Raw genomic sequence first — 72,089 nt, 5'->3', positions numbered from 1 at the left:
CCTGGGAAGCAAGACTATGTGTTAATTCACCAAAATCTTAGAATGACATTATTAGTCCAAACCAATAAAAATAGAAATGTGTATTTGGGGTCTTCATGGATTCTGGGAGAATGTGTAGACCCAGCCACTGTCATTAGATCTACTTCTGTTTGTATTTTTTGTTTTATTTTTCCTTTGGATATCTTTCAAACAATGAAATGAGGGAAGCATAAGGGGTAAAATCACAGAGATTTTATATATAATTATGTAAGATCTACCTCTCAATCTGCAGTCTACACTGTTGCAATGTGTTATTTATGGTATGAAAATATGCAATTTCTTAAATTGCCTGGTATATTTTCAGGACAGGGAATAGATTGATCTGATAGCTGGATGTAAAATCTCATTCACATAAATGGTTATGCAAAGGTCAGGAGGGGAAAGGCAGTGTGACCATGAGAGAGCTGAGAGTCTGCATCTGCCTCTGGTCCATCCAGAAGATGGATGTGTGTGCATGTGTGGACATGAGTATGCAGCAGGAGTGTGTGTGCCTGTGTGGACATCAGTGTGCAGCAGGAGTGTGTGTGCATGTGTGGACATCAGTGTGGGACAGAAGTGTGTGTGCCTGGGTGGACATCAGTGTGCAGTGGGAGTGTGTGTGCATGTGCAGACATCAGTGTGGAACAGAAGTGTGTGTGCATGTGTGTGTGGACATCAGTGTGCAGCAGGAGTATGTGTGCATGTGTGGACATCAGTGTGGAACAGGAGGTAAGCTCCTTCACTTCAGGGTAGATTCAGCAAATTAGTGTGCTGAAACAAGCAGGTCAAGAACTGTGTTATAACCACGGGCATGGTGATGATTTCATGACTTCACATTCCTTGATTAGAAAGTTTAAGGAGAACCTGGAATTTTATGGTAAAGGACAAGTAAGCATTATCCATGAGATAAACAAAACTAACAGAACAGAAACCTATAAAAAGTGAATTCTCTAGGGAGCCACTATCATCTTGGTTGAGATGCATCTGGCGTCTGCTTGGTCTGGACATTAATATATACAAATCTCTGAGGAGATTCATTTACTTGGGTAAAGGAAATAAAATGGTAAATTGAAACTTAGTGAAACCACAGAATTGAATGAAATCTCATCTAACTTACTGAAGGCTTAAGAATGAAGAATAAACAAAAACATGTCTGCTGTGCAGCCTATCTCTGGTACGACTCTATAAGACTCTCGCCTGTTCTTTTTTTTTTTAATCCCACTTTCCCATAACACACACACACACACACACACACACACACACACACACACACACACACACACACACACACACACACATGCATACACACAGCAGCAGCATTATAAACAGGTGACACATACAGGCTATATTTTGCTACATGTATGGTCTAGACAAAGTTGTGTCTTCTGAGGCCTTTAACATTTAGTTTACACAGTCTGCCTTCCTGTGTTTCAGGATACCACATCTCCTATCCTTGAGAGTATATTAGAGATAAGGATGATCAGCAGCTCCACTCAGAACTAATGTTTTCAGTGGACTTCATCACATCGGTTTAGATGTCCTTTTTTACTCTTGTCCCCATGAACATAGATGCATGTGATTTAGGCTTTTATGAATGTTTTTCTTAAAAACCTGTCTGTTGCCTGCTCATTGCCTGTAGGATATCTTTTCTCCCTCTGCCTTCAGAGATAGCTCATGTCCTCCTGACTTTTATTGTAACTGACTAAATGTCTCTGGTCAGTGTTTCATGTGTCACTCAGCAATATATCACAATGGTGAGGGGAGATTCTACTATCTTTTTTTTCATTTTTGATGGAGAAAGATTTCCAAAAATCACAACTAAGTTTAGCTTCCCAATTGTACCCTTTATAGATACAATGTTTTTCATTATAATATAATTAGACAGTACCTCGGCTGAAGCAGTATATAACTTTTAAACCTGCGTTAGCTTTGCCTTTTCTTTTTTTATTGGGGAGACATGTCCTTGCCATATAGGAGCCCAGTGTCAAGGCACACAGGTGGGATGGAGAGAGTATCTCTTGGTCACGTGAATATTCTCAAGCAAGTGGCTCCATAGCAAGAACTCTCAGCTCAATCAAAAGACAGCCTGAAGGTGGCTCTTAGAAATTGATAACCCACAGATTAAAAATAAGTCACAGATGTAATTTCAGAAAACACTGGTGTGAAAAATATTGTGTCTTTCCACCTGATAAGCAAGCGCAATGGTCTGGTGATATAACTCAATGCTAGAGTGCTTGTATCACATATGCAAGGCCCTGACTTCAAGATTCAGCACTCCAAAAAGAGAAACATAAAGATCAAAATCACAGTAGAGCTGCAGTATTTCCACTTGCTTTGATTGATCATACACTCTTACATTATCAACCTCTCACTCACTTTCCTTCCTTCCTTCCTTCTTTCCTTCCTTCCTTCCTTCCTTCTTCCTTCCTTTCTCCCTTCTCTTTTTTCTTTCCATTCCCTCTCTATCTCTTTTGTCTTTTCTTTCTTTTTTGTTATCCATTCTTTCTTTCCTCCATCTTTCGTTCCATTTTTTAATTTCCCAGATTCTCCATTGCTTATTTTCTTAGACTCTTTATTCATTCATTTCTGTTTTTCCAAAAGCCACGATTTTAAAACACCCAAATGTTGTATTTGGAGACTGACAGATGAAAACACAACAGCATATTCAAAAGGTCTTACATTTCTAAAGCTTTATATACAGATAAAATTCATATACAGCCTTTGTACCCAATCTATGACACTAGAATAGTAGAGTAGTGGTTTGTAACCTTCCTATAGCTGTGACACTTTAGTACAGTTCCTCATGTTGTGGTGACCTCCCCCAGTCATAAAATCCTTTCATACATAAAATCATACTTTCTTAACCGCAGCCTTGCTATTGTTATGAGTCGTAATGCAAATATCTGGTATGCAACCTTTGTGAAACACTGAGAACTGCTGATGTATTAGATCAGAGCCTTGTACAAGGTTGTCATAGATAATAAAAAGGCAAGAGGCAAAGCTTATTCCAACTGAGTCAATAAAACATAATTTATTGATCCAAGAATAGTTATTGACTATAGATGTGATACACAATTAACTAAAAAAAAAATCCATAGTCCTCTTTTTTTTTTTTAACAAATGACAAGGGGAAATGAGAAAGAAATCAGGGAAATAACACCTTTTGCAGTAGCCACAAAGAACATAAAATATCTTGATATAACTCTAATTAAGCAAGATGAAAGACCTGTATGTTAAAAAACGTCCAAGTCTTTAATGAAAGAAAGTTAAGAAGATAATCAGAAGATGGAAAGATCTCCCATGTATTGGTAGGATTAACAGAGAAAAATGATCATTTTACTAAAAGTAATCTACGTATTCAATGGAAGTCCCGTCAAAATTCCAACATAATTCTTCACAGAGTTTGAAAGAGATATCCTCAACTTCATATGAAAAAAACAAAAAACCCAGAGATCTCCAAGATAGTGCCACCCAGTGCTCACACTATCTGAGTAGCCAAAGATCAGAGACTGTGGACCAAGAGAGTAGTCTGGCTGCTGACTCAAAAACTCCAATATCTGTGTTTTCTGGATGAGAAGAGGCATCCCCAGAGCCAGGAATACACAGTTACAGATGCCCCCTGTGGGAATATCCTAGGTCCAAGGGACACACAAGGTCCTAGACTGCTGGCATCCAGCGCCATCAACTTCTTGAACACAACTCTGGATTTCAAAAACTTCACTGCTCCAGTATCCAGACACCAGACTCCTTCCACCTCCTCGATGACAGATCCTGGATACCAGGGACAAGATCCCAACCTCAGATCCATAGTTAGTCATCCCTGTAGGATAGTGACAGGGCAACAGGAGTGTACAGGGTCCCTGTTCCAAGATATCAGAACCCAGCAGAGTCTCCAGTGGCAGCAGGGGAAGCAACCTATCACATTATAGACTCTGAAATGCCATTGTCCCTTTGTGATTCCCTGGAGAGAGGAGAGGATCACAGCTGCCAGACATACATGGTACCGCCCTCAGACCTCTCACCTGCTCCCGATGTCCTGAGGATGACTATGGAGTCCAGAGATGTGCAAACACAGCCTATGGTTCACAGATCTACTAGACATTTGAGGAGACCTTCAGGACCTCAGGATCACACAGGTTAGAAACCCATACCCTAATTCTCTGACTATAGGTCCAACTGGGACATGACCAGCAAAAAAAAGGCTGTAGGCTACTTGAGAAGACCTAAAGTGCATCCCACAACCTAGGGCTCCTCCTCATTCATATCCAAGAAGCCCATCAGACTCCAGGAACAACCAGCCAATGCCATGGACAACCAGCCAGCAAAAGAGCACAATTAACAACAACCAGGGCAATAGGACAGCAAACTCTGGATAGCTTAACATAGCTGAAACAGAGGGAAAACAACCTTAAATCTATGCTCATGAAAATGATAGAGAACTTTAAAGAGGAAATGAATAAATCCCTCAAAGAAATGCAAGAAAGTACAATCAAACAAATTGAGGCCTTTAAAGAGGAAACTAATAAGTCACTTAAAGAAATACAGGAAAATACAATCAAACAAATGGAGGCCTTTAAAAAGTAAGCGAATAAACCACTTAAAGAAATACTACAAACACAATCAAACCAGTGAAGGAAATAAATAAAATGTATCAAGACCTGAGAATGTAATGAGAATCAATAAAGGAAACACAAACTGAGCAAATCCTGGAGATGAAAACTTAGGGAAGAGAACAGGAGTAACAGAGTTAAGAGTTATCAACTGAAATACAAGATATGGAAGAGAGAATCTTGGGCATAGAAGATACAATTGAAGAAATTGATACATCTATCAAAGAAAATATTAAATCAGAAAAAAATTCTGACACTAAACATCCAAGAAATCAAGGACACCAGGAAAAGGTGGAACCTATAAATAATAGGAATAGAAGAAAAAGAAGATTCTTGGTTCCAAGGACCAGAAAATATTTTTTAAAAATCATAGAGGAAAATTTCCCCAACCTAAGGAAAGATATGTCTTTAAACATACAAGAGGCTTACAGAACAGCAAATATATTAGACCAGAAAATAAAATACTCCCACCACATAGCAAGAAAAATACTAAATGTATAGGACAAAGGAAAAAAAACTATTAAAAGCTGCAAGGAAAATAGGTCAAGTAATATATAAAGGCAGACCTATCAGAATCACACCTGACTTCTAAATTAAGATTGTAAAAGCCAGAAGGGCTTGGGTGGATGTCATACAGATCCCAAGAGGCCACAGACATCTGTCCAGACTACTATACCCAGCAACCTTTCAATCATCATAGATGGAAAAAGCAAGATATTCCATGACAAACCAATACCAATTTAAACAATATCTATGCACAAACTCTGACCTACAGACGATACTAGAAGGAAAACTCCAACCGAAGGAGGTTAACCACACCCAAGAAAATACAGAATATAAATAACTTCACACCAGCAAACCCAAAGGATGCCAAGCACACAAACACGTTACCACCACCTTAAGGTCAACAATTAATAAATGGGACCTCATGAGGCCGAGAAGCTTCTGTAAGGCAGGAAACACTGTCAACAGAACAAAACAACAGCCTACAGACTGAGAAAAGATCTTTACCAACCCTACATCTGACAAAAGTCTAATATCCAAAATATATAAAGAACTCAAGAAATTAAACACCAACAAACCAAATAACCCAATTGAGAAATGGGGCTCAGAGAATTCTCAATAGAGGAATATCAAATTACTGAGAAACACTTAAAGAAATGCCTAACCTCCTTAGTCATCAGGAAAATGCAAATCAAAACAACTCTGAGATTCCATCTTACACCCATCAGAATGGCTAAGATCAAAAATTCAAGCCACATCACATGTTGGCGAGGATGTGGAGAAAGAGGAACACTCCTTCATTGCTGGTAGGAATGCAAACTAGTACAGCCACTTTGGAAATCTATCTGGCGCTATCTCAGAAAACTGGGACTAAGGCTTTCCTCAAGACCCACTCCTTGGAATACAAAGAAATAACAATCGTTGGTCACTAATAATCAATCAGCATCAATGGACTCAACTTTCCAATAAAAAGACACAGGCTAACAGAATGGATGTGTGAACAAGACCCAACATTCTGCTGCATTCAAGGAACACACTTCAGCAACAAGACATTATCATTTCCAGTTAGGTCATTTGATTTAACCAGGACTTTACTGCTATTATTCTCAGAGCCCATCATTAACGTTAATTCACAAAAAGTCGGGCTGGAGAGATGGCTCAGAGGTTAAGAGCACTGGCTGCTCTTCCAGAGGTCCTGAGTTCAATTCCCAGGAACCAATGAGATCTTGTGTCCTTTTCTGGTCTGTGGGCACACATGCAGGTAGAACACTGTATACATAATAAATAAATAAATCTTTTTCTAAAATTTCAGCTGTTGATCACTTCAATTATATTCCCACTTGCTAGGCTTATACCTCTTTTCATCTCAAAATATTGTTGCAATTGCATCTTTCATTATTTTTCCTTCTACTAGGGATTGAATCCATGGTGTCAGCCATGCTAAGCCAACACTAGACTGTATCTCCACTACCCCTTTCCCTTTTATTTTATGAAAGGCGTTAGCTTTCACAAAACTAAACTAAAGCTTGGTATGTTGCCTAGGCAGGCTTTAAGTTCACAATCTTCCTGCCTCATTCTCTTAGGTAGCTCCTTTAGATGATAAAGCCAACAATATTGTTCTCCTGATAGAAAAGCCCTGTTTATGTGCTCTCCACCCCCCCCCCCAAATATTCTGTAAGTTCAAAAATACTGTTTCAGCACCACGGACAGCAGCTTGCTATGGGAGGCAATTCCTGAAGTAACTGACAGCCAACATCTCCAGCAGGGAACTTCTTTCTACTGGTTAGGCTATGCTGTAATGTTTATGTCCTCATAGAAGCATTACAATCTGTGTTTATAGATGAAACCAAAGCTTAGAGGGTCTTATTCCAGCTGCCTAAGTAGTAGGTAGGAGAGCTGAGACAAGAACCTAGGTCACTGTATTTTTAAAGCTCCTTTTCTTTGCAGTTTTACTTCCACTATTGTTTTTAAATATGAGCTAAGTTGTTTTCCTGCAAATAAAAGGTTGAATCTAAGCCCATGTCTACATTTTCCCCACAGAAAACATAGTCATCTTCAGATATTAGAGTGGATCTTGAGAAATATTGTTCTGTTCTGAAGTAGAATATTAACTGTTTCAGCTTGTTTGGTCTAAACGTCTGTATTCCGATGAAAACATAATTTTAAATGCAGCAGGAAATTTCCCTTCATGTTACTTCCACATTCACCCATCTTCTCCTCTGTGTACGTACAGTTCCAAGACACTCACAATCTGGAGGTCTTCAAAATAGCACACTTTTAAAGTATCAGCATTGGTTGTGTATCCAGGTTCTACATGCAAGGTGTAATGGGAAATGTATCTTTACATTTGGATCACATCTTAAGATATCCTGCTATGTATGTACAAATATGACAAATTTTTAAAAATCTGAGATTCAAGACACTTGAGTTCATAAGAAAATTACATAAGGGACACTAAAAGTGTTCTCATTTCCTGGCTTAGGAAACAGTAGTTAAAACACCTCTTTGAAAAACTAATTGATATCATACCTTCTCAAATAGAATTCATGACAGATATCTGAGAAAACCCAGATAACATCCTCCAAAGAAGAGTGATGATTGTGACATGAAAATGTGACCACTTGTATGGCTGTAGATTCAGTCTGTCCCTGTACAGGTGTAGACCCAGGGTGCACCTGTGTGCGTGTAAACATGCAGGGTACATATGGAGTTGGACTGCAGCTGTGGTGTTTCTGGTACTCTTCTGTCATGCTTCTGGTCTGAGCACATAGAAGCTGTGAGCTAGGTTTGTCACCTTGAGCTTGATCATGACCAAGGTCAGGAGAGAGATGTGAGGTCTCTGGTATCTTTAAATTGTCACTGACACCCGTCAAAGCTGTGTGTTTGAAAGGATGCACAACAGCTTCATTCATAAATCATGGCTGATCATAATAGAATCATACAGTCTCCTAGGGAGACAGGGCCATAAAGAACAACACAGTCCAATAATTGTGGAAGTTCAGAATGGCATAAAGAGCATTCAGACGCAAGAGTCAGACATTCAGAGTCCTGTACATCCTGAGTCCTCCTCCAAGAACCTCCTAAATATTTCTAAGGTCTATGACTGAAACTAACAGAGAATTTCATTAGATGCCGAAATGATGCAACTACCTCTGAGAATTAGCAAAGGACATGTAATTCCTCAATGATTTCTTTAGTCAGAGCCGTCTAGGGAAAACCTAACCAGATGTTAACGCTCATAGATTAAAAAGCTCTCTGTATTCAGCTAAGTGGATGGATGGCTGCTTAATTTGATTTTACCTCGTAAAGAGACGTTCTATGGCTATGCCTAGGGGAAAGGCACAAGGACAGGATAGCACCACCATTCTCTGGGACAGCTGCTGTGTAGCGGAGATCCTTTTCTCCTCTGAATGACAAAACTCAGATATCAGTTTTTAGGAGTGACAGAAATTCCGGTTCTCTGGTCAGGATCCCTGCTTTTCCAAATCTCAACACAGTGCATTTGAAAACGGAAAGGACTTGTTTTCTCCATGACTCAGCCCAGATCCAACAAGAAAGAGTGTGTTTCCCCTTTCTTGCCGTTAATTCATTTACCCTGATGTGTCTGTCTTAGCATCCCTGTACTGCAGTAACCGGCGCCATGCAAATGCACCGCTATCAGGGAAGAGGTCCCTTCATTCATATAATCTCATTGCTCCTTGATCCATGCCATACTGATGAGAGTTCCAAGCTTTTGTTCATTGCCAGAGCAATCTCCTGCTTGTTAGAGCAAGTTTTATTATTAAAACCACTTTTATAAATATTGTTAAGAAGTGTACGTTTAGTGAAAGTTGTGTTATGTGGTTTAATGGTCTGATAATCCTTGAAGGGTCAAGAATCATGATTGAAATGCAAACCTCAAGGCTTTAAGTGCATTTTTCTCATAAGATCATGTACATATAAATGAAAGTTCTCCATTTCATTGAATGGAGAGAGCATCTGTGGTATGGGCATGATGTTCTCAGGGAGTTTTTGGGAGAATAAGGATCACTTCCATCTCCCATCAGGGTTCTTCCTAAATCTTCCATTGATTAAAGTTCAATTTCAGGGCTGAGATTGATTTTTTTCTTGCCTTCTGCTCCTCTTGGGTGTGCTTGCTTGTTTTTGTTCTAGAATTGTGAGGTGTGCTCTTAAGTTCTCCCCACTCCTTTAAAAAGTGTAGGTACTTAATGCTATGAATTTGCCTCAGTTGCCATCTTTGTGTCCCATAAGTTTGACTGTATTGTGTATTTATTTTCATTTGATTCTAGGAAGTTTACTTTGTTTTGACCCGTTTTTCACCAATCACCACAGCTTTCTTCTGTTGATTGGATGCAGCGTGCTATTCTGATTTTCTTGTATTTGTTGAAATTTGATTTGTGTCTGAGTGTATGGTTAGTGTTGGAAACAAAATTCCATGAGTTATATTCTTTTGTGTTTTTATGAAATGTTCTGTAAATACCTTTAAGTCCATTTAGATTTAACAATTACTCCCATTGAGGTATCCATTTCTTCTAAGTATCTTCAATGCCTGAGACTCTTTCTTCCATCTTTTATATTCTGTGGGTGAGGCTGGCCAATAGATGCTCTTGCTCAAGTTCCTAAGTTTTTCATTTTCAGATTTCCCTCAGCTTGGGTTTTCTTTATTGATTCTATTTCTACTTTCAGGTCTTGAACTGTTTTATTTATTTCCTTCTACTATCTGTGTTTTCTTAGAGTTCTTTAGTTTTGCTTTGTTTTCTCCTTTATGTTTCTTTTTAAAATATATTTTATTAATGTATTAATATTACATCTCAATTATTATCCCATCCCTTGTATCCTCCCATTCCTCTCTCCCTCCCATTTTCTCCTCTCTCCCCACCCTATTACTGTGACTGAGGGAGACTTCCTCCCCCTGTATATGCTCATAGGGTATCAAGTTTCTTCTTGGTAGCCTGATATCCTTCCTCTCAGTGCCACCAGGCCTCCCATCCAGGGGACATCATAGCAGCCTTATTCATAATAGCCAGAACATGGAAACAGCCTGAGTGTCCCTCAGTAGAAGAATGGATAAAGAAACTGTGGTAAATATTCACTATGGAATACTACCCAGCTATTAAAAACAAGGAATTCCCGAAATTTGTGGACAAATTGATTGGACTAGAAATGATCATGAGTGAGTTAACCCAGAAGCAGAAAGACTCAAATGGTATATACTCACTTATGTCTGGACACTAGCCCCAGGGGCATGTCCCATGAAAGACTTCACGTACCAGGAAAGTGGGACAGAGGGGAGGACATCCTACTGGGACTCCAGGTGAGAAAGGCATGGGAGAATGGGGAAATAGAAGGATCCAGAGGGTCGTAGAAACCTACAAGAAGAACATTATGACATGCGGATCTGGGCCCAGGAGTCCTGCTCAAACTATGGCACCAGCCAAAGACAATACAGGCAGTAAATTTCGAACCCCTACCCAGATCTAGTTGAGTGGAGAATGGGGTCTGACTTTCACATGAACCCTGGTGCCCCAATTTTCTTAGAGTTCTTAAGGGGATTTATTTGTTTCCTCTTTAAGGACCTCTATCATATGCATAAAGGTTCTTTCAACATTTTTGTCTCATGATTCGGCTATGCTGCAGTTCTCAGGATCTGCTGTGGTAAGGTTGCTGGCCTCTAGTGGAGACAGTGCCCTGACTGTTAATGGTTGTATTTTTATACTGGTGTCTCAGCGTCTGGGATTGGGAAGATTCTAATTCTAGATACTGATAGCTGGTCTTGTGTTTGTTGGGTGGGTGTCTTTTTCTTGGTTTCTGGTGCCCTTTCCCATTCTTAGAAGCATTCAGTAGCTCTGTGCTGCCTAGCAGGGAATTCTTCTGGAATCCTGACAGGTGTGGCCACTAAGGGTTTGGTTAAAATGTATTTCTAAGTATTGGAAGCTGACATTCAGAGATAGAGGATAGGCTGGGAGGTAGTATCTGAGGGGGGGGGTGTCCACAGGTGGGCTAAAAGCAGTATTTCCATCAGGATCTGATCACTTCCCTAGGAATAGGGACAGAGAGTGAGGAGAGGCCACAGTAGGCGGTCTGTTACAAAGCTGGGGATGGTGCTGGGAAACTAGATTTGAAGGAGGAGTAAAGGTCTGTAGTACAATAATAAATTTATTTAAAAATATATAATTACTTTTTGATAACGTGATAAGTAATCTGTGCCAAAACAATAGTACTGCAGGGAAAGCTCCATGAGGACATTGGCTTGAGCAGACAGAATACCATCTACACTGTCCGTGTGCTTGCTACTACAGAGTCTACCTAAGCTGTAGAGATGCTGTCGCTTCCCTAGGAGCTTTGTGCCTTGAGGTAGAACCTTTAGCAGTAAAGCAGATAACTAAAACAAGGTGCATAAGTTAAACAGTGAGATTGTCTCCCAAGACTGAGTGGCTGTCATGTGTAATAGGAGAGTTGCCTTTTGGAGAGAAAACATGAAAATGTCAGATGGCAGAAGTGCTGTGAAGATGGCAGAGAAGTGCTGAGATGCCATGCTGTGAGCAGTTCACAGATGCCAGTCTCGGTGGGTGGCGACACAATGTGCCATGAAAATCCGTACACATATGTACTACTTCACAGCAGAGAGAGCTGCTCAGGGAATCGGCCTACAATTATGCCAGCTTTGCTATTTTGGACAATTTTTGTAAATACGCGTTTTCTGAAATAAGTGAGTCAGGATTGACTTAGATCATTCAAAAATGGAAATAATGAATTAAAAACAATCGCCACCATTTATAAGCATTACCACTATCAATACTAGTAGGAATGGGAGAAAAAATAAGTAGGAGTGAGAAAAAATTGTCTCCGTTGGATTTTCAACCTATTATATTGAATATAAGCCACAACACAATTAACAACAAGCCATGAAGCAGAGGTATAGACACCTGAGGTGAGATTTAAAACAACAACAAAGAGAAGGGAGCCACAGAGTCAGAGATACCAGCCGGCCAATACTATAACAGAACGTTAGAGTAGGGATCACCAGGAGAGAAGAACAGACACACTGTCTCCATCATAGCAAATGACCCAGAGAACATGAATGAGAAAAATGAGAGTATGATGTTTAATAGAAAAGGACATAAAGCATCCCCGAGAATGTTGTATACATGCATGACAGGCAGGAATATCTGTACACCTCTGGGTTCTTCAATTTAGCAAATGGAGGACAAAAACAACACAAGTCAGGAAAGCTTTCTGTAGCTGTGTGAATTAACATTTGTGCATTTTAACACCATTATCCGGATCAGACAAATAGAACAATGGAACGAAGACCACAAAGCCATGTGTATTATTGAGCTCACACACGAGATGAAGGATCTTTTTTTTTTTTTTTTTTTTGCTATTTTGGAAAAAATAAACAGAAATAAAAATGAAAACAAACAAACACAACAACCACCTACTTGATTATCTTAGAATAAACTAACACAATACAAGTTGATTTTGTTGTAGCTCTAGAGACCAAAGACTAAGTGTGGTCATGGTGCTGCCAGGGTTGGCTTCTTGTGAGGGCTTGGTTCCCTGATTGAAGAAGGCCGCAGTCTCAGTGTGTCCTCATGAGGGAAAGAGGGATCCCCTTTGGTGTCTGCCAATATTAATTCCATTCTGTGGCCCTGCTCTTGTGACCTCAGCTAGCCTAACCACATCTCAAGTGGCTTGGCTTCAAGTAGCACCATTGGTGAGCTAAGGCTGCAGCATTCAGTCCACAGAAGTCAGTTCTGTGGGAGGAAAATTCTATTAGGCTCACACCCCCGCCTAGGCACATTCAGTGGAAGAAGGTACTGAGTTCCTAAATATGCCAAGAAAGGATGGAAAACCTTCAAATTTTTACACCTACCATGATTTTCATTCAAGTACAAATGTTATAACACTACAACTTCTTAAACAGATAAGAATTCAGTACTATATATTACCAGCTATTTTGTATAAAATAAAGCAGATAAACTTGTGTAAACCCAATAACGACAGAATAAATCAAGACAAATGGATCAGCTGTCACCCAGGATTCATTTAACTATAGGACTCATGCTAAAACTAAGTTTGTTTTATACTTTATACTTTCAATGATAGTGCTGTTCTAAGAGAAACTGCATGGGAGGGAGAAATAACGTACATGGTAGGGATGATAATTTTAGCCTTCAGATAACGAATGGAAAGATTTATTACTGATAAAGTTACTGTGAATATCGGTAATAAACACTGAAGGAGAAGCAATAATTTAAAAAAATCTCTCAGCTGTACAAAGGCTGGGACCAGAAGGATTCATTGTCGAACTCCATCAGACCTTTAAAGAACTAAAATCAATTTACTCAAAGTATTTTTTAAATTAGAAAAGGAAAGTGCTCCCCCAAACTTTTTATGAAGTCAATATTGTTTTGATACCTGAAACCACATAAAGACTCACCAAAGGGCTGGAGAGATGGTTCAGTGGCAAAGAGCACTGGCTGCCTTTCCAAAGGTCCTGAGTTCAATTCCCAGAAACCACATAATGGTTCATAACTGTCTATAATGAGTTCTGATGCCCTCTCCTGGCCTGTAGGTGTTACATGCCAGCAGAACACTCTATACATTTTTTTAAAGACCCAAGAAAAATCAGAAATATAGGCCAATCTCCCTCATAAACATACACACAGACATTATCAAAGTGCTACTTACAAACCCTATTCGAGAACACTCTCCATGATCTAGCTGGCTTCATCTCAGGGTTCAGGGATGGTTCAGCATACCTAAGTCAATGAACATGACTTATCACACAACTGAAGTCATTGACAAAAATCACATGGAAATTTCAATTGATGTAGAATAAAAAACAAAAACTTTTCACCAAAATTCAACACCCTCCTATGATAAAAACCCTGGAAAAATAATAATAAAAAACACCAAGTACATAGGTCACTCATATAGAAGCAGCTCACTTGAGAATGAAGAATTGGAGTATTTAAGCAAAGTGTTCTTGACGAAAGATGAGCACACTCCAAACTATTCTAAAAAGAATTACTTATTTTAAGAGCTTCTTGAATCTTTGGCTCTTACCTCAGTTAAACCATTTCTGAACAATTACATAGATAAAAAATGTTTATTTATACGTACCTTATGTTTTAATTTTTAATCTTTTAACACATATTCTCCACTCATGTTGATTTTCTTTTCTAAATGAGTCTATTTTGAAAATTATTTCCAAGATGACTTTCTTTAGAATATGTTGTTTATTTTGGTAGTGCTTGTAACTTGGGGCAAATTTTAGCAGTCAGAAATGAACAAACTTATAAATGGATTGCAGCAGTTTGAGATGGCGCACTAGTCTGTGTGTGGTTATAACAAAGTACTCTGCACATCTCATTTGTGGCTCTGAGTACTTGTCAAGGCAGGAGATATAGAGACCCAGGAAAACAATGAAGGTGACTTCACACATTTCTGAAAGTCAACAGAAATGACTGTTATTATATATTAACATTCATAATTAGAATTATTTAAATGAATTGAAGTTCCTGATTAAAAAGACATAGGTAGAATGTATTTTGTTCCTTCTTCCTGAACATAGAATAGAAGTGGGAGCTACAGCAGCCATCTTATCATGAGAGAACAGCAAGAGACGTATCTCTGTGTCTTATCTACTAAAATAAGAGAGCACTTGTCAGTTCTGAGCCTACATTCTCATTAAAAAAATTAACTAGTTCTTCAGTCTGCTGAAAGACATGTGTCACAATAAGGTTATAAACCCTACATTCGTGAGGAGACCACTGAACATTCAAACCCAGCTTTCTTTTTATTTTTATTCTCCAGGTTCTAAGCAAGAAAAAAAAACCATGAGAGTGAGAAATCTGCATAGACAGTCTCAAAATGCTGGGATAAAAGGATGGAAAAACATGTCAAATTCTAAGGCAAAAAATTTCAAAGACTTGCATGTGCTAGCTTATTCAATCCAATTTTCATGTTTCAACTGGATTTTACTTTTAATAAATTCGGTAGTAGTCATCCTATCTAGTTTGAGGGTGTAATCACAATGAAAATCCACCCATCTACTCCCTTCTACTTTGTTTTGCTGGAAATTCCCAATTAAAGAAGTTTGAAGCGTGACTCATACATAAATCATATCCCTCGGCCCATCCAAAACATCTGGAAACTGCTTTCATATGTGATATTTGTGACAGATTTTTACTTGCTGTCACGGCTCAAGGATGATGATAATTATCATTTATTTGAAGGGTGACATTTTCTTTCTCTACTTTTTTCTTGATGTGGGAGTCATTCAGGCCAACAGCTTCAGTGGGCTACATATACGACTGCAGTATGTGTGGCTCCATTTATTTTCTCTGTATCTCTTTCGCCAGAAGAAACAATCTTGGCTAAACTTACATAAGTAATAATATTTTTAGTTATTATGTCTTAATGTGCATATTAGAATTACTTAAATGAGTTTCCACTTAAAATATTTTCTGCACCTAGAAGTCTAAGCATATCAAAAGTTTACCTATTTTTATCTGTAGTTATTTCTCCAATGTGTTCATTACTGCCAAGCTTTATGATTGGTCAATACAGTTTTTAACCAGGGCAGGAATATGTAAAATTGACCAGGAAGAACTTGGTGAAGAACCATCAAATCTATGTGATAAACACTGCATTTCTACTTCATTCTTAAGACAGATTCTCTATTAGATAGTACAAGATAAAAGGAGAGACTATGAATATTATTGTCCAAATTTCTATCTGTTAGTTGATTCTTCAATTATAGAATACTTACTACCTAAAACCCCATAAAAGGCACAATTAAGGCAATTGCCTGTGTTCCTGGAGGCCTGCAGACACTAGAGACACCAGGGACCCCAAGCCCTTGCCTTTCAATTCCCTGAAAGCACACTTACCAACAGAAAACTAAACCCATATTCCATGCTCCATTTCCACCCCACAGCTCTGCCTGCTTTTCTGGAGATCTGCCAGCACCAGGGACACCAAATAAGACCCCATCTGAACCCCTTGTTTACCAACTCCCCTGAAATCACATGCAACAGTGGTAAACCACATCATATAACTTGTGCTTCATTTTTTTTTTGCAACCATGCCTGCTTTCCCTGAGGCCTACTAGCACTAGGGAAACCAGGCAAGACTTCATGCCAAGCCCTTGCTCACCAATTCCCTGAAAGCACACCCAACAGCTGTAGACTGCACCCCATACACTATGTTCCATCTCCTACCCCACAACCTTGCCTCTTTTCCCACAGGCCACTCAGGGGCCAAGGACTTCAGACTACACTGGTAATAGGGACTCTAGAAGCAACTTAATAGCACCCAAAAAATCCCAGCGGCCATGCAGACCACAAAAACTCCAGAGGAGACATTCTACTGTATCTGAAGACACATGCCACTCAGGTCAGAAGACCAGGAGAAAACAGAAACTAAAAGGGGAAAAAAGACAAAGCAAAACAAAAAACCCCAAACCCACTTATCTAACAAAGATAAACTCAGCACCTGGACCTATAATAACCACAAAATACCAATGCCAGAAGCCAGTGTAAGAACACAATCAACAACATCCAGGCCAAATGGCACCAACAGAGCCCAGTTATCTTACTAGAGCAAGTCTTGAATATCCTAACAAGCTCAAGTACCAGAAAATGACCTTAAACCCAATATTATGAAGATAATAAAGTCCTTTAAAGAGAAAATGAATACAACCCTTAAAGGAAATATGGGAAAATAAAATCAAACAGGTGAAGGAAATGAACAAAACTATTCAATACCTGAAAATGGAAATAAAAGCAATAAAAAAAAAAAAGACAAACTGAGGGGCTCTTATAGTTGGAAAACCCAGGTCAGAGAACAGGAAATACAGACACAAGCATCAAAACACAGTTCACGAGATGGAAGAGAAAAGGCTCAGGTGTAGAAGATAAGATAGAAGAAATCGACATATCTCTCAAAGAAAACGTTATTTATAAAAGTTTCTAACACAGACCATCCAGGAAAAAACAATCCTCATCAAAATTCTTACACAATTCTTTACAGACCTTGAAATAGCAATATTCAACTTCATATGGAAAAATAATAAAACCAAAATAGCTAAACAATCCTGCATTACAAAAATACTCAAACATCTGACGGTATCAATATCCCTGATTTCAAGCTGCACTGCAGAGCAATAGTAATAAAAACTACATGGTAGAAGCATAAAAACAGAGAGGTTAGTCAATGGAATTGAATCAAAGACTCAGAAGTAAACTCACACACCTCTGGGCACTTGATTTTTGATGAAAAAGCCAAAACTGTACTTTTCCCAAAACTATGGAAAAAAGAAAGCATATTCAACAAACGTTGCTGGGTGTCTGTCTATAGAAGAATGCAAATAAATCCATATCTATCACTCTGCACAAAACTCTAATCAAAGTGAAACAAATACCTCAACATAAAACAGAATACACTAAATATGATAGAAGAAAAATGAGGAACAGCCTTGAACGCATTGGCACAGGAGACAACTTCCCGAACAGAACGCCTACAGCTCAGACACTAAGATGAACAATTAACAAATGAGACCTCATGAAACTGAAAAGCTTCTGTAAGGCAAAGGGCACTATCAGCAGGACAAAACAGTAGCCTTAAAGAATGGGAAAAGATCCTTTTCAACCCTACATCTGACAGAGGGCTGATATTCAAAATAGATTAAGGGACCTAGACCTCTCTGCATATATGTAACAGTTACATAGTTGGGTCTGAATGTGGGACTCCTAACATCAGGAGCAGGGACTGTGCCTGACTTTCTTGCCTGCCTTGGATATCTCTCCCCAAACTGGGCTGTTTGTCTATCCTCAGTAGGAGAATATGTGCCTAGTCCTAGTGCAACTTGATATGCCAAGGTGGGTTGACATCCATGGGAGGCCTCCCCTTTTTTGAGGAGAAACAGAGGAGGGGGAGAGGGAGGGGGGAAAATGAGAGGGAGAGGATGCCGTGATCAAGAGGTAAAGTCAATAAATAAAATAATTTTAAGTGCACAATTCCATTTTATCTTTTGCTAAATATGGCAACTTACGAATTCTTTCATTTTAAAAGCAAGCAAGCCTACCCTAGAACCCTAAGACCCCCTCCCTCTCCATGTGATCCCCACTCTGATTCCTCTGTACCACTTTCACATGTCCCATCAATCCTGCTTCCTTTCTTCCCCATTTCTAAGACTATTCAAGCATCCATCACTGTGCTCTGCTGAATTCTTATTCTCTTAAGCCTTCATTGACTTCCATATTTCCATATATGCAAACCATCTCTATTCGGGTCCCTAGTCTACCATGAATGTTTGGCACTGTCCTTTAAACACCTTGAGACTTATTTCAGAACACCAGTAGCACTTGGGTTTCCTCTAATTGTACCAGCTTTCCTTTATGCCATGTGCTGGGCCTTTTTTCTTTATGGCCTATAAATGTCGATTACCTTAGGGTTTTTTTCTAGCACCTTCTTTTCCTCTTCATACACAGTCACTGGCTCGCTAACTCCAGCAAGTCACATGGTGTCATTAACACACCTGTATTTATGGGGCTTCTCTTTTCTATTTTAATATCCAAAATAGTGACCTGCTAATATTTTATGTGACTAACATGTTTTAAAAATTGCTTTCTCTTTTAATATTCTTCTTACCCATTTCTGTGAGCAGCCTCCTCGTTCTCCATGTTGGTCAATGGAAAATTTACTTTTTTCATATTCCAACCCAACCCATCAGTAAATCCTGTAGCTTCTTCCTTAAGACACACACGGGATTTGATGATCCCGCTCCCCTAGGACCACCCAACCTTATTCTCTCTAGGTGTCCCATGGCTCAATGACCCTCCATGTTTGACCGTGGGTGTCTATTGCACACTCCACAGTTAAAGATCACTGCCTATATTATATGAGCTCGTGAGGTCCCTGCTAGGGATGCTCTGGTTTTACATGTAAGACAGGGTAATGCCCCAGTCTGTTTCGTGCCCAGTGAGTCCTAAGGCTCTCTCCTTAGTTCACATGGTTTGTTCACTCACATCTTGTAGGATTTTGCTCATAGCTCATTTCCTTATAGGTATGTGCTAATCCTTCATGGGAGCTACTATTCTTCTGTCTCCTTACCCAGCCTGAAGGCAATTAAACTTACAGCCACTGTCATGCATGTTTCATGTATCCATGTTTACCTGTTCAGTGCTCCCAGAGTATAAGCTACATTTGGACAAGGATTTGTCTTATCCCTGTTATTCTCGGTATCTAGGCTAGCCAGAGGGACAGCTTTGTGTCTGCAGGCCACAAATCACGAGCGGGCCCACAACCACTCCTATGACACACAACAATGCTAGTTTTTCCAAAGTTATTCTTTCTCCACTACTAAGTTAAATTCAGTGTTTTCACTTGTTTCTTTTAAGAAAGAAAACATTTGTTGCTCTGTCATATAACTCTGAGTAGAATGAAGAAACAAGAGTAGCTGGGCAAATCTTTGCTCAGAAAGAGCTACTTGGCTCTTCTTATGAACTTCAGAGATATGAACTCTCTGACTGGGAAGGTAAGGTCGTGCCATCAAACATTTGTCATGTGAATCCAGTGTCATGTGACTCCAGGAAATCACTGTTACTCTTGATAAGTCCGTGTATGTAAAGAGTCCTGTGTCAGGCTTGGTTAGAAGAATTGAATTTTCCTTGCATAAAAGTTAAAATTAAGTGAGTATATACCATTTAGCTCTTTTTGCTTCTGTGTGAACTCACTCATTATGACAATTTCTAGTTCAATCCATTTGTCCACAAATTTTGGAAATTCCTTGTTTTTAATAGCTGAGTAGTATTCCATAGTGTAAATGTACCACAGTTTCTTTATCCATTCTTCTATTGAGGGACACGTAGGTTGTTTCCAAGTTCTGGCTATTATGAATAAGGCAGCTATGAACATGGTTGAGCATATGTCCCTGTTGTGTGGTAGTACATCCTCTGGGTATATTCCAAGGAGTGGAATAGCTGGGTCTTGAGGAAGCCCTATTCCCATTTTTCTGAGAAAGCACCAGATAGCTTTCCAAAGTGGTTGTACTAGTTTGCATTCCCACCAGCAATGCAGGAGTGTTCCTCTTTCTCCACACCCTCGCCAGCATGAGGCGTCAGTTGAGTTATTGATCTTAGCCATTCTGATGGGTGTAAGATGGAATCTCAGTGTCGTTTTGATTTGCATTTCTCTGATGACTAAGGAGGTCGAGCATTTCTTTAAGTGTTTCTCAGCCATTTGATATTCCTCTGTTGAGAATTCTCTGTTTAGCTCTGCGCCCCATTTCTCAATTGGGTTATTTGGTTTGGTGGTGTTTAATTTCTTAAGTTCTTTATATATTTTGGATATTAGACCTTTGTCAGATGAAGAGTCGGTGATGATCTTTTCCCAGTCTGTAGGCTGTCGCTTTGTTCTCTTGACAGTGTCACCAGCCTTACAGAAGCTTCTCAGCCTCATGAGGTCCCATTTATTAATTGTTGATGTTAAGGCCTGGGCTGTTGGTGTTCTGTTCAGGAAGTTGTCTCCTGTGCCTATGAGTTCCAGACTCTTCCCCACTCACTTATATCGAGACACTAGTCCAAGGTGTACGTCCCCATGAAAAACTGTACCTACCAGAATAGTGGGTAAGAGGGAAGGACATCCTATTGAAACTTTAGGTGTGAGAAGCCTGGGAGAAAGAGGAAATGGAAGGATCCAGTGGGTCCTGGAAAACTATAGGCGAGCCTGGGCCCTGGGGTCCTCTGCAAACTGTGGCGACAGCCAAGGAAAAAATAGGCAGTAAAAACCTTGAACCCCTACCCGGACTAGCCGATGGACATTCTCCACTGTTGAGTGGAGAAGGAGATCTAACTTTCACACAAACTCTGGTGCCCCATATTTGAACATGTCCCTTGGATGGAGATGCCTGGTGGCACTCAGAGGAAAGATAATAGGTCACCAAGGAGAGACTTGATACCGTATGAGCATATTCAGGGGGAGGAGGTCCCCCTCAGACACAGACTTAGGGGAGGGGAGGGGAGTAGTAGGGGGGAAGTGGGAGGAAGGGAGGAATGGGAGGATACATGGGATGGGCTAACAACTGAGATGTAATATGTATAAATTAATAAAAATGTATTAAAAAAGTTAAAATTAAATTATAATGCATTAAATTAAATATTGAACTTGCATAAAAGCTGAAAAAAATAAAGTGATTTAAAAGTATAATAAAAGTCCTTTATTTTTTCTTTTCTTTTTTTAAAATTTTTTTTATTTTTTATTTTTTATTTTTTTGTTTTGTTTTTGTTTTTTTTTGTTTTTTTTTGTTTTTTTTCCTCCTTTATTAATTTATTCTTGTTACATCTCAATGGTTATCCCATCCCTTGTATCCTCCCATTTTTCCCTCCCTCCCATTTTCCCCTTATTCCCCTCCCCTATGACTGTTCCTGAGGGGGATTACCTCCCCCTGTATATGTTCATAGGGTATCAGGTCTCTTCTTGGTAACCTGCTGTCCTTCCTCTGAGTGCCACCAGGTCTCCCCCTCCAGGGGACATGGTCAAAGGTGAGGCACCAAAGTCCTTTATCAGCTATTTAGATTTAGTGTTTTCTTATCTGACTTGATTCCCTGAGGTGACTGCATAGAAACCTGAGCAACATATATATTCTTTTAAAACCTCCCTGTTATTAATCCCTATATATAAGACAGCTTGTACCTGAATAAATGATAAAAATGTTTTTAATATCTTATGCTCTACTTTCTCTAATGGAAAATATTAATATGGAAAGTAATAGAATTATGAAAATTTTATTTTTTCATACTTGAAATCTTATCTTTTCATTGTTTTTAGATACTATTTTTTGTTTGTTTATTTTTGTTTTTTGAGATGGGTTTCTCTATGTAACAACCCTGGCTATCCTGGAACTCACTTTGTAGACCTGGATGGTCTTGATCTACCTATCTCTGCTTCCCGAGTGCTGTCATTAAAGGCATGTGTTATCCTGCCTGGCTAGGATACTGCTTTTAACTTTTCTCTTCATAGTCTCTAATGTTTCACATGCTAAGGTATTTTCAATATAAACTTTGGAAGGACATAAAAAAAGATATACACAATGGGTTACCATATGATTGATGTACACTGCATGTGTAAATTAGAGCAATAATACATATCCTCTCAAGCATTTTTCATTCCTTTATGGTAAAACATTCAAAATCTTCTCCAACTTCCCAAGGGCACCAAGCACCATAGCTGTAGTCATCTTACTGAAATAAAAGAGCCCACTGACTCTTGCAGCTGGACAGTCAGATGAGCTAGCTGATGAATAGTTTGACGTTTAACTATTTCCTGGCATTGAGAGGGTATTATCTTCCCTCTAGTGTCTGTCTCCTTTGCTGTATTTTATTTTATTTTGATGTGGTCCAAGGAGGTTTTTAAAACATATTTTGCATCATGAAATCCTTACTGTTGGAATCACTTTTTTTTTTAAGTCAAGAAACCTTTTATCAGCAATTGAAATGTTGAAATTTCTTGTGAGAAAGTAAATGGACTTGAAGTCATATTGAATATCTTGTCAAAGTTTGCCAAAATAAGCAGGAAGCTCTGTTTGCAGGCTGACACCTTTGTGGTTTGAAAGGACTCCCTCACTGTTCCAGCAGCTGGGGGCCATCCCTGAAAATACTTACATAGTTTTGGCAGCCAGTATATGCCCGAAGACAGAGAGCTGCACCTGAGGAGAGACTCCGCCTGGTCTCCAGGCAACATCTACCTCCATTGGTTCTATCTGGGTGATGCCCTATAGCTGTTATTCTCAGTGATTTAGAATTTGGCTCCCTTAGAGTTCACAGACATGCAAAATGACATTAAATGCAGCTGACCTACAACATAGTCTCATGTCCCAGAAGGCTTTAAGGCAGAGACAGAGCGTTTACTGTGGCATGTTCCTCACTTTGTAGCTATGTGTAGGTACAGAGTCACATATAAGCAAGCACAAGTCCCCAAGATGACACTCTTTCAGAAGTCTGTCTATGTGAGGAAGTTCATGGGCAGAGGTGACCAACTCCACAGGAACTCTGGCCATGTTTCCCGGGCTGCTCTGACAGACACAAGCCTGTAGAATGTGTCTTTCAGAGCACTCTGGCTCACGTGTGCACGTTTGGCACATCACTTGAGACATTTGGGGATGGGATGGGCTGGAACCAGAAAACTTAATAGATCTGTTTCATTTGAAACTTCCAATGTCAGTACTGGGAGTTGTCTTTGGTTAGTAGATACGGCTAGTGATATTTAAAAGTAGAAGTTTGACCTAGGCTACTACCTGCTGTTGCCAAGCTCCCTTCCCATCCATCCTCCCGGTGCCCGTCTGCTTCCTCAGGCCTATGGTCTCTAAGAGTGCAACTGTCTACACATTAGTCATTCTGCATGTAGAGTGGGAAAGGAAGCCAAAACTAAAATGAAACTGCATTTTCAGAAAACAAGTGTGAAAGGGGAAACACTCAGATGGGTTACACAAGTGAAGGAAATGGAGGACCGGAAATGTGACTCAGTTGTAGAACATTTGCCACGCTTGGAAAAGCCCTGGGTTCCATTCTACACACACACACACACACACACACACACACACACACACACACACACACACACACACACACACACTATTTTGAAGGTGTGACATATGTGACTTGATAGGAAGAAGCTTGGTGACATAATATATTGGGAGAGGTGGCATACGCTGTACACATTAGTCTGAGTCATTACATTTGCAGCACTGATGACCTTACTTTAAATGATCCGGTGATCTGTGATGGCTTTTGGCTTCACCCAAAGACTGCAGCAAGGGAGGCCCTTTGTACAACGCTCTACCACAGAGCCTAAGGGGGTTGCTGACATTCTAACCTTCACCTTAAGTTTCATCGCTTTCTACTTAATTCTATGGGTTCAGTGAGGCTCATCATCATTATTACAGAGATTTACTACAAAGCTGCGGGCTACACACTTTAAGGGAACAAATTAACCAGAAATAAATTGTAAGTACAGTATAAACATGATTAAAGGTATATTAGTGTGGAAATATGTCCTCGATACACTGTTTAATAAAAATTCCAGTTGCCAAGTTGTGGCTTGATTTCATTTTTATTTCAATGATCAGATACACAGTATAAACACATACATGTATGTATATACATTTAGATAACACAGAAGACAGAGGGAGAGGCGAGAGACAGAACTAGCGGAGCAGAGTAGGAGCTCCTTCCTTCACCGCCTCGTGTCCAGCGACAGTCGAGCACTCACCAGACCAAGATGAAGACAGAGAGGGGAGTTAACCTAAGTTATCGTGGAGAGACAGAAACACACTGACCTCACACTAGTAACGTCGTAATTACGTCACACCAGCAATCTGTACAGTAAAATCAGTTCCATATCCAAACCTTATGTTGAAAATCACTTCCGGTTCACCATTTATTTCCAATGAAAGATACATCACCATGACATGTTTTATCTTTAGCTCAGAAATAAACACATCATGTTTATTAACACTTGATGTGCAGTCAATATATTATAACATTCAATGAAACAAACCACAAATGGCTAACTTTAATAAATAAAGTTTGAAACAAAAATGTATTACTAAAGAGCAGGCATTAAATATATCTCCCCCAATAATCCGAAATACACCCTAAATTCAGCACCAAGAATTTCACATACTCATACTTCTGCTTATCCTTATACAATTACCACTATATGTAGCACAGCATTCCAAAAGAGCAGTATCACGTGACCTCTTAAAGTAAAAGGGCTCAGAAAAGCATCCCGTTCAGTGCCCACACAGCATTTCATTATTCTGTCAGTCAATGTAACTAGGAGCGAGGAAAATCAATAACACATTTACTTTGTGTAGAGTGGACACATATGGGCTTTTAAATGCCTTTTAGTAGGGTACAATTGGACTGAAAAAAAATCAGGATTAACTTAGGCAATTTTGTTTTTGACTAGCATGCACTTTCCCCTATTTGGTGAAAGCTCCTTTCTCTATTGTATCTTCAGGCGTGACTTAGGATTTAAGAGGTGCCACTATTTTCTCATGCTTTAAATAGCAGTGTGAGAACCCAAAGCAGCCATTCTCCTGGCAGGCTGGGGGAGAAAAGAGAAACAGGAGAGAGAAACAATCAGCTGCAGGGAGCAATAACCACAGTTAAGCAAAGTGGGTGTGAGCATTTTAGCAGACTACATCTGGGGTGGGATGGGCAAAGGGCCTGCGATCAACCCGAATGGGAACACTAGACATGTGAGGTTGGCAAACTCAAGTGGTGGACATCAGGTTATTCAACATAGGTACAGAGTCTGGTCCGCAATGAGCAACAGCTGCATCATTCCAAGGAGCATCCAACTGTGACTATCAAGCTCCTTTGCCTGCAAGGTTCTGCTTTGGCAACAGTAAAAAAATGTCAGGTATCTTTACAATCCAAAACAGCTTGTGAAACAGCACCTTCAAGTGTGACACACACAGGCTACTGGAGTCCCATTATTCTGAGCTGTTCCTACCCCACTTCCTTAAGGAAACTTTAACTCTTTCCACATCTGATGTGCCATTTTATTTGTCATATAGGCGATATCCTTTTGCTGTTACTATGGAACTTACTTTCATGTTAGAATTTTATTTTTATCATTATGAATTAATCAGACAGGCAAATGCATTAGGATGCTCCATCTGCCAGGTTTAATGCTTCCCTCCGGAACTCAGGTTGCCACATTCCCGAGCTGGATGCTCACCCACTGTCCAGAGCTCTGCTTCATTCTTACTACAGGAGAAGGAACAGTCTCGATGAATGAGAAAGTCTGCACAGATTGAATACAGGTTGCTGCCAGTTGGGAAGGAAACCATTCTTTGTAAGTCTACTCCTTGTGATTGCACTTGAGGAGATGCTGTGTGGACCACTGGGCACTCTTCACTTGTCACTTCATTCTCCTTAACAAACCAGTGCTCAGGTGTCTTCTCAGAGGGTCCTGTTCCGAGCAGCGCTTGACTGTGACGGGTCCATCACAGACGGTCCAGAAGGCTGACTTCTTTTGCGTGCTAAGGATGTATGACAAATAACTCCTGTTGTGCTTGCTGATTTAACCCTACACTGATCTCAAGTCCAGGACATGGGGAATGTGGTAAATAAATTATGACAGTGAAAATTTATAGAGTCCTTATGTTCCAAATACTTTACATTAGTTAACTTAGAGCATCCACTTCTCATGATTTAGGAGCTAGCAGCAGTAATGAAGACAACACTGTGGAAAGTGGCCAGGGAGCAGAAGTGCACACTTAGTGTGAAATACACAACACACACACTTCTGGTTTCTGATCCCAAGAAGGAGGTACATTTTTGTCTGATCATTCTTTTCACTCCTTATAATGTGCAAACGTTTTTTTTTTTTTTAAATCTCTACCTGTTTACATCAATACAAGAAGCCCTTATCAATGTACTGGCAGGCTCAATTATTTGGTATTGTGGGTAAACACACAAATGTAAGTCCTGAATCCCACACAGATAGCACACTGCTGATACTCTCTCAATGACCACTTCTGGCAGTAGGCTCTTCTGTGGATGTCTTTTATGTGATTTGATCTGCTCTGTGATGCTACAAAGCATCTCATGACATTCTGTTTTATGCACATCCTACAGGAAGGCTACTTACTGCTCAGTGGGTCTTACGCAAGCTCCTGGCTTTGTTGACATCCATTAGATGTTAGATGAACATCTCAAATCTGATGAATCCGCACCTCATTTTAAACATGTAGGGAGGTCCAGCCTCTGGAGGCACTAGGAAAGGAGCATGTCTCGTCAACAGTGTATGGCTTCACGCCCTGGGGAGTGACAAGCACTTGCAAGTGAGAGCCACAGTTTCTAAGGTCATGTCACCCTCACGGGAGACTTTGGGTTCTCATCCCACCATTCACATGTTAGCTGTGTGGCAAGTTGGCTTGGACTTTCTAAGCCTCAGCGCAATAAAGCTAAGAACACGTACCCTGTATAGTTGTTACGAAGTTGACAAATCACATCTGTAAAGATCCAGCAAAGGTGAAGTAAGAGCTTAGGGAACAGTAGCAACTACACCTCTGGTTGATTGTCTCTGCATTGCAGTATCGCCTACAGCAGCATTCCAATGACTGGTCTGGTCTGTTTTAAGGGATGGCCAGTCAAGTATGGGACCAGTTGATACAGGGAGAAGCAGAGATCCAATAAATAAATAAATATATACATAAATAAACAAACAAACATTCTTGACCATTTTTTACAAGTTCAATTTCTTATTCATCTGCTTCCACGTGCAACTTGAACTCCTCTAGATTAGGTAAGAAGGGAGCCACTGACTGCACTACTTTTATAACTCTAGTCTAGAAAGAGTGTGGATAAGACCCTGAACTCCTAAGAAATTTTCATAGCTACTGGATAACAAAGCACTGTCATCAAATTGATGCCTTTTGGTGTCAACCAGATGATAAACAGATTGAGATGGAATTTACAAAGGACATTTCAGAAGTGAGCCCATTGGAGAAGTGGCTGCGATTGTCAGGTAAGCCTCACAGGCAACACGCACTGAGATTAAACCATAAGGCAAAGATCTTAAATAAAGTGACAACTAGAGTCCCTCGGCCTCCACTGGCCAAGACTCTAACTTGCAGTGTAGACGCTGATCTGAGCTGAAAGCCAGAGTAAGAGGAAACAATATGCCCATAGTCTCCAAGTCATCCGTGTGACTGTGGTGTCTAGATGGCTTCCTCTCATTAGTGGGATGAAACATGCTTTAAAAAGATGCAGATCTCAGTGACACTGACCACGGATCACCCTGCTTCAGGAATGATCAGGACATAATAAAGCTTCATGCATCTGGATTGTCCCAGCAATCTCATTAGCTTATTGTCTGAGGCAGTTTAGCTACACTTCAGAAAATGCTTCCACTGATAAAACTGCAAAGTGTCTCTCCCATGCTCCGTAGAAGCTCCCGTGGGTAATACAAACAGATTCTTCTAACCACACATAATGAGATGACTGGTTTTAAATCCATGGGTAAAGTTGGTGAACTGATAAATCAAGAACCAGAATTGTCAAAATACTTTTGAGGGCGCAGTTCTGCTTGGAGGGCTCCATGGGGTGTGTGTCCCACTTTCAAGGAAGGAATGGCGCTTCTTATGTTTCCGTTCAATTCTTTCCTGCCTTTCTTTCTTTTCCTAAAGGGGGAAAACAGAAAACAGAAAACTCCAAGTTTATATACACTATGTGAACTTTTTATTAAGTTGAATTACTGGAAGAAAATAATTCAGTACAAGACCTCTGTATACCCTTTCTTGTTTAGTCATAAAGAAAAAGTAGCTAGGGAGTATTGCTGATTTGTAAGAATATGCACAAATTTACTATTAATAGGTATTAATGTGACAGTTTGTTTGTTTGTTGAGACAGAGTGTCATAGAGCCAGGTAGCATCAATCACTACTTAGTCAAGGAGGACCGTGGACTTCTAATCCTACAGCCTCCACCTCCAACTGCTGGGACTGAAAGAGTGAACCATCATGCCTAGCGTCACCTCATTTTTTTAAAAAAATGTTGAAGGTTATAGTAAAAGTTATGTTGAACTAGCCATGGAAACTTACAGCTATAATCCTAATACCCAAGAGGCTCAGGCATTATTGCCATTAATCTGAGACCCCTTGACCTCATAGTGAAGCAACATGTGAGTTCGACAGCCTGGGCTAAGAGTGAGACAAGAAGAAGGAAGAAGGAGGAGGAAAGAGATGGAGGAGGAGGAGAAGAAGAAGAAGGAAAAGAAGAAGAAGGAGAAATGGAGACGAGGCGGATAGGAAAAGAAAGTATGAGAATAGTGACACTAGGTGACAGTCTCAGCATGTGGGGTGGGGGTTGTACAGTCACAATCCCAGCTCTTGGGAGGCTGAGAGAAAAGGATCACAAGTTAGAGGCCAGCTTTGTCTACATAGCAACTCTGTTTCAAAACCAAAAAAGAAAGTCTGTAAGTAAGTGTGCAGTTTTATAACAAATATTGGGATTATAGAACGTTAATAGTAACCTTTGGAGAACACATTTGTAGAAGACCTGCAAGAGCTATGTCTGGCAGTGCCATGGCAACATGGACATCCCAGATTCTTGCAAAAAAAAAAAAAAAAAATCTAGCCTATGTTTTGTTTGTTTGTTTGTTTGTTGAGCTTGAGTACATTTTAAAACAATCTGTTGCCCTTTCTGTGATTCTTTTGTTCAACTATTTGATTTATCTAATTCTATGGATAACACTTCTTTCAATATTTAGTAGTTGTTTTTCAAATTATATAAATACGGCCCTTGTGTGATTTTGCTGATGTTATTTTCAGTGCTAACTTTTACACAGTGTATTAAGAAATAATTTAACCACAAAAGGCTATGGGATATTAACAACATGTGAGTACACACTGACCACGGCGCCTCTGTGTCAGCTCTCTCATCGCACTTTCCCTCCCCCAACCTTTTTGGTGTTTACGTGTGCTCAATTTCACTGAACAAGCATTTATTCTCTTAAGCAGCTGTAGGAACTGACCTGCCTACCTACAGCCACAGAGCTTTAGATTATACTGCATTAATGCAGCATATTAATTAATTAATGTCTCTCACTTTGATAGCATCACTTTATCCTTTTACGACTCTGAGCACTTTGAGGTTTAGGAAGCACGTCAGATTTGGGCCACTGGATAGACACATATTCTTTTGGTTTTGGCAATTATTTGGAATTGTCTATTTTCTGCATTGGTCCTTTTAGCTTTTTTTTTTTCTGTGAAGCAAAGCTTTGATGTCTAAATATCAAAAGAATTAGCCAATAGCAATTCTCCTGCCACCACTAATTCACGCTGTTCCTCATATGGCACGTCTTTACATGTGGCAGATTTGGCAGTGCCTATGGCGCTTCTGTTCTTCTGACACCACAATGCCTTGATTTTTGTTTCTTCACTCAAATGTCAAGCGCTCGCCTTCTTCTTGAGGATTAAACCCAGAGTGCTTATCGACCCAAAGACATGGATTTATATAGTTTCTGTCGCTCTGAAAATTTTCAGGAAGGATAAGTGATAAACAAGTAAATTAATAACATAGAATCCAAAATTGTGTGAGTTTCTATGAAACAAAGAATAAAAGAGTAATTCCACAGAAAAGTGGATTAAAGGGACGTCAACCCGAAGTGACATGTGAGGGAAGCAGAAAACCCATGTAGATTCACTGGGAGAAGAGGGTTCAAGCAGAAAGGTTTCAAGTGTCATGGCTCAGGAGGATCTGGGGGAAAGCTGGTGACGCCAAAGCAAACAAAGGGAGCCACTGTGACCAACTTAGGGGAGGGAAGAGTTGCTCACGAGAGCATCAGTAACAGTAAATCACGGTAAGATGCAGAACTCAGGTAGAAGAAGACTGCAACTAGGGACATACGCACGAAAGGAGGGTGTTGGGACGACACCGTGTGTGTGTGTGTGTGTGCATGTATGTATGTTTGTGTGTGTGCTACCATGCCACAGGGACAGTGAATCAATGTCACCTAGGTGGCTTAGCAGAACCCAGAACATTTCTACCCTGGCTTTGCTTATGCTGCGACAGGGACAAGGCAAGGGAGGGGGAGGCTGGAAAGAGTGAGGAATCCCAGAAGTGTCCACAAGCTTTCCAGAGCTTTTGAAGAGTAAAGAAAAGCAGAATACTACGAGGAACCAGGGCAGGCTGGAGCAGCTGAGTAAAGACTTCATTTTTCCATTTTTATTTCTGATTAAGTTCCACAACACACAAGGAAGATAACTCAGAGAGACAGAAAGAATGCAGCTTCCCAGAGTGGAGATGTGTGGCATGTTTCTGTTTTATTAATTGAATAGAGGGGTAGAGGCATTACATATTATTGCTGAAGTGTTATTGCTGATGTTTCTACATTATTTCAGCAGGTGAATTTGAGCCCTTCTCCTTCATACTTTTGTAAAAAAAAAAAAGTCTATCTAGGGGTTAATATAAAATCTACGCATTCATCTTGATATATTTTACTTGGCACCTGAACAGCATTTGCTCTTCCATCCTGAAACTTAGATGGTCTCTGTTTCTGATTCTCTGCTAAAAGCAAAAGTTTGGAAGTTTCTCTTGTCTGCGGTTTCCTCAAATTACTCAGAAAAGCAGTGGTTCCCATGAGGCCCTTAGACAACCCTGTCCCTGCAGGCTGATGGCTTGGGGGAGACACCAGAGTGGATGCTGGCTGGTTGGCTACATCTTTCATCACTATATATGAAGATTGACAAGTGTCATGAAAACAATGTGGCAATGCAAGAGGTCCATTTGTAGACAATGGTCAGAGGCAAGAAAGTGAGGAAAGAACTTAGCATTCATAGCCTTGGTCCATGCTGCATGCTCGAGACTCCTGCTGAAGCAAAGAGGAGCCCTTTATACCTCGCAATGGAAGAGCTGTCATTAGTTCATTCAGTGCAACTATTCTTCTTTTTCTCCAAGCTATCTTCCAAGAGAAAACCAGAAACAAGTTTGACTTTACAAGGAGGATGCTGAGAAGCCACAGATAGAGGCAATTATCACCCTCACTATTAGGTAACAGGAGTCAACAATGTTACCATAGGAATGAGGAGAGGTTTCCTGTCAGTTGTGGGAGTCTGAGCTTTTTCCTTCCCTCCCCTCCTGCACCATAGTTTCTTCTGCCAGGAGAAAGTTTAAAGCAACAAACAGAGGGCAAATAAATAGTGTGCTGTGTGTCCATGTTGTGGGGAGCGGTCAGTAGTGTGCTGTGTGCCCACGTGGTGGGGAGCGGTCAGTAGTGTGCTGTGTGTCCATGTGGTGGGGAGCGGTCAGTAGTGTGCTGTGTCCTGTTGTGGGGAGCGGTCAGTAGTGTGCTGTGTGCCCACGTGGTGGGGAGCGGTCAGTAGTGTGCTGTGTGCCCACGTGGTGGGGAGCGGTCAGTAGTGTGCTGTGTGTCCATGTTCTGAGGAGCGGTCAGTAGTGTGCTGTGTGTCCATGTTGTGGGGAGCGGTCAGTAGTGTGCTGTGTGTCCATGTTCTGAGGAGCGGTCAGTAGTGTGCTGTGTCCATGCTGTGGGGAGCGGTCAGTAGTGTGCTGTGTGTCCATGTTCTGAGGAGCGGTCAGTAGTGTGCTGTGTGTCCATGTTCTGAGGAGCGGTCAGTAGTGTGCTGTGTGTCCATGTTGTGGGGAGCGGTCAGTAGTGTGCTGTGTGTCCATGTTGTGGGGAGCGGTCAGTAGTGTGCTGTGTGTCCATGCTGTGGGGAGTGGTCAGTAGGGTGCTGTGTGTCCATGTTGTGGGGAGCGGTCAGTAGTGTGCTGTGTCCATGCTGTGGGGAGCGGTCAGTAGTGTGCTGTGTGTCCATGTTGTGGGGAGCGGTCAGTAGTGTGCTGTGTCCATGCTGTGGGGAGCACTCCAGAGTGACATTTTACTAGACGGTGCTACATGCTAGTTCTTCTTAAGGCTTTGATGATTTTTTTGTTTCCTCAAGAACCGGTGAGGATGGTTATGTTTCAACATTGCAGTCTAGAGAGTGTACAGAACTATATTGTGGCCCTGGATGAGAACGCAATTCCACTTTCAAGAAAATGTTGAAATAAAATAGAAAATCCAAACTTGGAAGTTTATTTCCCTAGTGATATCAGCAATAGCATAGATTGTTTGACAAGGGAAGGATCCTAACAATTTTTTTGAAGGATTTAAGCATTATGTAAGAGTTTTAACTGAAAAGATCATAATGAAATACCAACTGCTTCATTCAAATAGCGCACTTTTTATTTTTTTATTTTTAAAAACAAGGCCTCACTATAAGCTAATACCATGTGACTTAATTATTTCTCTGCATGGAATTGTCATGAAGCAGTACAAGAGCCCACACAGATCGGCAAATGCTGTTTGTTTTTCACATCACAGCCTGACTTGGGGAGAGCGGAGACCTGTATATATACTCTAGGGTCCTTTCTGTCCCGGAGCTATGGGTGGCACTTCCTGAAGCTGCCTGCAGGACAGTTCTCCAGATTCTCCACTTTACTACCAAATGCTTTATCAGTTATTCTGATTTTAAGGAGTTCAGTTTGGCCTTGTCTGCTCTAGGAAGTGCGAATTCTAAAATGTGTGTGACAAACACATTAGCACAGCGAGAAACACTGTGGAAGAAGAGCTGTGATGGAGAATCACCCAGATCTACACATGGCACGTGAAGCCTAGTAACGAAACCGGATAGTACCGGAACGATACATACACAGTGAGAGTGACGGAGGGAGCACAGGTCACGAAACAGACCCCAAGTGCAGGGATATATTGCAAAAACGAGCTCTTAAATCACCAGGAAAAGATGTGCTGCTGTGTAAAACACACATCCTGGGAAAACTGAGTTAAAATCAAATTTCCCATCATGCATGTCAATAACTGAGGGTGGGGCAAGTGGGAAGACACTGATACATTTATTGGCGCCATAAAGAGCGAGAGAGCCTCAGTAGCTTCAAACTATGGGGCAGGGTTTCTCACCTGGATTTGTGAATCAGAGATCAAAAGGAAAGATGGAGAAATCCAAAATAAAGCTGGAAGTGGCATGACCAAAAATAATAATACACTTATTAGCAAACTTGAGAAAGCAAGAGTAGAGTGGGTGAAAAAGTTGCAACTTCTATTAGAGATTATAGGCGACCTTAGTGCACTCCTTTAATCCCAGCACTCAGGGAGGCAGGGGCAGGCAAATCTCTGTGATTTCGAGGCCAGCCTGGTCTACAAAGTGAGTCCAGGACAGCCAAGGCTATAGGCCAACTTCTCTACTAAAGAGGCTTTTAGACAGTAAGAAAAAGACAACCAATAGAAAAATGTGTGTGTAGATGCAACATTTACAGAATTATTAGTACATATTTATAAATGAAAGAATGCTCAAGTTCAGTCTGATATAATGCAAGCAAAAAAAAATCTGATGCTTTTAGACAACAGATAGAGATAATTCCATTAAGTCGGATAAGGAAAAAAACCCTGCTAACGGATGTGAAGAATTTTATATATTCATAAGAATGTCATCTACTTGCACATAGTACAACATTCATGGGTGTTATTTACTCAAGATTAATTATGTAAATATTTGTTTTAAAATAGAAAACTGGAATTTGCTCGACAGTAACCAAAAAGTAATGTGTTAACATATGTAAATTAAAACCAAATATTTATTACACACATATGTAAGGCGCTGGGTATTGTATCTTCCAACCTCTAAGCTGATCCTCTTTGTTAAACAATGTCTAAGTAAAACCCTCTTCCCTAGCTCACCGGCCACATCAGAAGAGTATCAGACATAGACTGAGTTCCTCTCCATCATCTGATGGCTACTGCATGCAGTGCTGATCCCGCCTAGAAGTCTCTCTGCCCTCAGTGTACACGTCTGCTTTCTGTGATGTCAGAGGCAAGAAGCACAGAAGGAAGAACTGACTGAGGTAGGGATGCAGGCCTAGTTACAACTAGTGCAAGCTCAGACATTTCAGTCAGCCTCAGCAGCGTGGACAGAGATGAGAGGCCGTGGGGGAATCTGGTCTGCAGAGCAGGAAGGGCTGAGCTCAACTAAGTAGTCTCCAGGTCAAAGCAGAACGGGGGCGAGAAGCAGAAAAGAAATAAGAAGTCAGCAGAAAAGATGAACTCGTCCACCAGGGACACCTACCAGCCACTTCTCATATTCGCTGATGGCTTGCTTGTCCTTGTCTTTCTTCTCCGCCCTCTTCAGCTCTTCCTTTCTTCTCTCATTTATCTTCTCCTTTTCCTTTTGCTTGAGAAGAGCTTCCTTTTTCTCACTCCTGTGTAGGAGAACATGAGACACTGGGAGGTTAAAGGAGAATGCACAACCGAGATGCTCTCCTGCAGCGGTGGAGGCCCCACCTTTGGCACCAGTGAGCCTGAGAGGTACGGGGAGACCTGCAAGCACTAAGTCCTAGGAACACCACAAGCACTGACCTGAAACCACCCAATGTGCAGCACACAGGATTACCATTTTTCTTTTTCTTTCTTTTAAAAATATATTTTATTAATGTATTCATACTACATCTCAATTGTTATCCCTTCCCTTGTGTCCTCCCATTCCTCCCTCCTTCCCATTTTCCCTTTACTCCCCTCCCCTATGACTGTGACTGAGGGGGACATCCTCCCCCTGTATTACCATTTTTCAAAAGCAGTTAAATTGTCTTTCTTCTTCTCAGCGACGGTCTCTTCTTCTTTCTGCTTCTTTGCTCTCTCATACTCTTTCTCCTTCCTGCTCTTCTCCTTCAGGTACTCCAGCTTTTTCTCTTTCCATTTCTCAAATGCCTACAGAAGTTCAGAGCGATTTCTTCACTTGCAGTGGCTTTTCTCAGATCCGCATAAGTACAACAGAGCCCTCACCCAGGCACAAGCATTGACAAGCACTAAGGACAGAGTCGGGGCCTGAGGTACTCACCTGCAGGGCCTCGCCTTTCCTCACAGCGTTTTCTTCTTCTGTTTTCCTCTTGTTTTTTTCCTCCAGCCTCTTTTGTGCAGCTATCTTCTTTGCTTCCTTTTCTTTCATAGCCTTCCAGGCCTCAAACGATGCTAGTGCTTCCTCTCGCTTAGCAGCTTTTTTCTATTTTGATTTTTAAAAAAATTAGCATACATCTAGAAGTACAAGCGTTGACATAAATATACAAGCATGTATTTGCCTTTCAGCGCCCAACAGCTTTCATACAAAAAAGTTACACAGCAGGTAATTTATTTAGAATGATTTGGCAAGTTGATCTACAGAAATTGTTACCCCAGCCATTCACTGAGTTTTACAATGTCAAAGCACTTAACAGGGTGACCTATTTAGTATTCATGAGACAAAGCAGCTATTGACTTTGGGAGTATGCAAATAAATGTTTTAAAAATAAGCTACAACAGGGCTAACTCCTACTATAAAATGTTTATTAAAAACATATCATGAAAGTGGGCACAGATGTTTGGTTTGATGCCTGTTTTGATATCAAGGCATAACTTTCCTGCAGCATGAACATATACCAAATAAAGGAATCACACTGTAAAACTTGGAGGGGCTGTATGACAGCCATGTCACGAACTGATGGAACTTACTCTCTAATGTCATTAGGGCCATTAATTGACCTCAAACACTATTCAAACCTAGAAGACACAGACTCCATTGTGGAGGTGATAACTCAAGGCTAAATGAGGGCATACACAACAGTGGGAATGGCACCAAGCCACTCAGAGGCGCAACTTCTGGAGGCCACTCTGCAGAGAACTGTTGGCCGCAGTGTTGGTCATTTTTGGGATGTTTCCTAGTCCACCTGCTTCAGTGTGGGTCAATACAATGAAGGGGGAAGAGAGGAAAGATCTGAGTGGATTGCATTACCGGCTGTCAGGCTGGTGAGAGGGACAGAGTGAGATCGCAGGAGGGGCTGACAAGAGTCTCAAGCACTGTTTGTCAGGAGCCATAGCAGGGCTTGGTATGGACGGCTAAAGGCCAGTGGATACTGACTGTGTTCTTGGATAAACTCTAACTGAAGTCAGTGTCTGCGACTGCATTTGGTAGTCACACAAGTTAATATCAGCCCTGCTAAATCTAAACTATGCATATAAAACTTAAAATGTGTGTGTAGGCAAAATTTATATTGAACTCAAACTGAAATCAGAAATCACTTCTTCTATATATGCATTTTACCACTTAAACACAGTTCATTTGGAAATTAAATAGCCATAGATATTTTACTGACATAAAATTCTTTCTTCTCTGATACCTGTTCATTTTGGATCCTTAAGTTTTCACTTTCAATTCTTTTTATTCTGTGCATTTCATGTAAATACACATTTTTCTTTTCTAGCCACTCCTGTGAAATCAAAAAAAGGGTTATAAACCACAAGATGCTCAGATGGCTTAGAACTTTTATGTACTTCTGAAATGTTTGTTTACAGCATAGAAAGAAACCATAAAATTAATATATTTTATCTAAAATAGTATTCTCTTTCCAACAATATTGTAAAGCATGAAGATGAATATTGCGGTTTAAGGAAATCATATGTCTGTCAATCATCTTTCTTGTATTGCAAGACTTCAAGGATTTAGTATAATGGCTAAATATGTCAATATTTTACACTGAAATTCAAGTGTAGAATCTTCCAAAATAGATTATATTCTGTGTAACAAAATAAAAAAGATCTTGAAATTGTGAAAAAAATGGAAATTCTTAGTCTGTGGAAGTCTAACAAAATTTCAGGAAGAAACACTTAAAACAATGTTGTTGATCATGACCTACATAAACTTTCAGAAGAAACAGAATAAAAGATTTCACAACAGTCTGACTTTAGCTATATTTCTATAAATTACAACAGTATCTTCTCTTTCCTTAAAAAAACAAACACCATTTTTATCTTTTAAACAAACTGTGCAGCAAATACTTCAGAAAAGCCCTCAGGATTGCTCACATACTTGTAAGAAAAAACTCTTTCCCAGCGACACTGCATACTCAGCCATCACTTCAGATGGTCACCTTACCATTGTTGAGCAGCTCTGCAGAGAGAGTCAGTTTTTGTTTAAGAAATATTTCCGTCTTACCTGATAAACAGCTGCCCTTATGTGGTCAGCCTTGTCGGGCTCTAAGCTCTGCTTCCGTGGTGGCTTCTGGTCCAAGACTTTCAAAGTCCCTAAATAGTGGGAAGAGGTAGCTGCAGACGGACTTCTCCTGGTGGGACCGGATTTCTTTAAAAACTCAGAGGTCATCAGCCTGGAAAGTTGCAAATGCACCAGGAGGGTGTGTTAGAACTTCACCTGGCAGTGACTACCTTCAAAACTGCCTTCTAAAGTCAGGTGCGGCACCTCACACCTATATCCCACACTCAGGAGACTGAAACAGGAGGATTAACATGAGTTCGAGGCCAGGCTGATATACACAGTGGGGGGGATCCAGGCTACTCTGGGCTATGTATGAGACCCCATCTCAAACAAAATGAAACCAAATTATGACTGAATATAATGAATTATAATTACTTTGAAAATAATCCAGCCACAAGAAGTCATGTTTTCTTAGTTTCACTCAACATAACTAAAGCTTTATAATTTTGAATTATAGGTCTCTTTTTAGACACTTAAAATTAGAGCCATTTAAAGGGACACATACCACATCTCGAATCACATGAAAACTACCACCCAGGTAAGTTTTAATCACTCTTTGAATATGTTATTGTATTATTCCATTACTTGTTGTACTCTACCTAAAATGAAGAAGGACAAGACCCTGTGTTTCAGATATTTATGGGAAAATCTGGCCTTTCTTCCCTCGTGGGGAATAAGGCCGCCTGCGTGGCAGCTCTAGTACCTCACTTGCACATTCCTGCTGGCTGCAATGGCAGCGCTGAGCGCTTAAGGTGGGGACAGAACTGCCTGTAACATGTAAACTACGGACTTACTGGCAAGTTGGCTGGCCCCGTTTCACTTGGCTAAAAACTGAAACAGAGAGGGCTTGTTAAGCACGGATGAGTTCGCAACACCGATGAGCACAGTAGGGACGAAGCTATGAGGATTTGCAGCATTTCTTCTTCTTCTTTGGTTTTATTTGAAACAAGTTATCACTGTGTAGTCCAACCTTGCCTTGACCTCACAACAGTCCTCCTTCTACAGGCTCCTGAGTGCTAGATTATGTGCCTACATGCTTAGCTTCAGATTCCTATAGCTTTAAGAAACCCATTAAGCCCATGGACATGGTCCAATTTTTTCCTTTGTTGGACAAAAACACGAAATAGGAAATGAAGTGCTGGTCTTCAGCTTTATGGGTATTTATATAAACTGTCTTATCAAAACACAGAAGCTTCAATGTCCTTAGTCATCAAGGAAATACAAATCAACATGACTCTGAGATTCTATCTTATACCAGAATGGCTAAGATCAAAATCAAGTGACAGCACATGCTGGTGAGGATGTGGAGAATGGGGAACACTCCTCCATTGCTGGTGGGAGTGCAAGTTTGTTCAACCACTCTGCAAATTAATCTGGTGCTTTCTCTCTGAAAACTGGGAACAGCTCTACCTCAAGACTCAACTATACCACTCCTGAACATATACCTAAAAGATGCTCCGCCATACAACAAGGACATTTGCTCAATGATTTTCATAGCAGCATTATTCGTAACAGCCAGAAACTAGAAACAACCCAGATGTCCCTCAACCAAAGAATGGATAAAGAAACTAGTACATCTACACAATGGAATATCACTCAGCTATTAAAACTAAGGACATGATGAATTTTGCAGGTAAATGGATGGATCTGGAAAAGATCATTCTGAGTGAGGTAACTCAGACCCAGAAGAGCATGCATGGTATATCTCACTTATAAGTGGACATTAGTCATATAATACAGGATGGTTATACTACATTCCACAGACCTAAAGTAACAAGGAGGACCCTAGGAAGGATGCTAAATTCTCATTCAGAAGGGCAAACAGAATAGACACTGGAAGCAGTTGAGGAGAAGGAACAGGACAGGAGCCTGCCATAGAGATCCTCTGACAGACTCCACCCAGGAGAGCATTGAAGCAGATGCTGAGACTCACAGCCAAACTTTGGGCAGAGCACAGGGAATCTTATGGAAGAGTGAGGGGAGAGAAGAACCTGGGAAGGGACAGGAGCTCCACAAAAAGACCAACAGAGGCAACAAATCTGTGCCCAGGAGTCCTACAGAGACTGATGCACCATCCCAGACCACACATGGAAAGGACCTAGGCTCCCTGTTCAGATGTAGCCAATATGCAGCTCAGTCTCATAATGGTCCCCTAGTAAGGGGAGCACGGGCTGTCTCTGCTATGGACTCTTGCCTGCTCTCCCATCACTTCTTCCTTGCCAGGTCACAGAGGATGAGGATGCAGGCAGTCCTGACATGACTTAACGGGGTGGGGTCAGTTGGTAGGGGAGGAGGGCTCCCCCTTTCTGAGGACTTGGGGGGGGGGATGGGGGAAGAAGGGAGGGTGGGGCTAGGAGAAGATGAGGGAGGGGACTGTGACCAGGATGTAAAGTGAATAAATTAAAATTAAATACATTTAAATAAGGGAAATGTAAAGTACAAACAACAACAATGAAACCCAGGAGCTTTAGCCAAGGAACTGTGCAGTGAAAGTAGGGAAAATAAGAAAACACAGCCGGAGAGAAAAACCTGAAGAATATTCCATAAAATGATGAGTTTTCTATGGAAGAGTGAAACCAAGTTTCATGGAGCTTCATCATGAGGTTTCTACCCATCTGACGATGGAAATGACTAGAAAAATCCATGAGAGCCAGTGAAGTTAGTTTTACAGATTCTAGATTAAGGTGAGTTTTGCTAGAATTAGAGACCGTGCATAAGGCTGTTAGTGACTTTACCTGCCAGAGGCACTGGACACTCTGTTATTGGTTGACTTTTTGTTCTTCATGTTTCTGTCTTCATTTGTTTTCTAGAAGATGGAAAAAGATGGAAAACACAGAACCGGATTACTCACAGGACTATGTCAGGCTGGGAAGCAACACTGAGAAAATCAGTAACGTTCTACATCTAGTGCAGTGGTTCTCAGCCTTCCTGATGCTGTGACCTTTGGATACAGTTCCTCATGTTGTGGTGACCCCACCCCCCAACCATAAAATTATTTTCACTGTTACTCATTACTGTAATCTTGCTACTGTTGTGAATTATAATGTAAGTATCTGATACGCAGATGGCCTTAGGCAACCCCTGTGAAAGGGTTGCTTGACCCCAAAGGGGTCACAACCAACAGGTTCAAAACCGCTGGGCTATCATGTCAAGTACTTTAGGCACTGGGGTAGGTCAGAGTCCGGGATGCTCTCAAGTTCCTGAGCAGCATAAGCATGAATGATACCATCATAGAAGTGATGTGGCTCCTGAAACAGACAGCTGTGGGGACGGATAGTCAACGACTAGAATGGGGCCGCTCAGGGCAAGTGGACCTGGGGAGCACCCCAGAAGCAAGATGGGGGCTGAGAGGAGAGTGCGGGACAATGTGAGGGTGTACGGAACAAAGAAAGCACAGGTACTTCACTGCAGTTACCAGTGCACACAGGGACTTGAAGTGGGAGCTTATGGAGGTGGGGAGGCGAGGAGCATGCATTCAGAGAAGGATCTGTGAGCTCATCAGACAGGGGTAAGGGGCACAGGTGCCATTCTCATGGCCAGAAACAACAAATAAACTGTAACAGGGTGACTGTTGGGTTCAAAGTAGGAAGGCCCCCCAGCAGAGCATAAGCATAAAACACAACATCACCTCATAAAATTATGACCTTACTGTTGTGTGTGAACTGTATTTAATCTGCAATTGTCCCTGTCCTAAGATCCTGTCTATAGTTTACAAAAGACCCTCTTGCTTGTTAGCTACAGCTCTCTATCCCACGGTGGGGCTCGCCTAGCCCAACAGGGAGGCCGCCAGCGTGAGCACAGTCCTGGATAGGCAGCAGTGGTACCAGGGCACTTCTTCATGCTGGTGTCATGAACTTCCCTGATATGGCCTTTGGGGTTTGTATCATGTTTGTATTTGTAATACAAAGCATCAGGGCACTCTGTGCTATGTTAGTCACTTCTTAAGTACGCCTAAAAGCTAGGCATAGACATTAGCGATATAAACCTGTAATAGGTTAAGATCAATGCAGAAGAAACAAAGACGAACAGTGCCACCCTGTAAAATTTAAAAACACAATGGTCTGACATATCTCATCAGAGGGATCCGTGGTTATCTTACAGAGCACAAACCTATTCCTAACATTTTAATAATGTTTTTGATGGTGGCCCGGTTCATCCACTTTATGAGGGACAGACACTGAATAACACTTGTTACAACCTTTCCTTCTTTTCTTTCCCTCCCTTCTTCCCTCCTTCCTTCCTTCTACCCCTTGCCCATCTGTTTCTCTCTTTTGCAGGAGGGTCTCATATAGCTTAGACTGGCCTGGAGCTCACTGTGCAGCCAAGGAGTTCTTCAAATCTTTCATTACAACTGTTTTGAAGTTATAGTAAAGCTCCGCCACTGTAGCTGTTCTAGACAGTTGCAATTTTATGATCTGAGCTAAGAAAATCTGTATACTACATGGGTCAGAACACTTGGCTTCACTTTGCCAAGGGCAACCTTCCTTGAAGTAGACATTCAATTGACTTGGGTAGCATCTACTTGAAAACACAACAGCACTATCAAAAGACATTCTCCTGGCTGATACTGAGGTGTGAGGACAGAAACCAAATACTTGATGGCTCTATTTCATGTGAGGAGCTGCAGAGCCATGCTGGACAATACGGCCGTACCTTGGCTGGCTCGGCTGGCTCAGTGGGTGTTATGACACTCGGCGACGTGGAGAGCAGTGGGTCAGTGGTGAGGTCATCATCTGTAAACCCAGCCTTTTCTTTGTCTCTTTCAAGGTTGTCCACTGCCACCTGGCCTTCCTCGGGCTGCTCAAGTTCAGGAGCAGCACAGTTCACCAACACCGAACTTCCTTCATTCTCATTGGATAGCAGGGAATCCCAGATCTCAGTTGGTTCTGTTGGGAGGCAGTGACAGCAATGATGCCACACAGTGCACGATGGATTCATTTACTCTATAAACAAGTGCTGTCACAATTTTTAAAATTATGTTGAAGTATGTGTCTGTGTGTGTCTGTGTGTGTGCATGTGACTACGAACGCAGGTTCCCTTCTTAGAGCAATCAAAATCTTTAGCAGCTGAAGGTACAGGCAGCTGTGAGCTGCCTGATGTGGGTGTGGGGATGGACTTGCGCCCTCTGGTATAGCAGTAGTATGTGCCCTTACCTACTGACCTCCCCCTTTGGGAAGTAGGGAATATATAGCTGAAGCTGGCTTTGAACCCCCAAGCCATCTTCTTCTAACTCCCAAGTCCTGGAGTCATGGGCACGTGCCACGTTACCTGCTATAATCTCACTTTCCTTAAGAAATATAACTATCCAATGAAATTTGAACTTACTTGATTTAGAAATGCAAAAATGCTTATTCAATCGAATTAAACATTTCTCACACTTAGAAACTACAGCATATGTGTCATTAGAATGGAATAATTACCCCCAAGTAAAGGAGAACATGGGGACATGCAAATCAAGTAACTGAGCCTACAATATCCATTCAACTAAAGCCCATGTGTTTGAAGCTAAAAGAGCATGCTGGGGAGGCAGGAGGCAAACAGCTCCGTAGCACTGCAGGGAGTAGCAGGTCAGGTGAATTGCCTCAATGGGAGAGTAGCAAAGTATGGTGCTTTGAATAGGCTTGGCCCCCACAGACTAAGTGTGTGAACACTTAGCCCATAGAGAATTGCACTATTAGGAGGTGTGGTCTTGTTGGGGTGGGTGTGGCTTTGCTGGAGAAAGTGTGTCACTGTGGAGGTGGGCTTTGAGGTCTCCTGTGCTCTAGCTCTGACCTGTGAGGAACACAGTAGTCTCCTTCTCTTTATTCTGGAACATCTGGGTCAAGATGTTAAACCCTCAACTCCTTCTCTAACATCCGCCTGCACACTGCCATGCTGATACCATGACAACGATGGACCAAACCTCTGAAGCTGTAGGACAACGCTGATTAAAGATTTTCCTTTATAAGAGCTGCCTCGGTCATGGTGTCTCTTCACAGCAAGAAAACTCTAACTAACACACACAGATTCACACAACTCATGTGGTGCAGAGACCTAACCAGGCTCAGGTCAGCTTCAGCCCTTCCTGATAAGTCTCACATAAAGAAGACACCAAGGGCTGGCCTGTTGCACACTCAGAGCTCCTCAGCACAGGCTCAAAGTCTACATAAGAGGACTAAGTTTGGCATTCACACAATTGCTTCTGTTTATACTGACTCTGGCACTTGGGGACATCTAACGGAAGGAGCCAACAGTCCTCGTGTGACAGCAATTTTGACTTCCACTAAGCTCTAACTTCCAGTCACTGAAAAGTTTCGATTCGGTTGTTTTCATTATAGCTATCGGTGAAGGGGGAAGGTTTTGGGGGGTAACTAAATGTAACAATCATCGTTAAAGTTGTTCTCAATTGAAGAGCATCCATGACTGAATTCACTGAATCTTTGGAGCTGTGAAAAAAACAAGGACTAATAGTCAAAGAGTCAAACTATGTCTCCATCACTGACCTTAGGTTTGGGTCTCAGTATCTCTGCACTTCAGTTTTTATTTTTAATCTGTAAAATGACAAAAATTACACTGCGTCGTAAGAACTTGTCCTTGTTTGCCTCTCTGTCGCGGTGAGAAAACACTGAGCGAAACTATCTTGGGAGGGAAAGGGTTTATGTGGCTTCCATGAGCTGATCACAGTCTACCTTTGTGGGAAGACAGAGCAGTAGCTCAAGGCAGGAACTAGAGCAGAGCCTATAGAGGAATGCCATTTACTGGCTTGCACCCCATGGCTTGCTCACCTCGCTTATTATACCTCTCAGGACCAGCAGTCTAGGGGTGATGTCACCCGCAATGGTTGGGTCCTGCCACATTCACCATTGACTTAGAAAATGAGCCATAGGCTTGCCTACAGGCCAATCCAGCGGAAGCCTCCCCTCAACTGAGATCCCCTTTTCTGAGGCCTGCCTAGGTGTGGGCCACGCTGACTGCAACCAAGTAGCTCAGCACTGAGTGAATGTTAGTCCCATAGCGCAGGCTCTACAAACAGCTCTTTCTTCCAGCTGCGTCAGGCTACACATGCTACAACACTAAAAAAGAGACATTAGCAACACACACACACACACACACACACACACACACACACACACACACCTCACAGTTAATATGTGCTTCCTCTGGTAGTGTTCTCGGGGCTTTTTATGCATTACTAACTTTCAAATTTCTCACAACCACATGGTTATGTAAGACTAACTCATAGGCCCAGAGAGGCTTGCTACTCTGTCCATGTGACTACGTCTGGGTAAAACAGTCAATCCGGGAGGCCAGTAGGCTGTGTTGTCTGCGTGATTAAAGCAACATACACATGATGCTCCGGTTGCCCTTGAGAGTGTATGCTGGAGGCATAAAAAGCACTTAAACACTTAACATTCACAGCAGCCTTTTGAGACAGGAACTAGGATCCATGGAGAATCAGTTGCGCTGGGATATTAACTCCTAGGTTCTAAAGTCACCCAGTCAATGCATAGTCAGGATTAAAACTCATTCAAAAATAAGCATGCCAACTTTCCCCCTAAACATGCAAAATATACTTTCTCCTGCGGACAGTGTTAGGATTCTGCTTTGGTCTGCCTACCTGTGATGTCACTGCTTACCTGCCACAGGGGCGTGGCCCTGCCCAGGGGCCGTATAAAAGACAGACCTTCCACATGGCTCTCTCTCTCTCTCTCTCTCTCTCTCTCTCTCTCTCTCTCTCTCTCTCCCTCCCTCCCTCCCTCCTCCTCTTCCTCTCTCCACTCTTTTCTTCTATCCCCCTCTTTATTTTCTCTGTCTCTCCTCTCTCTCTCTGGGGTACCCCTTCCCTCTTTCCTTCTCCCCCCATGCTCATTTAATAAACTCTGTATAACATAACATCTGTTGCCTGGTACCTTGGATTCTATCATTTGCCTTAATCTTTCATTTTTATATATAATAGACAGGACATTAAATAACACAGAGATCACAAACAAAATATAGTGGTAGGTGTGGCTACCTTTTATGGACACCTTTTCCTGAGATCCTGGTGAAGTGCAGCTTCCAGGGCTTTCTTTGAGGGAAGATGAGGTCAGACTTTGTAAGAGCGAGTCCTATAAAAGAGTATTTACCATATAAGGTTAGCCCTAGGACTCCCAGAGGCAATAAGATCATTAACCCTGTCTCTGTGCTGGAAGTTGGCTCAAGGGTTAAGATGCTTCCTGTTCTTTCACAGGAACCTAGCTCAGTTCCTAGGACAGATCCCAACTCTCTATAACCTCAGCTCCTGGGGACCTGACACAGCAAGCACATGCCAAACTCTCAGGAGTGAAAAACCAGGGCCCAGCAACATGGCTCAGGAGATAAAGCGCTTGTTGGTGGAGCCTGGCAGCCTAAGTTCAATTCCAGCAACCCATGTAAGGCCAGAGATTTTAAGCTCCACAGACTTATCCTCTGTCCACCAAAGGCAAGCCACAGCATGCACAGATGCACAGAGCTGACAAATAAATGACATTAGAAAATGCAATGTAAAAAAAGACAGAAACAAGAGTGGAAGGAAGGAAGAAAGAAAGGAAGGGAGGGAGGGAGGAAAGAAGGAAACAAGGAAGGGAGGAAGGAAGGAAACAAAGGAAGGAAAGAAGGAAGGAAGGAAGGAAAAATTTAATAGCACAGATGTCCCCACAGAGAGAATCCCAGTCCCAAATAATTTTACTGGTGAATATTCTAATTTAACTTTTCATAATCTTTTGTTTTATAACAAACTTCTAGCAAATAAAGAAAATACAGACATAAAAACCACAATAACAGACACACAATAAATAAATAATCCCATCTGACACTTAAGTCTGATTATAACAGCTTGAGGAACAAAAACTTATAGAGCAATATCCCCCATACATATATAGATGGAAGGTTTAACAAACGAGTAAGAAATCAAACCACAAAAATGGCAAGACCATGTTCAGTCAGGGCTTAAGCCAGGAAGTGTATGACATGAGCATCAATCACGCGCACAGGTGTGCACGTGCACACTGAGGAAAAGCAAGAGGAAGACACGGAGAGGGAGTAACTGTCTCTCACTCTCACCTCGTCAGTGTCTGGTATGACATCTGAGGCAGAGGAGGAAGTGAATCATTAAGTGAGAGACTACACAAAGATGAAGGGGCTTGAGCACACTCAGAACTGACCAGCAAAGAGACAAAGGCTGCATACCCAGGGAAGAGAAAGCTTGGCCTCACTACGTGGGTAATCTCCTCTGACCTTAAAGAAGCATCGGAGCATAGCCAGGGAGACTCAGAGTGAGCGATAGGGAACATTTAATTGTTAAAAATAGTGGCCAGCGGGATAATAGTTCGCCATTATGGGCTGTGTCAGAGCATGCGGATAAGGCCTTAAGACACCCTCACAGCATGGAAGCCGTCCATGGCTTACAGACAGTGTGATGACAAAGATAAGTGTGATGACAAACAAGCATGCGTGCGAGGACACACATGAATGTGAGGAGAAGCATGCGTGTGGGGACAAACATGAGAAAAGTGGCCTGGAAGGGAAGAACAGGGCCACCGCTCAGGCAGTAGGGAGATGGCTGGATATGGTGGCCCTGTTATATTTTTGTCATAATACGATTCTACTTAAGAAAGAGCACACACATACATCACATACATTTTTAAGTCACAGGATATTAAAACAAGAAACATTTACAGTTAAAAATCTGTACCTGTGGGGCTGGAGACATGGCTCAGTGGTTAGGGGCACTGGCTGCTTTTTTAGGGGACCTGAGTTCATTTCCCAGCACCCACATGGCAGCTCACAACTGTCTGTCACTCCAGTTCCAAGGGAACTTACACTCTCACACAGACGAACACAAATAAAACACCAATGAACATAAAGTAAAAAAAAAAAAATCTGTACCCATATAAGTGGTACCCCCTTGCCCGGTTCATGGCCACCCAGAGTGCTTTGTTTGTAAGTAGCAGATTTACAAATGGAATTGTAGTTAATATGACCACATACTGCCCTAACTCTGATAATACTTATTTTAGGAAAAGAAGCAGAATTTGGAGGCACAAGGCATGGTGACAAGGGCTGGATGGTATGATGGCTCTTTAGAACAGGGAGGACCAATGGATGCTGGCACCTACCAGAAGGTGCAAGAGACAAGAAGAGAGGCCCCTTCTGAGGGCATTTAGAGAGAATCTGACATCTAGATATCAGAACTAGGAAAACAAAATTTCTCTTCTTGTCAGTCTCCCGGCTTGTGGCGGTTTGTTCTAGCAGCTACAGGAAGCCAACCCCATACTCAACTGAGCAGGGAATTATATTAATACACAAAATCACTGCTGACTTTTCAGAACAAATTAAGAACTAGGCAGAGGAGCCGCAAAGTGAGATCAAAACTGTCAGCTAGCTCTAAGGAAGATGTGACACCGTCACTGGGGTGTGACAAAGTTGAAACCCATGGACTCAGGGTCCTGAGGCCGATCCATGCCATCCCTACACACCCCCCACAGTGTGGAGGAGTGCAGAGAGGTGAGAACCCGGCCAGGCTGCTCACAGATCAGATCAGCTTCCCAGATCTGCTCAGCAGGTGACAGATGAGTGGACTTCTCTGAGACGCGAGCTGGAAGATGGCTCTTCAGGGAGAAATGCAGAGAGGTGACATGTGATCTCCCTGGTGACACTGCAATCCTAGCTCCTCATGGAAACCTGGGGATGCATCAAGGTCCACAGGACACAGAACAGTCTGACTCTTGAGAGGGAGTGCAGCCAAATGAGGGAACGGAACTGAACTGTCCCTAACCAAAAATTATATACTCAAAGATGAATTAAAAAATCACATAAATTATTCTAACTCAAGATAGGCTACAATAAAAATATCCAGAAAAACAAAGTATTTTCACTTTCTACTTTCTCTGAAATTGGATGCATCTCAATATAATTGATATGTTATAGCTTTTTAGTGGCAACACACACACACACACACACACACACACACACACACACGGTCTGAACTGAAGACCAAGTCAATAGCTCCTCATTACACCAACCTCGAGATCAAGGTTTTCCAAGTACACTTTTTCCTCAGTTTCCAACTCCGTGCCATTCTGCCCTGGAAGGGATGGTGTGGGAGCAGCATCCTCGCTCATGGGATGGTCTTTATCAGCGCCTGGTCTCTGCCCCTCCTCAGTGTGGCTGCTCTTCTTTAACATGCTCCTTGGCCAAGGCGAAGGCTTAAAGTGGCCATCTCCTTCAAGACTGCTGTTGTTCTCCCCTGAAAAAGAAATGCTTCCAGGTGAGTGTCTGAAACTGACTGACTCAGCTTCAGCTGCCTCAGGAGATGCCAAGTGCCTGGAGCATCCGGTGAGCAGACCTTTCTCCCTAAGCTCCAGTGCATGCAGCACAGGGAGCCGAGAGTTCATAAGCAAAACCTAAGAACTGCTGCCATCTGTAATTGGCTAGTCTCATTCCGTCTTATAAAAAGTTCATTTCAATCTTATGGGTTCTTATAGTACTAAAAACATTTTTAAAGACATAAACCACCACACAACCTTGCCTGTATGAAATGATGCCTCAAAGATGCCAGGCTTTCCATACAATACCAGTTCTTTTAACCTTTTAGCAGCCAGGGCTCCGTCCAAGGGCTTTGTAGGTAGAGAAAGGATAGCATTCTAAATACATACAATGACAAAGGTAGTGTGGCACAAGCCTGCGGAGAATGATGCTGGCCTTCAGAAGACGGAAGGGCTCTCACTGGAGGAAGGGATGCAGAGCTGACTGGCTTGAGAGGTCCTCCATCCAAAAAAACTTTCCTAGCAGTTAAGGTGGTGCATAGGGTGCTTAGCACTTAGTGGTTATGGTGGTGCACAGAGTGCTTAGACTCAGTGGTTATGGTGGTGTACAGGATGCTTAGAATTCAGTGGTTTGTTGGTGCACAGGGTGCTTAGCACTCAGTGGTTATGGTGGTACACAGGGTACTTAGCACTCAGTGGTTATGGTGGTGCACAGGGTGCTTAGCACTCAGTGCTTAAGGCAATGCACAGGGTGCTTAGACTCAGTGGTTATGGTGGTACACAAAGTGCTTAGCACTCAGTGGTTATGATGGTACACAGGGTACTTAGCACTCAGTGGTTATGGTGGTACACAAGGTGCTTAGACTTAGTGATTATGATGGTACACAGGGTACTTAGCACTCAGTGGTTATGGTGGTACACAGGGTGCTTAGCACTCAGGAAAACTGAGCTCAGTCCCCAGCATCATATACACTTATTACATATATTAATAGAAACTTAAAAAGAAACTTTTAAAGACATTGGATTCTATTCTTTCTAAAATGTAAAACAATCTGTCGTTGGTATACTTTTAGCTCCCAAACACTGATGGGGAGATTTTCCATTTATGTACCTTTTACCTAGATTTCACCTGTTCAATGTATTTACTTCTCCCAATTTATTCTTTTATAACTCCAAAACTGACTTAACACCCACTTCCTCTGTGACTACAAATGGCTTATGAATGTTGCTACAAGAGTCCACAGCCATGTCAAAAGGGTGTCACTATATGTCACTGTCTGTTTTAGCTATTCATCAACTCTGGCCGATGCTCACCCCAACATGTAGGAAACAGCTGAGGTTACTGTCACTGCTCCCCTGTGTATCAAAGCATCACTATACTCAAAGATGCCATATGATACGAGCTGGTCTCACTTACTGAATTGTCGTCATGCACTCTGCTAGCTCTTACCTGCTTGGTTCTGAGCACCGCTGCCCTGATGCGAGCAGTAAACCATATCTTTGCTCTCTGCATAGTCCTTGGGGCTCCTCCTCCTCCAACCCTAAAGTGACTAAAGCTCAAAGGCCAGTGAACAAGGTTCAAGGTGCTCCTGTCCTGTTGCTGGCCACCTGTGCTGCCTGCTTCCTGGCACTTCCACTTTGGATCTTACATTCTGGGGATACTGCGACCATAGCTGTTTCTCAGGCAGGCCCAGACAGACCCCGTACAACCACACCTGTTTTAAGGCACATCTCCCTGCCGAAAACATCTCCCAGATTCTCTTCTGACACGCGTGTGTGCGGCTTTCAAGCCCCAGCTTCAGTTAAATATTGGATAATAGCTGCAAGGAAATAATGAGTCAATTTTTCACTGTGCCAAGAAGCTGTGGAGGTATTTTTCTTTGTGTGGTGTTAATGGCTCTTATCATGAGGGCTACTCTCTGGTGCACAGTGTTGAGCTAATCTCTAGAACACGTTTGTCTTGTAGAACGGATACCTTATACTATGAATAGAAACTCCAGTGGTCTGCTCCCTCTTGTCCCAAGCATCCCCCACTCTACCTTCACTTTCTGTGAGTCACCCCTTTAGGTGCTTCCCTTGTAGCTCTGACACTTAGTTGTCACCACAAGCCCCCAGTATTATCTAACCTTGGGGTATGGTGTGGCCTGTTTTTGTGAAGTGGGCATACTTCTAAGACATGTCTTGGAAGAAGGAATCTCAACCAAGAACCTGGCCTGTAGGCAACTCTGTGGGGGCATTTCCTGATTACTGTGCAAACACCCAGCTCACTGGGGGTGGTGCCACTCTCCGGCAAGTACTCCAGGGTTCTATAAGAAAGCAGGCTGAGTAAGCTACGGGGATCGAGCCAGTGTTAGGCACTCCTCCACGGCCTCTGCTTCAGATCCTGCCTAAGGTTCTTGAGCGAGGCTACCACCCTGGCTGCCTATGATTATGGATTCTACCCAGGAAGATTAATAAGCCCTTTCCTCCCTGTGCTGATTTGAATTGGCACTGCTCCCATAGACTCACATTTGAATGCTGAGGGAGTGGCATTAGGAGGTGTGGCCTTGCTGGAGGAAGTGTGTCCCTGTGGGTGGGGCTTTAGGTTTCAGATGCTCAAGCCAGGCCCAGTCAGTCAGTCTCTCTCTCTCTCTCTCTCTCTCTCTCTCTCTCTCTCTCTCTCTCTCTCTCTGTCGAACCCTTGACTCCTTCTCCAGCATCGTGTCTGCCTGTGTGCCTCCATAAAGCTCTGAACCTGTAAGCCAGCCCCAGTGAAATGTTTTTCTTTGTAAGAGTTGCCTTGGTCATGGTGTCTCTTCCCAGCAATAACACTGACTAAGGCACACCTCCCAACTCCTCTCTAGTTAGGGTGTTAATCACAGCAACAGAAACAAACTGAAACAAGAGTGGAACCAGTGAGAAGGTACTAGAAGATTCCTAAAGTACACAGCACAGACCTGACAAATACTCAGCGCTCGGTGACCACTAACGGTGGGGCTAAGGATTTCCTCCAGTTGTATTCACTGCCTTATCAATTACTACTGGAATTCTTGGGGGAAGTTTCTCCTTAACATCATCTATGTTTCTGTAGCTTAATAAGTATGTCGTGATCTACCTTTGTCACTACCGTCAGCTGTACTATTGTATCACAGACACCCCCCCAACACATACGACACACTTTCTTTTTTTTTTCTTCCTCCTCAAGAAACCTTTCTTGATGTGTTAGGTAACTCAGACATCTACTTTCCACCACTCTTACTATAATTTTTATATACGTTCCTACTAAGTTAAAGTCTTGGTCAACTGGTAAGTTGTTTTAATGTTATACTCTTGCTTAACATCAGCTTGTAGCATGAGATAACCCAATATATTTTTAATACACATAGTGATAGATGATAGATAGATAGATAGATGACAGATAGAACAACTTGCTTATGAACAGATGCTAAATATTAATATTTCATTTATTCCAGTACTTTTCTGAGCACTTCAAAGGCAGAAAATTATTTAATTGTTGATTTTTACTCCTGAGTACTGAACCAAGTGGTGTTTAAAATAACATCTCTATTTTGCCAATGAATATGATGAGGACAGGGTTGAATTATGCCCAAGGTAAAACCTCCAGTAACTGTAGACTTGAAGCGGACGCAGAAATGCCCTGACTATAGTTTGCCTGATAAGCAGAAACGACATGCCCACAAGGCCTTCGCAACAGTGCTGCAATGACAACCCTGTGACAGCTGTTCTGCCTAGTCAGGGCCCAGTTACGGTGGTCTGAACAAGATGTGGACAAGAGCAGAGAAAAGCCTCAGTGGAATACTGTGGGGTAAGCCGGGAGGAACCAGGGCTTCCTGCAGGCTAGGCTGGGCTCTACCACTGACCTCTGCCTCACAAGTGTTAGGAACATCTCACACTACAAGTATCAAGTTCCGGAACACTGCAGGAAAGAAGACATCTAAGACTTTAGAGTACTGCTAAAGCCAGGACGTGCATTCCTTGTTCATGAATGAATCAGGCATGGACTCATCCATTCATTCAGCTCCTTCCTGAATCCTCTGTGCCAGGCACTTTCTAGGGCATTACCCTCAACTTTTATTCTTCAAACTGAAAAACCTGACATCTTTGGTATATTTTATGCCTCAATTCCACATCCAGAAATACTTTCAAATTCTCAGGAAGAAAAGTAGGTTCTTCTCATTTGAAATGCTTTGTTTCAACCCAAACGTGATCATCTACCTTGGAAACACTGACTGCGCCTTACCTACCCATGCATTTAGAATGCTGCTGTCACCTTGTGGTTAGATAGTAGTATTGTCTTACTCATCTTAATTCTCCTTTACTGCTGCTTCCCACTCACTTTTTCCAGTAGTTAAGACAAGGTCTTTGTTTTAATTGGCACCAATGAAGCACAGGCTATCGTCAAACTCACAGAAATCCTCCTGCCTCACCCTCTAAGCACTAAGACTTCATGTCTTCACTAACACACCAGGCTCTAGCATAACTGTAAAATGCATTAGCTAGGTATTGTTTGACACCTACAGTTAACTGGTAATCGTACACATCCAGCTGTTTTAGATTAAATGTTGTTGCTATATCCACATTTCTTTTTTGTGTACCTTATCTTTTTTTAAAATTTATTTCTCTTGTCAGTCCTCTTTACATATGATGGGCAAACACTTTATCCTTATACTATATCCTCGGTTCTCATAGCTCTTTAATAACTAAGTTGAACTATGTTTCTTTCTACCTAAGATTCCCTCACTACACTTGGAAAATTCAGGTTAGATGTTAATTCAAGAGGCAGGGCAGATGGTTCGGTGGTTAAGAGCGCTGACTGCTCTTCCAGGGGACCAGGGTTATTCCCGGCATCCACATTGCAGCTCGCGATTGTCTTCCAAGCTCCGACACCCTCCCACAGACACACATGTGGGCAAAACACCACAATACACATAAAATAAAACTAGATACAATTTTTAAAAAGGAAGCTAATTCAACTTCCTTATGCTGACTGCCTGCATTTGATGGTATTTTTTTAGTTACTTCAAAAGACTTTTAAACAACGCTGCAGGACAAGAAAAGCAGGTTCGTCCTCCTACTCAGGAAGCTGGAGCTGCCAGCCCTCCTTTGCCTGACTCACACGTAACTAACATGTGGCAACACTTCTGTATCAGTGTCTTGGGCACTTTTCTAGTGTTCTCTGCTATACCTTCTCCTTTTAAAGTTCCTAGGATTGGCAGCATGGGAAAGGTTTTCTCAAGGAGAGACTGGAAGCATCATCAACGAACAATGACAAAATATTGATATATAAGTGTTTCCATGCTTCCTGGGCCTGACCTTGAACCCAGGGCCTTGCGCATGCTAGTTGCCTGTCTTCCACCTCACTCACCCCAAGTTTTACCAATGACTGGAGGGGATCAGAACAGACTCACTGCCGCTCACTGACTGGAAACAGAACTGAATCGGATGCCTCAGGTGTTTGGGAGCCACAGCTGCGGGTGGCCACAGCTGCACCGACTTCTCTCAGGCCCCAGCAAAGATTGCAGCATGAATAATAGTCAACGGCCATTCGCAGCTGCAGTTACTATGTTATGGCTGGGAAATTGGAAATATATATATATATATATATATATATATATATATATATATATATATATATAGCCATACAAGGGCATTTTTGTGACAAATGATGCCAAGTTACCTGAGGATGTACTTCTGCTGATGGGGAGAATCCTGGGTTTAGGCTTTACTGTAATGGTTGCTTTTCCAGCTTCCGGATCATCATTTTGAGATCTGCAAAAGGAGACTCCAATCGTATCTTCATGACCATCTGGCGAGACATCGGCACTGTTCCGAATGACAGGTCCCTGCTCATCTTTGGGTATATCACTGTTTACTTTCTTGGTTTTCAGAAAAGACAGTCTTGGAGAATTCTTTTCCTCATCGTCAGATATATGAAAATCATTCATCTTTTTTCTAGCTAGACTTTCATCTGTTGAGGTATCTGAAAATTCACCTAAAGAAACTGAAATATGAACAAGAAAAGGTGTTTTCGGCAGCGTGTTTTAAACATTCAAAGGTTATATTCCATTTCTTTGAAAAGCAATCCATATCTTTGTGAACAGAAATGACTAGAAATAAACCGATAAACCCAAACTAGTCCAAAGTTACTTTGTAGCCCTTGAAAATAGCTAATCTAGGTGGGCCTTGTGGGCATTTATGAAATAAAAGTTGGAGTTTTACCAACTTGTTCAACGTTTTTATCAAGTGCCCTCAGAACCATGTTTATAGGAGTATCTGTCCCTCAGAGGTTGGTCAGTGTAGGCCCACCCCAAAATACTACCAGCTAATAGAGAGCACCAATTAACAAGGCAGGCGTGACTTAACGGCTACTCAGAATACATTTCCAGAGAACAAGTATCCTGTGAATGTTACAAAATAGCGCATTTAATTTCAAATTTAGAATTCTATATGCTTCTATCTGCAGCCTGAAGCATTACATTTTGCTCACTAAAAAGAAACCAAGCTAATGTATAGATGCAAAGAGTCTATTATTTTTTTCAAAATTGCCCATCCGAGGGTCTGACTGGGAATGATCCCTGTAGGTCATTACTTTGACACGTGGCCCCCAGTTGGTGACAACGTAGTGGGAGGCGCTATCCTGTGGAGGAAGTAATGACAGCGCTAAGGGCAGGCTTTGGGAATGCATAGCCGTGAGCCACTTCCAGTTTGTTCTCTGCTTCCTGTCTGCTGTTGATGCTATCTGTCAGGTCCCAGGCCCTGCTCCATGTGCCTGCAACTTTCTGCCACACTGTCCCCACTGTGATGGAAAGGCACCTCTCTGAAACCAGAAGCCCAAATAAAACGTTCTTGCGCAGATCACTTTGGTATGGTGTTTTATCACAGCAACAAAAAAGTAACTAACGCAGACGCTGGTAAGAGGGTGGGCTGTTGCTGTTAGAAACCTGATCACACTCTTCTTTAGAGGAATGTGGAAGACCCTGGAACTGTGGATTGGAATAGAGCTAAACGCGGCAAGGAGACTTTAAAAGACTGACGTTCTGAGAGTAACGGGGACCGTGGAGGTCCAGCTCAAGAAGTTTTAGGAGGAAACAAGGATCTGGGATAGAGGCCATTCCTCTGGTATCTTGCTGAACAATCAGGAAGCCTTGTCATAAGACCTTGCCTGAGGATTCATGTGGCCCCGCCCACAGTGGATAGCGTAATCCCTGCGTCAGCAGTCCTGGCAAGATGAGACCGCAAGATGAGCAAGCTAACACTAACACTTAGCAGTGTTCCTTCACGGTGGCTGTTTCGGTTCCCAGCTCCTGGCTGACTTCCTGCACTGACTGCCATGGGAAAATGTAAGCCATATAAACCCTTTCGTCACCAAGCTGGGGTTGGCTAGTGCTTTATCATGGCAATAGAAAGCAAACAGCACACTAAACTAAATAGCAATGGGCTCGTTCCTTTGGTAGAGAAAACTTGAAGACATTGTCCCATTGACTCGGTGACATGATTGTTACTGACTTTGCTTCTGTAGGTCTACAAGAAAAATGAAGGGACGGGGCAGAGAGAAAGCAGCCTGGAGAAGACAACACTGGGAAGTTTAGTGCTCCAGCCCAGCCTGTGCTGACAGACAGCAGATTTGGAACAAAGGGAAGGGTGCCCTCAGAGCCAGTCCCCTCCTGGCTAAGCAGTTAAGTTTCCAATTGTGGTAGAGCAGCAGGAATTTCCTGCCACTAGAAAGGAACTTGGTTTACAAAAAGGTGTGATTCTAAAGAGTCAGGTCCCTTCCCAAGCTGCGGCTAGACTTGGCAGTGTCAGCCACTTGGTACTGACTTTTAGAGCCAGGACACATGAAACAGTGAGGGGTTCGTAGATTCTCCTCCTATGGGCTCTAGAGAGGTTCCTAAGCCAGGAAGCTATAGTACAGATGTCTCTGTGGGAGGTCCCCCCCAGAACTCAAAAGGTCATTGCGTGAAAGGTTGAAAGTGAGGCTTGGGGCTATGGGGGACCCTAAGATGATAGAGATGCAGAACCCTGAGATACCGACCAAAGAGTGTTACATGTGAGCTTAAGACCAGCCCCAATGACAGATGTGTGCTGCGGGCAGAAAAGTTTGAGGAACACAGCCAACTAGAGTCCCTAGACACAGAGCTATGTAGGGCTTTGCCCAGCTAAGTTTCTTCGCTTTCAGAATGATTATACATGTCCTGCCCCAGCATATGTGAGAAGCATGTAATTTGCTTTTGGATTTTTCAGGAGGTTACACTTAATTGATTGCCCTCAGTTTCAAAAGAGATTTGGACTTTTAAAAAGTAATGAAAAGTGTGTGTGTGTGTGTCTGTGTGTGTGTGTGTGTGTGTGTGTGAGTGTGTGTGTGTGTGGTAGCCAGGTGTGGTAGTATAGGCCTTTAATCCCAGCACTCAGGAGGCAGAGGCAGGCAGATCTCTGTGAGTTCGAGGCCAGTCTGGTCAATAAAGCAATTCCAGGTTAGCCAGGGCTATTACACAGAGAAACCTGTCTCAAAAAACTAAAAAACAAACAAACTAACAAAAAACAAAACAAAACAAAACAAAAACCAAAAAAAAACACCCCAAAACCCAAAAACAACAACAACAACAAAAAACAAACAAAACCAAAAACAAACAAAAAACCAAACCAAACCAAACAAACAAACAAACAAAAAAAACCAGTGCTGAAAATGTTGAAGTCTATGGGCAGTTTTAAAGTTGGACTAAATGTGTTTTGCATTGGCCATGAAGCAGTGGTCTGAAAGACAACATTTTCCATAGGCTTAGGAATTGGAATACTTGGTTCCCGGTTAATGGTACTGTTTGTCGGGGAGGTACTGGTTTGTTCAAAGAAACACATCACTGGGGCTGGCTTTGAGAGTCCATAGCCTTGGCACAATTCCAGTTCACTGTCTGCTCGTGGGCATCTACTGTTGAAGGTACCTCTCACCTTTCTGCCCCTGCCACCGTGCCTTTGATGTCCTGCTGGGTCCTTCCCTGGGATGGACTGCCATCCTTTGAAACTGTAAACTAGCATAACTCGTTTTCTGTAAGTCACTTTTGGTCATGATGTTTTACGGCAGCAACAGAAAAGTCATTACTCTATGCACTATTAAGCCCCAGGTCTGGTCTGCATGGAGCATTACAAAATTACTACCTGAGCACCAAGTTTTAATGCTCTGAGCTCTGGCTGCCGTCCAGATGGAGAATTCTCAAAGTTGAACTTAAACATGGCACTACTTTCCAATATAGCTTACGCCTAAGGCGTTATTTTCATGTAGACCTGGTAATGGATTTATATATTCTTTTAAATTCATAATCAGAAATGAGCAAAGATAATTCATAAGCTTCTTGGAAAGTAAGGGTGTCTTCATAACTCACTCCAAAACTAGTGAATTCACAGGCACTGTTTTATCATGAGGGTTAGGGATAGGCGAAGGTAGGAAAACGCAGGAAACCGCTTCCGGTAGATTCTCTTACGTACCGATCTCGTCACTGTCAAAGTCATCTGAGTATTCATAACTCCTCTGCCTGGCTGATCGGGCTGTAATTGCTCTGATCAGCTCATCCTGAAATGAGATGAGTTAATATCAATTCCCACTGAAGCAGAGATGTGCCCTACTTAGAAGAAATTTGTCCACAAGTAATACTGGATTAGTCCACTTTCACACTTCAGCCTCATTCGCCTACGTTTTCTCTAAGACTACTTGGTGCTCAGTACCCAAGTCATCAGACTCACTGCAGAACTGGAGCCATCTCCTAATGGAGTTTGTAGCTAAACAGGAAGTGACTACTCCTCGTATTAGGTAAATTAATTGCAGGTGACAATCTGAGCTAAGTGGTAATAAGTGATAGGGGCATCAATTTAGACAGGATATGTTAGAAACTGACATGTTGTTATGGACGAGTACGTTTTTTGGGGAGGTCAGGGCTTGGGTTTGACAAGCATGACAGGAAGATAACCTCCCACTGAGGCACACCCTCGGCCTCGAACCGGCACTTTAAGCAGATTGCGGAGGTAAACATAACCAGCACTGCAAACGCGGAAGAAGAGTTGGAAAGTGTAGCTGACCCAACAGTAAGTCCTCGTGATGCTGACAATGGAAAACTCAAGTGTAGACAGAGACAGACTCTGAAGTCGCTCTTTTATTCTCAGCTTTGGAAGCCAGTATAGAAGGCAGGGTAGCCACAGAGGGGAATTTTAATTCAGGAGCCCAAAGCTGACCCATCGCCCACAACACAGTGAAAGGGAAGCAACACCTCCTCCCGCTTCACGCTGGACCTCCTAAGAATCAACAAGTGCTGAGTCCGAGCACCACCAAAACCAAATGCTTTGTCGTATCTTACCTGAAAAGAAGTTCTCTTCGTAGCTTTAGGGCTCTTGGTATACGCCAAAGTTGTGCTGAAGATTTCATCCGACATAGTGTGTGTAGCCTTTTCCTCTACTTTTACACAATAGTTAATAAATAGTTGAAATAATTCCTCCAACCTATGATGGTGACTGAAATATATATATATATGTATATGTATATATATGAAAGAAATAGGTTCACCTAAAAATGTAAACAGGATTTTTGAAAAGATATAACATTTTCTCAACAAATTTGTTATCACAAAAAGAAAACACATAAAGATACTGTTCTACAATTATTTTAATGATGAACATAAACACCAAATGCTGCTAAATAATTTTACCTTTTCATTATTACACACACACACACACACACACACATACACACACACACACACACACACACACACACACACACACACACACAGAGCATTGCAGGTGCTGGCATGACTTACTTCTAGATGCAACCAAGAGGACTGTCAGTGTCAAGGTTCCCTCCCCCGCACTGCCCCGGAAAATGGCTTGCATAAACCCTATTCAAAACAACGCTTAACCTCAAACAGCAGCGACATTTCTCCAAGTCATTCCTTAGCTCTCTGTCACACACAAAGAGGTCTCCACACCAAGCTGCATGACACCAGGCTGCCTTAAAGTCTCTGTGTCTCGCACGCGACATAGGAGACCCATTCGGATCGCCGGCCGCCGCCCTGAGTGCCCGGGGCTGGCCAGGTGGCCTCCGCGTCCCCCGCTCCGCGCAGCTCCCGGCCCAGCACGCGCCAGGCCGGCGCACACCCAGCACGGTCCCCTCGGCTCCTCCATGTACCGTGGCCCGAGCCTCCTGCACCCACCCCGCGCCCCGTGCACCCGGATCCCTGTGACTACCTGAGAACCCAGCGGCTATGCTTGAGTAGCGACGTCGCCCCCGGCCCCGGCCTGGCAGTGTATGAAACCAGGTACTGGAATAGGCAGGAGGCGGGGCAAAAGATGGAGGCGGAAGGCGGTTGCTAGGCAACAGCGTCCCAGGGAGGAAGTGACTTCTTACCGCCTGGTCTCTTGGGTACCCAACACCGCCTTTCCGCCTGCGTCGTTGGGACAACCGCACAGACCAAGGAAGTGACATCACCGGTGTACCGGTGTCTGATCGCAGTGTGTGCAGTGGCTGTTGCCTAGGAGACTGAACAGGCCCTCTGGCGTCAAGTCTCACAAACCTAGCTCGATTGCTCATGCTCACTTTTGGTCCTTGTTTATATGCAGGTATTGCGTAGCCAAGAGGCAAAGCTTCGTTTTGTTAGTTAGTCCTGGCAGTGTCAGCGGACTCGACAGAATAACGTAGAAGTAGCGTTGGCAAACTGTGTGTTCGATTCTTGACGTTTGCAAATTAAGGTATCTATGTTTTGATAAGAAACTAATAATTTATAATAATGACTTCCTTAGGGGGTTGCTGTGAATACTGAATGCAATAGGTAGCAAAATATTGGGAAACAACTAGAGTTGCATACATATGAGAGTTTCTTGCAACTAATGCAGTTCCTTGGAGACGGAGAGAGACACAAAAGTATCCCGTGTGCATATAGCCAAGAGCCTGTCTCACATCGGTGCTGGAAATTTTCCCCTTTCTACATTTAGCGGCCTTGGTAAAAATCAGTCAGTAAATAAAGCCGAGTAGATTTGAGGACAATGTACTGCTGAAAGAATCATTATCGTTATCATTTAATTATCATCAATAATATTATTTCACAAAACACTTAAAATTTTTGTTACATAGATTTCAGCTATGTTTAACTTGAAAAAATTTGTAAAAATTAATTCATTAACTAGTAACTAAACTAGTTGTTTCCATATCTCCACAATATTTTACTTAGTAATTATTTCTAAAGAAATAACACTGAAGTAGATTTAATAAATGAGCCTGTAGCAGGGTGTGATGTCACAAGCCTTTAACGCCAGCACTTGGGAGGCAGAGGCAGGCAGAGATGTGAGTTGGAGGCCTAGAACTGACAAGATAGCACAGAGAAACCCTGTCTCGAAAAGCTAAAAATAAATAAATAAATTTAAACATAGAAAATTTAAATGAACATAAAAATAAATGTGAGTTTAGTAAGAAAATATTTCTAAATAAATACTTGCAATGATCTTTTTTAAAAGCTCAGTTTATGTTTCTCAACTTGTTCTTGTTTGGTATAATTGCTTTGCTTAATTGTGTTGTTTTAACTATTTTTAAGTCAATGTCTGCATAAGGAAAAGATTGTCTAGTCTCACTGTTACCATTAACTTTTCTAACCTATATTTTATTAACAGATATGATTCTGTTAAAGCCCCTGTGCTGCTATCAAACAGATACCCAGAATTTCCTCATATGGGAAGAACTAAGTTTCAGATAACGTATAAAGGCTGTATCTGTTTGGTATCCATTTGGCAGATATAAATTTAATTTAGTCATGACTTATGGAAATAAAATTACATCAACCCCAATGGTGTGGCTCAGCAGTGCTAAGTGCTGAGTGCTTCCTGCTCTTTCGGAGACCCCTAGTTTGGTTTCCAGCACCCACATCAAGGAGCCCACAACCACCTGTAACTCCAACTATAGGGGATCCAAAAGCTCATTTGGGCCTCCACTGACAGCCCCACAAAAGTGGAATACATTTGGGCACACACACACACACACACACACACACACACACACACACACAATCTTTAAAATCTCCAAAATTGTCTTTGAAGAGGGCTCTTGAAAAATGATTTTATTTTCCTACAGGATGCATTTGACTTTGTTTCAAACTCTTAATTAATGGTAATAATTAGTAGATGGCATAGTTATGCTTTAGAAAGCTACAGAAAACAAAAACAGCCCATCTAAAATGGCTAACTCCTCCACAGGACCTAATGCACAATGTCTTTTCATTGTTGTCACATTGTAAGCTACAGAATTTTTAGTGCTGTGTCAATATTTTCAAGTAGCTTCACTATATGTTAACAGTAATGTTTTATGACATCAGAATTGTTGATTACAGACCAATAATTGTTGAGAGAGTGAGTTCATGAATAACTGAAAAACATATTTATGGAAAAGTAATTTTAAAGCTCTGCAAAAACTCACAGATATCCCAATTGAAAAAAGAAGCTATGCAGTGCGTGGACACACAAAATCTCAGTAGCTTTATGGTTTTCTCTAAATTATATATTACCCCTTCAAGTGTCTGTTGAGTTTAACCCCTTCATATCTAAGCTTAATGTCCATTTGTTTGTTACACTCACATAAACAACATAATCTGAGTCATACTTTGAGAGTCCAAATGAAGAACAGTGAGTACCTATCTACCAATAGGGCGTGGCTGTAAGGACACTGATAGAGAAACTAAACGTGCTAGATCAGAGGACTGCGTCATGCCCACACAGCAATTCTGGCCGCAGAGGGAGGGATGTTGGAGTCATGCCTGCCCACAAGAGTCCCTTCTACACATCCAGTTCTCACTGGGATTTTAGTGCCATCAAGGCGACAGCTTTAGATCAGCCGTGGTGGAAGGATTTTAAGTCAGCAGATACCACAGTGCTATAAATCAGGGCTTCAGCTACTCCCTTCCACCCGTGAGTCAAACGTTCACCAGCACTGAACTTGGCGGGGAGAAGGGGAAGCTGCCATGTGAGTGTGGGATGAGGAGGCGAGAGGGACCGAGATCCTTGGTATTTGTTCCTGACCTTAACCGTGACGGAAGAGAGTGAAGAAGTGCCATAGTACTTGGAGACATAGGGAGATTCAACAAGTCATTTCTCCCTGGAAATGTTCCAGGCAATGGCGTGAAGTTGTATGGAATCTTCACTTTTAATGAATTTCTCATGTTCGCAAACCTGCATTATTTTTGGGTAAGATGCCGACCCAGTGTTTTATTTCTTTGCTGGTCTCCTAGAGCAGATAGCATCTATATTTATCCGGTCTGGGTGTAGCTCTTCAAGGTGCCAACCTTTCTCCAATTGCTTAGTGTCTTTCTGTTCTCTGCACTTTACCTTTAGGTCAGATTTGGTTTTAAGACAGAAAGCAGTGGCTACTAATGTGCATCTCTCTCTATTTTTAAAATTTTCTGCATTAAAAATTTTATTAATTAAACATTTTTATTTTTATATATACATTTATGTTATTATACATATGTGCAATAGACTACCTATAACAAGAAGAGCCATGACACAATCTGGATTTATGTAAATGTTACATTCTTAGTGTTTTGGCTATTTGTATTTGACAGCCTTGAAGAAAACATCTTTCCTATCTTGGTGAGTAAATTTTCTGCATTTTAAAGAGTATAAGTATTTTGTGGAAATAAAACCCAGTTTTGCAGCAAGCCCAAGAAAATGCAATATGGAAAAAAAATTAAAAGACCAATATTTTCAGTATGTTCAAGGTATATCCAGAAGCCAAGTGGAGGTCCCTGGTATAAAATGATTCACTCAGTACATCTTGGATGCCAGTCTCTGTTTATCATTGCTCTGACTTGAGAATGTAATTGCCACACCACCTGCAGTAGATTCTGTGTGACAAGTTCCACAGGTTGAGGCATTAACTTCAAAATAAGAACGTCTCCTGGAGCTGGCAGTGGAACTCATGGCCGGAGAAAAAAACATTGAGCTGTAATTCTTGTGGCAATTCATTAATTCTGTTCCTCTTCCTATTCACAAGATGTTCCTGATAGCCTAGGCTGAGAAACTGATGAAGAGACCATCCTTTGAGATGGAGTCATTAGCCATGATCTTATTTCCGTGAGAACCAGTGCTTTACTTTATGAATTATTTACAAAATAGAGTTATGATTGAAAGTTTTCCCAACACTAAGATTTCATATGGCTATGTGGGCTTTGGTATATGGTTAAGGGAACCTTAAAAAGACTTAAAATAGCTTAAAATCACACTTTGAAGATTCACAGTAATATAGGGTAGATATTACTGACCATAAGAATTTTTAACCTGCTCTTGGAATTATGTCATTCGGTTTGGAGAATTTTGTAACTTCCTGTGCATCAAATACTAATGATGTTCCTTGCTCTACCTATGATTGCTTCGCTGCACACATCCTCTATGTTCTATTCATGATCGCTTCATTAAACACATCCTCTAAGAATTGTGATACTTTTTTCATTCTGTATAAACAAAAACAAACAAACAAACAAACAAACAAAAAACCCTTGTTTGAGAGCTGCAAAATACACTCAGAATTCAAACTGCCTCTGTGTTTGCTTTCTGTTTGTCATTGCCTATTCTTTACCCACCTACTTCAGGACCCTCATCCCAGGGACCCCCACACCCAGCTAGGGTGGTCCATGGCATGTAATTATTCCTTTCTTGTCTCCTAGGAAAACTTTCTCTGAGGGGAGATAAAACTTGTTGGCATGCAAAGTCACAAAGTTCCAGAAGATGGCAGCAGAGGATTTGCATCCATGCAGATAGACCTAGTTCGGACCTCTTGGACTTAAAATGACTTAAACTTCTCAAAATTCAAAATTAAAACCCTGTATATCTAAAACAATTTTATGATGCTTTTTTATATGATCAGATTTTTCTTATATTATAAAGTTAAATGTTTATTACTTAATGTAACAAGAAAATATTTTAAAAATTCCCCTTAAAGGTTTTATGTCAGCAACTGACCCAAGCAAGTCAACTCCATTTTACCCCAAAGAAAACTATAATCTGTGTTAATGGTTATAATTATTTTCCACAAAATTTTAAGACATAAAAATATTTACCTAAACATACTCTTCTCTAGCTTGGTTGTGGCATTCAGATATCCTTGCATGTTAATTAAAACCTGAACTGTGCCTCCTTTAGTAGTTACACAATTGATTGCATCTCTGGATCATTACTGATTACCCTTAGGAGAGCTGTGAGCTTTCATAAGAATTCTTAGATAAGAATTTAGAATAAAATCCTATACACAAAATCAGTGGGGCAAGCCGGGTGTGGTGGTGCACACCTTTAACCTCAGTACTGGGGAGGCAGAGGCAGGAGGATCGCTGTGAGTTCAAGGCCAGCCTGGTCTACAAAATGAGTCCAGGGCAGTCAAGGCTATACAGAGAGACCCTGTCTCAAAAAAAAAAAATGAAAAGAAAAGAAAAATCAGGGGGCAGAGCATATGGCCATCATTTGTCATTAGACTTATTGCCACAAAGACATTGCCACAAATGCTTTAAAAATATCTGTAATCTTATACACTATCTATGAATACCATGGGAATAATGTTTACCTAAACTTCCCTTTCCGGTAGGCACCCTTATTGTACCCTGGACATTACAGTTTCTTTCCTAAATCTTTCTTCTTCTTTTTTATGCAACTTAACTTATTTTCTCTTTCAGGAAAAAAAAAACTCACAGATACCCACAAATTAAAACTTATGCAACACCATTTCCTTCAGTTTCTAAAATTAAACAGTAAAAGGTGAAGGGTAGAAAAATTCCTCAAACGTGACTGGAAAAGGCTCGTCAATAGTAAAAAGAAAGTGTTTTGAATTCACTTTGTTCTATAACAAATCCTTGCAGGAATCATTGACTAGAGTTCTGATGAGGAAATCCACAAGGGCCCGGGGACTAAAACCACCATCAATTAAAGCACTTCAGGTTTAGAACACGCCGTGGTGAGTGTGAGGGAGTAACCAAATAGTTTATGTAACTTCAAAGACATTAGCTGCTTAATTATGCACTCAGCTTTCGGTCTTTTCTGCACTTGCACTGTGTAGCCAGCCCTAGAGTAAACTCTGATAAAAGTTTTCGATTATGCGAGCTACTTAGCCTCAGAGTGAACTTTTCTGCCTCTTCAGTAAATGTTTTTAAGGTGGTGCTTTTAATCTTTGGGTTTGCTCCAGATTTCAACCACACTTTTCACTGCATGGCATGTAAGCAATTCATAGGCAGCTATGTTTTTCTGTTACGGTCAGAGCAAAAAGGATGTTTCCTGTAAAACTGTGTGTAAAACTTCATTCCACTATATACCGCAGTGTCTACCTTTCTGCAGTAATGAATGTTCTCTTTAAAGGTCAGAATTTTATGTTAATCAAGACCAGTTTCCTCGGTTAATTGTCAGTCACACTTCACAAACTGAAGGAAATATTTTATGTTTCCTATAACTATTGTGGGGTTTTTTTGTTTTGATTCTTGGAAGAATGCATTGTGAATTTGTGGGGTTTGGACGCAAAATGTCCATATTTGAAAATGTGGAAAACAAAAGAAAAAAAAAAAGAAAGAAAATGTGTAGACAAGCCAAAGCCATTTTAGAGGGCTTGGTTTGGTTTCAACAGCTAAGTCTGTGGGAAGTTTGGGTCCAGTTTTAAAAGGTGAAATGATGTTTTGCAGCTGCCTTCCAGCGTCGGTAGGAAGGTTTGCAATCAAGGTCTGTTTTAAGCAATTTCTAAACAGAATCAAGAATGTTCTGCTTTATTTGTAGAGTTATATTAGCAAGTTGAAACAACTTTGCTTACTGCACTTTCACTATGCAGTGAAGCTTACATACCATGGCTGTAATGTGATTTGATTGATACAGGGATGCTTTTGGCACCTGCTTGAATTGAATACATTGGACAACACGGTACCCTGCCACCGCACAGGGCAAGAACATCATTGCTGGGTAGCGCCATATACTTTTATTTCCCACATTTAGATAAAATGTCTTTCCATCCTCTGTAGACTGATCCCAGAACTCTTCTACAGGCCCAGGAAATGAGTCTTCTAAGCCTCATCTTGCTTAACAAAACACCCCGTGTAGAAAGGATTTAGCGTACTCCTAATGTGTTATTTTTCTTTACTGCTATTTCATGTGGTTTTAAAATCTGACAACACTCTGGCTATGCTTTCTTCTAAACTGATTTTGTCTCCCCAGACTTGTTTCTAAAGGTGAACAGTGGAGCAGGGGCAGTGCAGCCTAGGCAGGGAATAATCTCTGTGAAAGCTGTACTCTGCCCCTAGCACGGCCTGAACACAAATCAGTGTTTCCTCTTCTGCCTGACAGGTTTTGCTCCCACTTTGTGCTATGAATTTGTAGATTATTAAATTATCATATGACTCAACAGATTCTTTAGAATTAAATGCAACGTCTTGTGTTTTAATTTACACTGTGGCATTCACTTCAAATCTTCCCACCTTCAGATAATTACTTAAAGTTCTATGAACACATTATTTTCTCAGCTTGGTATTATCTTCTAATTTAAACAGATGTATGTTAGAAAAGTGTCTTTGTTAAATCATCACTCAGAACGACTTAAGACATTTAATTTATTGCCACTCATGGTTTGTCACTGGCCAGTGTTCAGGCCAGGCACTCTTGACGTTTCTCCTGGTGCAATGTGTTAACTTTAGAAAACAGAACCCACCTGCGTGCTCCCTTCTCCTCACTTTTCAAGGTGGCAGCAGCAGCAGCGGGCACTTAGATTGAGGATACAAATGAAGGTAAACATGTAATATGTATATTGCAATGCCTAACACACAGTAACCATCAGAGGGTTGTGAGCCATATATTGTATGTGATATATCCTACATGTCTAATGGCTTGCGTTTTATCATCTATTACATGTTATTTTGTTAGAGTAGGAAAAAAAAAGTCTCCTAATTCATCACGTAATGTCTGGCAGGGTGGAGACTAACATTTCAGTTGGGCTGGTTTAATCATCTGCCTGTGAGACTGCACTTAAGCCAACAGGTTCACTTTAAACAATGCTAAAGAGTTGGATGGAATAATTATTCCTTTAATGAGACACTCTACTTTCCTTCCCAGAATCTCTGTCCCCAATGCAGCAGCTTAAAGTCCACAACACTGCACCTCTATCAGTTTGTCCCCTTTTTCGAATTATTCAGAAAAGTAACTTCTATTTAACACACTGGGGTTCCCCATCACCTTGGCTATGCGTCCTCTTTCTCTAAGGCTCCTACCTTGTCATGTGTCTGCTTGGCCACCATGTGTCTGATCTCTACCATGTGGCTTTTCCCTTCTTTCTTCCATTGTCTTCCTCTGGACAGTTACTGAGGTTATAGCTTGCCTCTTTCTAAGATGAGCTTCTGTTTGAGTTCATTTTTAAGTTCTCTTATTAATGAGACAAAGTACTCCAAGAGAAGACTCCATTTTCCCTGTATCAATATCACACATTCCCCGTGCTCCATATAAGTCCTCCCTGTCCATATGTAACAGGCCTCCAGAGTTAGTAGGCTCCTTGACCTTACCACAACTGACTCCATGATGGAAGCATCATTCAAGCTGTAAAACTCAGCACATTGACAGCAGCACCTGCCAAAGCTCAGACAAAGGCCTAATCCCTCAGAGATCATGGAGTGCCTGGACAGTCTTAAAATGTATTAGCCTTGCTTTTTAGCTCATGTAGCTCTGCTTCTGGCTAACTAACTGTTTTTATTACTGAAGTACGTCAACACAGAACATGGCTTTTGTGCTTAAAAGCCCCTCTGAGAAATGCTCAGTGCTACACTGGGATCCTGAACACCCAATGTAGTTCCCAATGGGCTAATAGAAACTCTCTATTGGCTTAAACCCATCTCCAATCAGTCCTCCCTGGTGAACACCTCACAAGTCTTAATGGATAAAACCAACTCACAATTGCCATGAATTTTAACAATTGCTCCAGTGCTTGTCTGGTGACAAAAAGTTGTCTCAACTTCTCTCCCGATGCAAGCCTTGGTTTGTCTCCAGGCAATAGCAGTATCCCTATCAAAGGGACTTCACAGGAAGGACATCCAACATTTCAGGGCAAGCAACACATGTGTTAAGTCAGTTTTAGGACTAGGGTTGCAGTTAACACAAACCTCAGCCCCAAGCATGTTTCCTGTGTAGGACTGTCTAATGCAAGTGACCTTGTAGATTTGAGACAGCCCATACCTTTCCACTTACATTTCTCTTCCATGTCTTTTGTTTTACTCCCCCCTCCTCATCTTTTCCTTTGTTAAACTCTTTTATAATGAAGAAAATTTGAGAGAATGGAGAAAAATAAATGATTTTTTTTTTGTGCTGCTGAAGACAGTTTGACTTGTAGACAAAGCTGGAACTCCGATCTACCTTAATTTCAAAACTGTACTTTCCAAACTTGTTCAGAAATATACAGAGGCATCCAATTCATATGAAGGCACCTAATTTTGTTACAAGGAGCCCCGCCAGAAATAATCATTCCAATTCCAATCGGCTGAGACTACACTCAGATATTCAGGATCCAAGTGTAGTGCCTAGTGTTGAGAGTAGGGGTTTTTTAAAAGGCAAAACCCACATATGTCAGTATCTAATTCAGGATAGTCAGAGGGAGATTTTGTGCAATCAAGTAGTTTAACAGAAGCTAAGTTAAGCAGTTAGCTAATGAGGAAGATTTTGCACAAGCAGGCAATTTAACAGAAGCAGATACACCCTGACCTTTGGTTCCTAGAACGGAGTTAGATAATTTTCCATGAGGCTTCCCATCAAGAAGATAAAATTTTAGTTAAACATAAAATGGCCTCATCAAGAATATGAGGCAGTGGAACTGCTGCACTTTCTTGCCCGGTTACATTTAAAAAAAAAATACATTGAAATAATTTTATTCTCTTATCTTTTATCAGAATTGCTAGATATTGCTATTATGTTCTAACTCAAAGAATAGAGCTAATGTAGAACAATAAATATGGGAAACAAAACAAAGCTTCACAGTCTATTCTGCCATCGTATCTATTTAATTATGGAATGGCCACTAATTTAAATACCTTCTTGTTTCTAAGCCCTTTGCTATCTACTCTGCTCATCTTAAAAAACAAGCTTCATTCTCTTGGTTCTTGATTTTGGATTCTGCCACTTGACTTGTTTCAGCTACTAGGATATCAGCACATTTGGCACTATATATTTGTTGTATTAACTTGGCTTCTAGGGATTTGAACTCAGGTCCTCATGCTTATGAAGCAAGTATTTTTTTTTCCCATTGAACCATATCCTGGGCCCAAGAGTAACTTTTTAAATAATTTTTAAAATAAAAATGAAGCTATCTGCTTTGGAGGAAATGGACCACAGAACACTTTCTTAACTTGGGGTTGTTTATTCATATCCTTATGCCATTATCTATTATGATTTAGCTAAGACAGTGGAGCTCCTATCCTTGCTACTAATTACAAATATCCCCAAGGCTCACCCTCTCACTTCCGGAGAGACGATGATGACCAGATTGGTCTAACTACTTGTATGCTCCTCACTTATCCTCACTATAAAGTTTGGGCAGAAAACCCACATTGATTTATTGTGCTATTAGAGAAAACGTCCTATGAATTCGGGGCAAAATTTTTGAATAATAGCATTTAATTGGTTATTATTTTGTGCATTGCATAGGCAATCTGTTCATTGTGATATTCAGCTCACTGATATCATTATAATAAAGGCATTTTAAAAATCTATCTGATAATATTTTATGATCTCTTTAAAAACACTACAGTTTTGATATAAGATTTAAAAGCTATATGAAACTTGTCTCCTGCACCCAACCCTCTGCTATTTGCCTGAATCTATTCAGAAAAGAAACATAAATTATATTATACTGAGAGGCATTCAAATATGTCCAATTTGCATTCCCATATCTGCATGTCACACATTCAACTTGAATTTCTTTTCATTAATCTCTCTGGCTTCTTTACAAAGTGAAAAATGACATGTATATTTTTGAATACTTCTTAGCTATGCTTCCCAGAAAATTTGCCTAATTCGGAAGATTTTATTATCTTTTCTTTCAAACACATATAGACCCAGTAGAGTATCTAAAGATTTAACATCCTAAGGAATTTTCTTCCATTTCAAGGCTTCTTGCTTAAAGGGGTAAGTGTAGCAGTATCTGTTTTCTTAATATGGGGTAGTTTCCCCTATCTTCAGCATAGGCACTAAAGAGCCAGTTAATTAACAGATTTGATAGCATCTGTCATTTTATTTGAACATTAATAAGATTCCTGGAGAACCCTACATAACTTTCTGCAGGCAGCCCTGTGCTTCCAAGAAAATACTTATTTTGCTTAATAAGAACTCTTTGGACATTCACCATTTGCTATAAGAACACAGGTAGTGTTCTTATAACTAAACTTGAGATTATTGGGCCTTCTTCATACACTTTGAAAAAAGGACAGTGTACCATGAGAGCCAATCTCTCATGTGACTGGGGATGGGTGCATTCTCTGAATAGTGCTGATGGCCCATTGCAAACATTTTTACACTGTTATTTCTTCATTGTTACAAATAAGGATTTTCTTTGGAAGCTCCACTTTTCTTATAAATTTTCTATTTTGAAATTTCCTTCTCCAGGGATGGAGGTAGACTCCTGTCCACTTTGTATCTTTTGGGAATGGGTTTTTCCACAAAAATCTCCTTAGTTTAGAGGTTTTAATAACTCACTTTAGGGTTGTCTGAGGACTCATAGAAGGCACATGAAAAAGTCTGGCTACATCACACTTCCTGATTTGTTTTTTTTTTCTTCACCAATTCTGTATCCCAGCCCCACTATTAAAAAAGGGGATAAACTAGTAAAATGCTGGAGAAAAGTCTGGATAGTTCATTCCTGATTCAGAAGCCCATGTGAGATGCTGCTGTCACTGTCCTGTGAGCTGGGGGCTGTGTTACCCAGACCAGAGCTCAGCACTGCTCTTGGCTTGCAGCAGGCGTTCATTAAGTAGAAGCCGGTGCCTTGCTTTCATTTCCTGTCTTAATGATGACTGATTGATGGCGACTGTTGAGTTAGATCTTGTTAAGCTCTGTTGACTTT

General features: G+C 41.4%; 1 protein-coding gene across 2 annotated transcripts; it reads right to left on the bottom strand.

Annotated features, from left to right (window-relative positions):
- Positions 1-26,438: 26,438 nt before the first annotated feature.
- MAP9 (microtubule associated protein 9) lies at positions 26,439-60,374 on the bottom strand. Of its 2 annotated transcripts, none has more exons than XM_084769703.1 (14): positions 60,242-60,374; positions 59,356-59,509; positions 58,493-58,577; positions 54,693-55,016; positions 48,773-48,996; positions 45,745-45,838; positions 42,405-42,637; positions 40,487-40,557; positions 37,695-37,863; positions 36,880-36,969; positions 35,568-35,729; positions 35,292-35,437; positions 34,800-34,932; positions 26,439-28,338 (listed from the first exon to the last, which is right to left on the bottom strand). In XM_084769703.1, exons 2-14 carry the CDS (start codon positions 59,428-59,430, stop codon positions 28,216-28,218), a joined length of 1,929 nt encoding a protein of 642 aa, XP_084625829.1. In that variant the 5' UTR covers positions 59,431-59,509; positions 60,242-60,374; the 3' UTR covers positions 26,439-28,215. The 2 variants fall into 2 exon arrangements, with proteins under 2 accessions (XP_084625829.1, XP_084625828.1); XM_084769702.1 differs by having other exon boundaries at positions 59,356-59,561; positions 60,242-60,369.
- Positions 60,375-72,089: the final 11,715 nt, after the last annotated feature.

This window comes from Acomys minous, assembly GCF_964271855.1.
Source record: "Acomys minous genome assembly, chromosome: 19".
Classification (NCBI taxonomy): Eukaryota; Metazoa; Chordata; class Mammalia; order Rodentia; family Muridae; genus Acomys; species Acomys minous.
The sequence above is the reverse complement of the archived record's forward strand: the minus strand, read 5'-3'. Positions and strand labels throughout refer to the sequence as shown.

Bases quoted from the DNA above. Each gene is read 5' to 3' on its own strand.
- MAP9 (XM_084769703.1), bottom strand. From the start codon at position 59,430: ATGTCGGATGAAATCTTCAGCACAACTTTGGCGTATACCAAGAGCCCT. The intron at 40,558-42,404 runs GTACGGCCGTAT...TCCATCTTCTAG, and splicing joins AGCCAGCCGAGCCAGCCAAG to AAAACAAATGAAGACAGAAA. The intron at 28,339-34,799 runs GTAGGTGTCCCT...TTCCCCCTTTAG, and splicing joins GCGAATATGAGAAGTGGCTG to GAAAAGAAAGAAAGGCAGGA.